Source organism: Oncorhynchus mykiss, chromosome 4, assembly GCF_057628025.1.
Source record: "Oncorhynchus mykiss isolate SJ-2025 chromosome 4, ASM5762802v1, whole genome shotgun sequence".
Classification (NCBI taxonomy): domain Eukaryota; kingdom Metazoa; phylum Chordata; class Actinopteri; order Salmoniformes; family Salmonidae; genus Oncorhynchus; species Oncorhynchus mykiss.
Window position 1 is genome coordinate 83,355,683 of NC_143025.1, and position 64,318 is coordinate 83,420,000.

Here is a 64,318-nt window from a genome sequence, read left to right on the forward strand (position 1 = left end):
ATTGTAACAGATCCAAGTTAGAAATAGCAAAAATGTGGATACACACCTCAACATATAATGTATGGGCCATTTTTATGGTCAGGAAAATGAGTACTGTATGAACATGGAGCACACAGAAGCTAAACAGAGGTCTGAGCTTATTTGAACAGTTTTGAAATGTGCTATTGTTTCAGTTATGTAATGGACTAACTTACAAGTCATGGCAGTACAGTGTTTGTCTTGTCAGAATGAATCCAGGTTTACTTAATGTTAGCAGACTTGCAGGGTTCCTGAGCATTAGTGAAAAATTATGCCGGTGTCTGTTTCTCATTATTCATGCCCAGTATTTCACTTTTCCGCTGTTAAAAGTAATAGGTATGACCAGAGAGAGCAGGAAACACTCCTTATGTGGGTTCCAGAGGCTGGTGGGAGGAGCTATAGGAGGACGGGCTCATTGTAATCGCCGGAATGTAATTAATGGAACGGTATCAAACACATCAAACATATGGAAACCACACGTTTGACTCTGATCCATTAACTCCATTCCAGTCATTACAATGAGCTCCTCTTCCTATAGCTCCTCCCACCAATCTCAACAGGTGAATTCTCATGTGTTGTCTCTTTTTTCTAAGGATGTTGCAGTTCAATGATTGTTCCAACGTGAAAAAATATTGAGAAAATACGTAGATAAAACATTTTCGTCCAGTTTCCCAATGTTCCTGAACACAACCGAGGGTCTCTTCCCCACTGAGGGCCCAGACTCAAAGCTGGACTGGACCGAGTTGGACCCCTATAACTGCACCAACTACACAGCAGCCTGGGACTGGCTTTCCTCCTACCAGCCGGTCTTCATGGTTCTGCTTAGCGTGGTGGGCGTAGTGGCCAACGGTCTGGTCCTCTGTGTCTTCTGTTTGCAGAGGAAGCCATGCACCGTGGCTGATGTATACCTGGGCAACTTGGCGGCTGCAGACCTGGTCATGGTGTCCTGTTTACCCTTCTGGGCTGCCACCATCGCTAACAACTACCACTGGGAGTTCGGTGAGCCCATATGCAAGCTGGTCAATGTGGCCATCTCCATGAACTATTACTGTAGTGTTTTCTTCCTGGTGCTGGTTAGCGTCGATCGCTACCTGGCTCTGGTCCGGCCCATGTTCCAAAGCCGACTGCGGAGGGCGTCCTGGGCCAAACGCATCTGCCTGGGGATATGGATCATGGGGTTCCTGCTGAGTCTGCCCATCCTGGTCTTCCGCAGGGTGAAATACGTGGCCAAGGCTGGGGTGATGGCCTGCGTCCTGGCCTACCCCCATCCGGACTGGGAGATCCAGCGCAACGTCACCAATAACGTGGTTGGGTTCCTACTTCCGGTGATAGTGGTGTCGTACTGCAGCCGCCACATCGTGACCAGTCTGAAACACGGTCAGATCAGAAAAACTCCCGGGGTGAGGTCAGAGAGGAAGGCCACACAACTGCTCCTGACTGTCCTCACGGTCTTCCTCATCTGCTGGACGCCCTACCAGGTAGTGCGCTTCCTGGACACGCTGGATTACTTCCAAGTCACGCCAGGATGCCTCTGGGGTCACATTCTGGACATTACCATACAGCTGTCCACCTACCTGGCGTACGCCCACAGCACCATCAACCCCTTCCTGTACGTCATTGTGGGGAGGCAATTCAGGAAGAGGGCAAAAGAAGTGTTCGGGACAATGTTAAAATGAAGGTTGTCAGATAAATATTTCCTGACGGTAAATTTCACCTCCAGTGGAAGACTGGCCACTCAAAGGATACAATGTACACAACTTGTGAAGCAAACTGTGACGTGACAAGAGTCTGTCTGGATATCCGTCTGTCCTCTGAAAGAACTGATCCAGACTGAAACATTTCATCTTCAGCTGGTTTTGCTTATGGTAAATATGTTCTGTCTTGAAACTGAATGGATCTCTGCCAGTTATTGCTGAGAAATCAAATGAGGTGAAAAAGTGACCAGGGATATACAGCTGACTCCTGTCTTCGTTTAACTTGTAATTACCGGCAGACATCTGTTCCCAATCATCAGGAGGTTTATTTCTGCAAATAGTCAGCTTGGCTGTCTACAATATTCCTTAGCTTTATCTAACTCCTGTTGTAATTAATTTGTTGATTTATGTAGAGTTATTGTGAATAGCTACAGACTCCATTCGGGTTCACGATCCTAAAGATTATTTATGTGGTAATGAAGGCGCTAAATAACGACAGTCTGGTGTAGAAGAATAATCTAAATGTGATCTAGGAAGTATTTCATTGTCATAGAGCCCCTTTTAACTTTTATAGAGCGTGCTATTATGTTAAATTATTATCTTAGAGAAGGACTATGAATGGGACATGCTGACTAATTGAAATGTAAAAGGTAATAGTGTCTTTTGTTAATTTTTCTTCTTGGACACTAAATTAAAAGAGGTTATGGTTTAAGCTTCCATATTTCTTAACAATTCTGCTGAAAATATGTATGTATTGCATAAAAATGACTTTTGTATGTATCAAAATTCTGTACACTATAATGTGTTGATATAAATTAAGCCATGGCGTGTTTGAGTAAAGAGAGCTCTTTTTCTCAGTCGTCTATGTGCACTGTTGACACAGACTAGTATTTAGTCCTTTGTCGTCCTGCAGACAGGCTTGCTACTGCATACCCTCGTTAGCTCCCAGATAGATGGAGAGCTTCTGCACCGGATTTGTCAGGCCCCTGTAAAATGGGCACACTGGCTCTGCCAATGGCCGACATTAAACATGGCCTTAAAGAAGTCTAACAGAAATTGGCACAGATTACCATGCATGTTTGGGCATGCATAACATTTTGAGGGATAACCAAGCCATTTAAACCACCTCTAATCAGGGCGGAACAATGTTGAACTCAAACAAATGTATTTACATTAAAGAAGCACAACACCCCATCGACATATAATGGCATCCACTGCTCTGGTGTTCATTGTATGAGAATGTACTGAGCTACTCAGATAACGAAACTTCCACAGTGTTCAATGTTACAATAATGGTGAGGAGGCGGATCTGTCCAGCAATATGCCTATGATTAGGTTCTTATGTTCTTCACATGCTAAACAGGAAGATACTATCCTCCTATGCTCCCTTGGGCCGACACACTGATTATTAACAGACTGTATTATAATGTACAAATAATGATGTTGGAAGAATCTGCCGTGATGCTGTCATTAGAGATGCAGGGCTGGAAATAATAATAACCACATTATTGGGGCTCGCTGTGCTTCACAGCTATGGGTTTATCAATTAGACTGATATGGATGGAACTCATGAATAAAATGAGCTCCCTCAGGGCATCTAGTATTGTATTGGGTTATAAACTGGGTTGTGTTCAGTAGTGTCAAGACCCGGTTACGAACCCGGGTCTCCGGTGTGAGAAACAGTCACTTAGCAAACTGAGCAACTAATAGTCGGCAGAACCCAGAAGATGAGGCAGACACAGCAGTACTTGCGACGGTGTTTTAATAAAGTAAAAAGGAAAGTACTTCAGGCAAAAATATAAATCCACAACGTCAAAAGTAATTCCAAGAGAACAAAGGTAAAAATCCAAGACAAAAAGGTAAATCCACAAGGTGGTAGGTACAGCAGAAAAAAAGCCTCAAAAGATAATCAATAAATGAATAAACAAGAACAAAAACAGAGTACCACAAGAGCGTCCAACTGGCGCAACAAATGTTCACAGCATCACTGGGGCTGGGTGCTAACATTCAAACACAGAGCAAAGAACTGAGGAAAACTAAGGGTTTAAATACAATCAAGGGAAATGAGGCACAGGTGCAAATAATAACTGGAAACAAGGGAAAACAAAAGGGTCAAAAAGCACAATGGGGGCATCTAGTGACCAAAACCGGAACAACCCTGGCCAAATCCTGACAAGTAGTTTCAAAAAAACTTGTTGAAGTAGAGCGAAACGGAGCGGTACTACCTGAAAGTGTCCAATAAGAATGCAGATATTTGTCAAGTGTTTCTACGGTATGCGCCATTAAGCATGACCTTGATGTCAACCCAGAGTACATATATCCTTAATTCCATTCCTTTACTTTAGATTTGTGTGTATTGTTTTGAAATTGTTAGATAATACTTGTTAGATATTACTGCACTGTTGGAGATAGAAACACAAGCATTTCGCTGCAACTGCGATAAGTTTGCTAAACACGTGTATGTGACCAATACAATTTGATTTGATGAGTGGAGATGGACTTGGATCTGACAGCAGTTCTGAAGGTCGCCACCAGAGATGAGTATGTTACCACAGACTGCACTAATAACTACATTGAAATGCATTCATGAAATGAACTAAATAAAATCTGTAAAAATATCAACTATGCTATAAAGGATCACATTCAGACTAAGCGTTTACATGTTAATTGCACAAAGGAAAATAAGGTGGTGTTCCTTATTGGAATTTTAAAGGTCAAAACACACATAGGGACTCACTACATACATTTACAAAATATGTCTGTTTATATAGCATATCAACTCATATCGCACATTTTCAGAACTACTTTCATAGCTTTTGCATGTATCAAAATGCTGTCCAATATACTGTGAGGATATAAATAAATCCATGCCGTGTTAGAATAAACAGAGCTATTTTTCTCAGTAGTCTATGTGTACTGTTGACACAGACTAGTATTTATTATGGCAGCTCCTAACGGTGATATATGGAGCACTTTGCTTGCACCAACAATGAGCTTGTTTCAGACCACACTGTGCTCGCAATATTTCTGGCTGCAGTATTCCCCTCTATGAACCCAACCAAAACATTGTCCTTATTTGATCAAATGCACACACAACTCAAAGTCATAACCACACATTAATCAGCCTAAATCCTCTCAAATGTTTCCCCTTCAAAGTGAATGTTATTCTAAAAATGAGAACTTGTATGAGCATAAACAGCAAACCTGTGGGACTCACTCTCTGATGCAATCCATGAAACATGCTCCGAATTCAATGAACCTTCAGAAACATCTCAGTGTCCTCTGAGTTGTCTGGAAGCTGTTTAAAGGATGTCACGGAGTAATTACCAGAAAGTTCTTTCTCCTTTATCGTTCTGCAGGCAGGTTTGCTACTGCATGCCCTCGTTGGCTCCCAGACAGATGGACAAGTTCTGCAAAGGGTCAGTCGGGCCCCTGTAAAATGGGCACTCTGGCCCTGCCAAAGGCAGCCATTAAACATGGCCTTCAAGAAGTCAAATAGAAATTGGCACAGATTACCATGCATGCTTGGGCCTACGTATAATATTGAGGGATAACCAAGCCATTGAAACCACTTCTAATTAGGGCGGAATACTGTTTATCTCAAACAAATGTATTTACATTAAAGAAGCACGACATCCCATAGACATGTATTGGAATCCACTGCTCTGGTGCTCATTGTATGAGAATGTACTGAGCTACTCAGATAAGCAAACTTCCACAGTTCTTAACATGCTGACCAGGAAGATACTATCCTCCTATGCTCCCTTGGGGCGACACACTGGCCATTAACATACTGTATTATAATGTACAAATAATGATGTTGGAAGAGTCTGCCATGATGCTGTCATTAGAGATGCAGGCCTGGAAATAATAATAACCACATTATTGGGGGGAAGCAGGGAAGCTGGTGAAACCCTATTGTATTTGCTGGTGTTCATTATTATTATACAGGAAAGTAAAATAACATTCAAATTATTGTGAGATGGTAAGCACTAGACCACCCCAACTTGGCATGATGGTAAAGGCCAATGGGCCAGACCCTCTCATGCGATACCATGCCAATTGGCTACATGGTGGAGCTATAACAAGTGACTGAAAATGCAAACTTTGAAAGTTCATGCCACTCATCCCTTTTGAGCACGAGTCCTGTTTTAGTATGTAGGTCCCTCTCCTCACAAGGACAACGTTTGCCTCAAGGACAAATTAAGTCCACTATGTTGCATTTTCCGCCATTTACAATTTTGTGAAAAACACTTAAAACGCTACTACTCTGGCAATGAATTACCGATATGCACAAAACTTGATATCTGGCATCTATGGACCAAGGTCTATCAACACACTGTTGTTCAGGCTAATATGTCAAACAACATGGCCGCTAGTCACCAATAAACATTAATATGGGCGTGATCTCACACAGAAATGCCTATACATCAGTCACAGATATTTGTATTGTAATAAAACTTAGTACACATGTTGCAAACAATGGCAATACTCAATATATGCAGGAACCTTCAAATCGACCACACGGTGGCACTATATCAGGCACATTTTTATATCTCTTGATCTGTGAAATTTGGGACCAATGTTCAAGGATTTAAGTCTAGTTCAACTCTAAAGTATGGTTAAGTTTGGCCACATTGTGGTGCTGTTGGACAGGAAAAAACATTAATGCGAGCTCAATGGCTCATGGTGGCCATATTGTTTCAGCTAGTCTATATACCAAAATGTGGTGCCAAGCCGGTCTAGCAGTTCAGGAGAAGACGACGAGCCGGTCTAGCGGTTCAGGAGAAGACAACGAGCCAGTCCAGCGGTTCAGGAGATGACGACGAGCCGGTCCAGCGGTTCAGGAGAAGACGACGAGCCGGTCTAGCGGTTCAGGAGAAGACAACGAGCCAGTCCAGTGGTTCAGGAGATGACGACGAGCCGGTCCAGCGGTTCAGGAGAAGACAACGAGCCAGTCCAGTGGTTCAGGAGAAGACGACGAGCCGGTCTAGCGGTTCAGGAGAAGACAACGAGCCAGTCCAGCGGTTCAGGAGATGACGACGAGCCGGTCCAGTGGTTCAGGAGAAGACGACGAGCCGGTCTAGCGGTTCAGGAGAAGACAACGAGCCAGTCCAGCGGTTCAGGAGAAGACGACGAGCCGGTCTAGCGGTTCAGGAGAAGACAACGAGCCGGTCCAGCGGTTCAGGAGAAGACAACGAGCCAGTCCAGCGGTTCAGGAGAAGACGACGAGCCGGTCTAGCGGTTCAGGAGAAGACGACGAGCCGGTCTAGCGGTTCAGGAGAAGACAACGAGCCAGTCCAGCGGTTCAGGAGAAGATGACGAGCCAGTCCAGTGGTTCAGGAGAAGATGACGAGCCGGTCTAGCGGTTCAGGAGAAGACGACGAGCCGGTCTAGCGGTTCAGGAGAAGACGACGAGCCGGTCCAGCGGTTCAGGAGAAGATGACGAGCCGATCCAGCGGTTCAGGAAAAGACGACGAGCCGGGTCAGCGGTTCAGGAGAAGATGATGAGCCAGTCCAGCGGTTCAGGAGAAGATGATGAGCCGGTCTAGCGGTTCAGGAGAAGACTACGAGCCAGTCCAGCGGTTCAGGAGAAGACGACGAGTTCAGGAGAAGACGACGAGCCGGGTCAGCGGTTCAGGAGAAGATGACGAGCCAGTCCAGCGGTTCAGGAGAAGATGACAAGCCGGTCTAGAGGTTCAGGAGAAGAATACGAGCCAGTCCAGCGGTTCAGGAGAAGACGACGAGTTCAGGAGAAGACGACGAGCCGGGTCAGCGGTTCAGGAGATGACGACGAGCCGGGCCAGCGGTTCAGGAGAAGAAGACGAGCCGGTCCAGCAGTTCAGGAGAAGACGACGAGCCGGTCCAGCGGTTCAGGAGAAGACCACATTTAAAGTAGTCAACATCATTGAAAATGGTCCAAAATACATCAAAGCATATTATATTGACTTTTATTATATTGATAACTTTTCAACTGTGTCCAAAAAAAATGAAATCGGACCATCTGCACCTGAAGCGGAACCTCTATCATTGTCCTGTCTTGCCACAGCACCGAGAACCGTGGCACTCTGAAGCATTTGATTGGTCTAGTTATGTAAGGGATCAAGGAGATTGGATACATGTTTTAAAGAAACACCCCTCAAGATTAGAGAGGAACTTAATGGCAAGAGAGAACGCTCTCTGTTGAGTTTAGAAAAACTTGAAAAAGAGCAGCACCGTAGCGTTGTTTTATGTACAATGTTGTCAACAAAATGACATTGCTGTCCCTATTGCAGAATGCAGCCTTTTGACAGCATGTACTATAGTTGATTTATTCTACACTTATGAGTCCCCTCGTTTGGTGATTTGTGTTTATGCTGTGACAATGACAAGGCAGCAAACAGACATAGAGTATGTTTTAGCAGGGAAGTTTGGTGACCTGACTTAATTTTGTCAAACAGATTGTGAACCCAAACGTGTAAGTTTGATTCTGGAGTGGGGACAATAAATAGAAACATAATTTTGTTATGGTGTAGGGGAAGATTTATGTCATCTTGTCTTCAGGAGATTGTATTACTTAGTTACTTTATTTAGTCTGATCAGTGGAACAGTTCTCATTCTTAACAATGGGCTAATATATAGGGTAATTACTGTGCTTGTCAGCAGGAACACTACTGTTATTCTCCACACTTATTTTAGCTTTAAAACTAAAATTCTGTATAGGGGTTGTGCCGGGTGGCAATGAAATTCACATAAAAAAATCTCAGTCCAAGCTTTGTTCAAAAGTTGGCAGCCCTGGTAATGTGTCCAATGTGTCCTGATGGTGGCACCATGGGCACACAGCTGAACCCCGGCTGAACCCCTGAACCCCGGCAACGCTGCTTGCAGCTTTAATTCAGACTGTTATGGATATAAGACATTACTAATATGAGCCACCTCAGGGTGTGTAGTGGGTTATAAACTGGGTTGTGTTCAGGTAAAAAGTGTGAATGAGGGTGAAATGAGGTGTTACTGCCTCAACTCTATGGTGTGCCCCACTGAGCATGACCCTGATGTGGAGATTGACTTTTTATTTTATTTTACCATTATTTTACCAGGTTAGTTTTATTGAGTTTAAAAAACTATTTTGCGAGAGTGACCTGGCCACAAAAACATAAAAACATAAAAACACAAAGCAGGACAGTTCAAAAACATCCATTGACACATTGAACAGGCACATTGGATGTGGGAGTAGTTCAGTAGGCAGCTGTTCAGAAGGCAGCCACCAGAGGTCCGTTGTTACCAGAGAGTGAATCTCATGAAAGAAGCAAAATAAAAATCGGTCAATAAAATAACAACCATGTAATAAAGTCTTGTATTCAGACTACTTACCATTTACACATTACTGAAATTGCACAGGAAGGAAGGAGGAAAACAAGGATATATTCCAAATTGGCATTTGAAAGGCCAATACACATAGGAACTGTTTAAATTCCAAATCATAACACGAAAAAATCATAACTAATGTAATTAATTTTCAAAACTGCTTTTCACTAAGGACAGCAAAATGGTATATATGTATTGGGGTCAATGGTTTGATCATGAACAGGTATTTAAATAACTTGAAATAGACTTCTACTTCTTCCTCTGTATTCGCTTGCATTCATAGCTCTGATGTCACATCAGGGCAGTCTGGCCAATCAGGCTTTGGCACATCTGGAGTTATATATACTGTTCTTCTCCATAGTAAACTTCTCCATTATTTAGATAGTATATGCTGCCCCCTAGTGCTTACAGAGTACCATAGCACAGGCTATAATGAAATAGATCTAGATACCACTCATAAATGTATTGATTTGTATTTATTAAACCCTTACTTTACCAGGTAAATTGAGTATACAAAACATTAGGAACTCTTTCCATGACAGACTGACCAGGTGAATCCAGGTGAAAGCTATGATCCCTTATTGATGTCACCTGTTAAATCCACTTCAATCAGTGTCGATGAAAGGGAGAAGACAGGTTAAAAAAAAAGTATTTTTAAGCTGAAAGGAGGAATGGGCAAGACAAAATATTTAAGTGCCTTTGAAATGGGTATAGAAGTAGGTGCCAGGCGCACTGGCTTGTGTGAAGACCTTTAACTCTGCTGGGTTTTTCATATTCAACCGTTTCCGATGTATAACAAGAATGGTCCACTACCTAAAGGACATCCAGCCAACTTGACACAACTGTGGGAAGCATTGGAGTCAATATGGGCCAGCATCCCTGTGGAACACGTTTGACACCTTGTAAAGTCCATGACCGGACAAATTGAAACTGTTCTGATGGCAAAAGGGGGTGCAACTCAATATTAGGAAAGTGTTCTTAATGTTTTGTACACTCAGTGTATGTGATAATTATGCATTTACATACTTACATATAGACTTTTCTTTTAGACATATACACATAATCTATGGTTGGACTCATAAGACACCATTCAAGTATTTCCAATGCAAATTCTGCATCTAGCACTCTTGAGCTTCAGTTGCACAGGATTTCAACAGGTTTGCTGAGGAGCTTGTGTCTATCTGACCACCACCATTCTGTGGAGGCAGTGAGCTGCTGGACACTGATATCGCCACAAAAACACTATGATTGGCAGACGACCAGGCTCCAGTTGCCTTGGTAACAATATGCAGATGTCTGGCACATCATCCAAACAGATTTTTTGAGCTGTGAAAGTTGTAGCAGCTTGTTGTCTCTGCCACCTTGGGTGTCCATCTTCCCTCAGTGTAGCGGAAGAGTAATATACAGTCTAATCCATTTCATATACCATCCCTCTCTTTTCAGATCTTTACTGGGCCTATGAAGTCATTTATAATCCAATGGTGGTTTTGTAATGTACAGGCAAGGTTCAGTTGCGCATGTCTTATTCTGTGGAATAGCTTTTGTGGTTACTTTGCTTTTTGATTATCATCCAAGGACAGGAGTCTGCTTAGTTAATGGCATCAAACACAAAGTAAATATATATACATATATACAGTGTCTGAAGACAAACACTGAGTCAGGCTATAAATCCACTCCTCTGCTCCAGTCCCCGTTGCTGTGAGCACCTGAGTTACTTCTCCTACATTATTACAGTATATAATCCCCAGAAAAGCCAAGTCTGAATGGGATGTTGTTATTAAGATGGACAGCCTGAGCTGTTTTTAGTCTGTTTTTGTCAACAACCAAGGGAGTGACTCATGATGTGTAAAACCTCCAGCCTAACCCCAGGGTAATACATCCAGCCTAACCCCAGGGTAATGCATCCAGCCTAACCCCAGGGTAATACATCCAGCCTAACCCCAGGGTAACACATCAGCCTAACCCCAGGGTAATATATCCAGCCTAACCCTAGGGTAATACATCCAGCCTAACCCCAAGGTAATACATCCAGCCTAACCCCAGGGTAATACATCCAGCCTAACCCCAGGTTAATACATCCAGCCTAACCCCAGGGTAATACATCCAGCCCAACCCCATGGTGATACAGCCAGTCTAACCCTAGAGAAATACATCCAGCCTAACCCCCGGGTAATACATCTAGCCTAACCCCAGGGTAATACATCCAGCCTAACCCCAGGGTAAAACATCCAGCCTAACCCCAGGGTAATACATCCAGACTAACCCCATGGTGATACAGCCAGTCTAACCCTAGAGAAATACATCCAGCCTAACCCCCGGGTAATACATCTAGCCTAACCCCAGGGTAATAGATCCAGCCCACCCCAGGGTAATACATCCAGCCTAACCCCAGGGTAATACATCCAGCCTAACCCCATGGTGATACAGCCAGTCTAACCCTAGAGAAATATATCCAGCCTAACCCCAGGGTAATACATCCCGCCTAACCCCAGGGTAATACCTCCAGCCTAACCCCAGGGTAATACATCTAGCCTAACCCCAGGCAAAGGAGCCTCAGTTGGGAGCAGACAGACTTAACAGAAGCCTGTGGATGGGCTTTCCCAGAAGGAATCTGGCCTGTGCTTTAAATAGCATTCATTCTCTCTCAGCGTTAAGTGAAGCCTGCTTGGAGTACCGAATAAGCAGGGTTTGCACTATTGGAACAATTCAATTGGGCTCCATTGTGCCAGGCGAGCTCAATCGAGCACAGATAAAGTAATTGAAAGAAAACTAATCCTATTTGGACCCAAGTCTGCCACACATAGTAACCCACACGAGGAGGAGGCTGTCACAAAGCCCACTGCAAACAAAACCTCCTAATCCTACTGTAATGAAAGACAAGAGCAATGGCTCAGGTAGACAATAACCAACCTAATGAAATAGACAGCCCAGCTTCCCAATCTACACCGGAATACAAGCGTAAAATGAATTAGGCATAACCCCAGCGATGTGATGCTTTGACCTGCTCAGTGCAGCCTGCTGCATATCTTAGCCAGATGGTTGCAGAGAACCTGCAGGAGCAAGAGAGGTATTCAGGAAATAGAAACCGCATATTCCTCCACTGGCAGCAATGAACAATATGTACATAGGCCTACAGAGTTTGACCAAATAATGTAACCAACCTAGCCTTGCTCATATTCATCAGTCATCTAGAACAGTATTTCCCACCTCCAGTCCTTAAGTACCCTTAACAGTACACATTGTTGTAGCCTGGGACTAACACCTGATTCAACTCATTGAGGGCTTGATTATTAGTTGAAAAGTTTAATCAAGTGTGTTTGTCAGTGGCTTCAATTCAAATGTGTACCTTTGGGGGTACTGGAGGACTGGAGTTGGGAAACACTGTTGTGGTACTGGGGGACTGGAGTTGGGAAACACTGATCTAGAGCAATGTTTCTGAATCCTGGTCCTTGGGCGCCAAAGGGGTGCACATTTGAGTTTTTGCCCTAGCACTACAAAGCTGATTAAAATGGTCACCAATAATTAAAAATCCCACACCCATTTGAGTTCCCAGGACCAGGGTTAGGAAACACAGATCTAGACTAATGCAACATAATGCTTCAAGGATTATTATTATCCCAACCTAATAGATCCAAGTGATTTGTCCTCCTCACTAATTAGATTCTCTATATCAAAGATCAAGCCCGGGCCATGCTGGGCAAGTTTCCAAAAAGCAAAGACCAGGGAGGTCTGATGTGGGAATATTCCGCTATAGACCTCCAATAAACATCATTTATATTGACATGGAGTCTTGTCTGTTCGGCTAAGATTATGAGCATATCTGGAGACTGTTCATTCAATACATAACGTTTGACTTGTTATTCCAGGTTTGTCACTACCCACTGGGCACAGACGTCAATTCAATTCGCAATAACAGGTTTGGGAACAGGGAGGGTAGTGAATGCACAAACAGGTTGGGGACCGGAAGGGTGACAGCACAAACAGGTCTGGGACCAGAGAAGTGAAAGCACAAACAGGTCTGGGACCAGAGAAGTGAAAGCACGAACAGGTCTGGGACCAGAGAAGTGAAAGCACAAACAGGCCTCGGACCAGAGAAGTGAAAGCACAAACAGGTCTAGGACCAGGGAAGTGAAAGCACAAACAGGTCTGGGACCAGAGAAGTGAAAGCACAAACAGGTCTGGGACCAGAGAAGTGAAAGCACAAACAGGTCTGGGACCAGAGAAGTGAAAGCACAAACAGGTCTGGGACCAGAGAAGTGAAAGCACAAACAGGTCTGGGACCGGGGGAGTGAAAGCACAAACAGGTCTGGGACCAGAGAAGTGAAAGCACAAACAGGTCTGGGACCGGGGGAGTGAAAGCACAAACAGGTCTGGGACCAGAGAAGTGAAAGCACAAACAGGTCTGGGACCAGAGAAGTGAAAGCACAAACAGGTCTGGGCCCGGGGGAGTGAAAGCACAAACAGGTCTGGGACCAGAGAAGTGAAAGCACAAACAGGTCTGGGACCAGAGAAGTGAAAGCACAAACAGGTCTGGGACCAGAGAAGTGAAAGCACAAACAGGTCTGGGACCAGAGAAGTGAAAGCACAAACAGGTCTGGGACCAGAGAAGTGAAAGCACAAACAGGTCTGGGCCCGGGGGAGTGAAAGCACAAACAGGTCTGGGACCAGAGAAGTGAAAGCACAAACAGGTCTGGGACCAGAGAAGTGAAAGCACAAACAGGTCTGGGACCAGAGAAGTGAAAGCACAAACAGGTCTGGGACCAGAGAAGTGAAAGCACAAACTGGTCTGGGACCAGAGAAGTGAAAGCAGAAACAGGTCTGGGACCAGAGAAGTGAAAGCACAAACAGGTCTGGGACCAGAGAAGTGAAAGCACAAACAGGTCTGGGACCAGAGAAGTGAAAGCACAAACAGGTCTGGGACCAGAGAAGTGAAAGCACAAACAGGTCTGGGACCAGAGAAGTGAAGCATACCCAAACACATTTCAGCCCCGTTTAGGGAAAAAAGCTAATCAGATGCTTGATTGAAGTGTGTATGTATTTAAGAATATTGAAATTAACCTGAATATGTTTGCATGTGGTTGCATGCCTCTATTGAATGTCTTGATTATTGATTAGATTTTTGATTAGATTAATGATTAGTCACCTGTTGAAGCATCCCAGAGGAAGGAATGCTGTTTTGGATCTGGGACCAGGCTAAGAGAATAATGCATCTTTTTTTTTTTTTCTTCCTCATTCATAAAATGGATTTAATTTAATGGTTATCATTTTCCACAGGAACTCTTGTGGTCACAGCCCAGCAGTAGCCACCAAGTGAGTTGGATGGATGGATGTTCCTATTCTCCATTGTATGTCCTTCTTTGTTCCGCTGTGGATCTCTCTCCATCTCTCCCTCCCTCACATTCTCTCCATCATTGTTCGTATGATGTTCTGTGGCCCCCTCCCTAAACGTCTCTCTCCCTCACTCTTTCATCCCGCTGACAGTGGCTTTTTGTCTTTGATATTTCTATCCCCCTAGAATGTATTTCCAAACCACTTTCTCTAGTTTTCTTCTGGCTAAACAGCTTCACAGAGGACAGCTCCCTTTGTTCAACTATAGATGAGGATGAGCCTCTTATAGTTTCTATCGATTTACTGTGCAAAGAGAAAGACCTCATCATCACCTCCAACTTACACTGACCTCCATATACTGACAGGTAGGAGAAGTGATATATATATATATTTGCCCACGGGGGGTACAGGGGCACGTGTCCCCTCAGACTTGTCCTGTTTAAAATATATATATTTTTAAGTGTTTCTCTGTAATACTACTAGCTACCTAGGAATTGTATGAAGTTGGTTTTAGCTTGCCCAGATTGGTTCCCAAACTCCCAACCTCATAACTAGCTACCAAGAAGCCATTTCAGGCTATCAATCAAGTTAGAGTAGCTAGCTTGTCTAACTGTCTTAGCTGGCATGTCTGCTGGCAAGGTTGGTAGACATTAAGCAATAACTAAATGTACTGAATAAGACTCACATTCCTTTCAATCTTTTACCCAGATTTTAGCAGAGATGCAAAGAAGCGTATTTAGTTTGCTTTAGGAGGATACAGACAGCTCAAGAGCTTAGATATGCAGAAAAATTTACATATACAGTGCTTTGCGAAAGTATTCGGCCCCCTTGAACTTTGCGACCTTTTGCCACATTTCAGGCTTCAAACATAAAGATATAAAACTGTATTTTTTTGTGAAGAATCAACAACAAGTGGGACACAATCATGAAGTGGAACGACATTTATTGGATATTTCAAACTTTTTTAACAAATCAAAAACTTAAAAATTGGGCGTGCAAAATTATTCAGCCCCTTTACTTTCAGTGCAGCAAACTCTCTCCAAAAGTTCAGTGAGGATCTCTGAATGATCCAATGTTGACCTAAATGACTAATGATGATAAATACAATCCACCTGTGTGTAATCAAGTCTTAGTATAAATGCACCTGCACTGTGATAGTCTCAGAGGTCCGTTAAAAGCGCAGAGAGCATCATGAAGAACAAGGAACACACCAGGCAGGTCCGAGATACTGTTGTGAAGAAGTTTAAAGCCGGATTTGGATACAAAAAGATTTCCCAAGCTTTAAACATCCCAAGGAGCACTGTGCAAGCGATAATATTGAAATGGAAGGAGTATCAGACCACTGCAAATCTACCAAGACCTGGCCGTCCCTCTAAACTTTCAGCTCATACAAGGAGAAGACTGATCAGAGATGCAGCCAAGAGGCCCATGGTCACTCTGGATGAACTGCAGAGATCTACAGCTGAGGTGGGAGACTCTGTCCATAGGACAACAATCAGTCGTATATTGCACAAATCTGGCCTTTATGGAAGAGTGGCAAGAAGAAAGACATTTCTTAAAGATATCCATAAAAAGTGACGTTTAAAGTTTGCCACAAGCCACCTGGAAGACACACCAAACATTTGGAAGAAGGTGCTCTGGTCAGATGAAACCAAAATGTAACTTTTTGGCAACGATGCAAAACGTTATGTTTGGCGTAAAAGCAACACAGCTCATCACCCTGAACACACCATCCCCACTGTCAAACATGGTGGTGGCAGCATCATGGTTTGGGCCTGCTTTTCTTCAGCAGGGACAGGGAAGATGGTTAAAATTGATGGGAAGATGGATGGAGCCAAATACAGGACCATTCTGGAAGAAAACCTGATGGAGTCTACAAAAGACCTGAGACTGGGACGGAGATTTGTCTTCCAACAAGACAATGATCCAAAACATAAAGCAACATCTACAATGGAATGGTTCAAAAATAAACATATCCAGGTGTTAGAATGGCCAAGTCAAAGTCCAGACCTGAATCCAATTGAGAATCTGTGGAAAGAACTGCTGTTCACAAATGCTCTCCATCCAACCTCACTGAGCTCGAGCTGTTTTGCACGGAGGAATGGGAAAAAATGTCAGTCTCTCGATGTGCAAAACTGATAGAGACATACCCCAAGCGACTTACAGCTGTAATCGCAGCAAAAGGTGGCGCTACAAAGTATTAACTTAAGGGGGCTGAATAATTTTGCACGCTCAATTTTTCAGTTTTTGATTTGTTAAAAAAGTTTGAAATATCCAATAAATGTCGTTCCACTTCATGATTGTGTCCCACTTGTTGTTGATTCTTCACAAAAAAATACAGTTTAATATCTTTATGTTTGAAGCCTGAAATGTGGCAAAAGGTCGCAAAGTTCAAGGGGGCCGAATACTTTCGCAAGGCACTGTATGTATATACAGTATATCACAAAAGTGAGTACACCCCTCACATTTTTGTAAATATTTGAGTATATCTTTTCATGTGACAACACTGAAGAAATGACACTTTGCTACAATGTAAAGTAGTGAGTGTACAGTTTGTATAACAGTGTACATTTGCTGTCCCCTCAAAATAACTCAACACACAGCCATTAATGTCTAAACTGCTGGCAACAACAGTGAGTACACCCCTAAGTGAAAATGTCCAAATTGGGCCTAAAGTGTCAATATTTTGTGTGGCCACCATCATTTTCCAGCACTGCCTTAACCCTCTTGGGCATGGAGCTCACCAGAGCTTCACAGATTGCCACTGGAGTCCTCTTCCACTCCTCCATGACGACATCACGGAGCTGGTGGATGTTAGAGACCTTGCACTCCTCCACCTTCCGTTTGAGGATGCCCCACAGATGCTCAATAGGGTTTAGGTCTGGAGACATGCTTGGCCAGTCCATCACCTTTCCCCTCAGCTTCTTTATCAAGGCAGTGGTTGTCTTGGAGGTGTGTTTGGGGTCGTTATCATGTTGGAATACTGCCCTGCAGCCCAGTCTCCGAATGGAGGGGATCATGCTCTGCTTCAGTATGTCACAGTACATGTTGGCATTTATGGTTCCCTCAATGAACTGTAGCTCCCCAGTGCCGGCAGCACTCATGTAGCCCCAGACCATGACACTCCCACCACCATGCTTGACTGTAGGCAAGACACACTTGTCTTTGTACTCCTCACCTGGTTGCCGCCACACACACTTGACACCATCTTAACCAAATAAGATTATCTTGGTCTCATCAGACCACAGGACATGGTTCCAGTAATCCATGTCCTTAGTCTGCTTGTCTTCAGCAAACTGTTTGCGGGCTTTCTAGTGCATCATCTTTAGAAGAGGCTTCCTTCAGGGACGACAGCCATGCAGACCAATTTGATGCAGTGTACGGCGTATGGTCTGAGCACTGACAGGCTGACCCCCCACCCCTTAAACCTCTGCAGCAATGCTGGCAGCACTCATACGTCTATTTCCCAAAGACAACCTCTGGATATGATGCTGAGCACGTGCACTCACCCTTTAACCTTCAGAGAGAGTTTTCGGGGATTATCACCACGGCTGTGTACAAGCCGACACTAAAAATACTCTCAAAGATCTTCATTGGAGACTGAACAAACTGGAGACTGCTTACGCAGAGGCTGTATTAATTGTTGCTTAAACAAAAGTAAATTGAGAACTGTGCTCCTGAATTACTATCAAATAAATGTACTGTCCAACTCTCGTAGATTCTATGCTGGACCACTGCTACAAGCCTTTTTGACACGGGTATAAGGCCACCTCTTTCTTTTCTGACTGTGACTCAATTTTGCTCCTCCCCGCCTACAAACAAAGACTCAAAGAGGGAAGTTTCAATGGACAGGTCTGTACAACGCTGGTCTGACCAATCAGAATCCTTGCTCCAAGGATTGTTTTGATCGTGTAGATTGGAATATGTTCCGGGTCACTCTGGGGATAACATCAATGAATACGCTGACTCAGTAACCGGATTCATCCAAAAATGCATAGATGATGTGATACCGATTGTGTCTTTCAAAACTTATCCGAATCAAAAACTGTGGATTGATGGCAGCCTTGTCGGGAAACTGAAGGAGAGATTTGTATGGTTAAACAGTACAAATACGACCTATGCAGATTGATCAATATGGCGAGACACACGTATAGAGACAAAATGGAGGTACAATTCAGGGGGACGGATACGAGGCGTACTGTCATGCCGTGGACCCCAACACCGCCTTACCGGACGAGCTAAACAGCTTTTTCTCGCGCTTCGAGCAAAACGACTCTGAGCAGCCGAGGAGAGCCCCTGAGGACAATGAGGGTTATGTGCTTACAGTCTCCATGGAGGACGTTTGGAGGTCATTCAAATTTTAACCCTCGCAAGGCTGCCTGGCCAGACGGCATCCCTAGCCGCGCCGTCAGAGCATGTGCAAACCAGTCAGTTTTTTAGTTTTCTGACATTTTCAATCTCTCTCTAGCTCAGGCTGTCATCCCTTCAAGATGTCCACTATCATCCCCATAGCCAAGAAAAAGAAAGCAACTGAACTGAATGACCACTCAATTCCATCATAATGAAGTGCTTTGGGAGGCTAGTCAAAGACCACATCACCTCCTCCTTCCCCGACACAGTCAACCCTCTCTAATTCGCCTACCGCCCAACAGATCCACGGACGACGCAATCACCATTTCATGGCGCACTGCCCTCACCCACCTGGACAAGAGGAATGCATATGTAAGGATGCTGTTCATCGACTACAGCTCTGCCTTCAATACTATAGTGCCCTCTAAGCTCACCAAAAAGTTCACGGCACTAGGACTGAACTCCTCCCTATGCAACTGGGTCCTGGACTTCCTGACGGGCCACCCCCAGGTGGTGAAGGTACCGTAGACAACATTACCTCCTCCACACTAATCCTCAACATGGGGGTCCCACAAGGGTGCATACTCAGTCCCCTCCTGTACTCTCTGTATACCCACAACTGCGTGGCCTCACACAGTTCTAAGTTCGCTGATGACACGACAGTTGTGGGCCTGATTACCAACAACGACGAGATGGCCTACAGGGCGGAGATCATGACTCTGACATCATGGTGCCAGGTAAATAACCTCTCTCTCAACTTCAGAAAAACAAAGGAGCTGATTGTGGACCTCAGGAGGAATCAGGCTGGGCACACCCCCATCCTCATCAACTGGGCCTCAGTGGAAATGGTCAAAAACGTCAGGTTCCTCGGTGTACACATCTCAGAGAAGCTGAAATAATCAAATCACATGGACACCGTGGTGAAGGAAGAAATTTGGCCCGTCCCAGAGGGCCCTCACAGTGTTCTACAGGAGCACCATCGAGAGCGTACTATCAGACTGCATCACAGCCTAGTACAGCAACTCCACTGCCGCTGACTGCAAGGCGCTACAGAGTGTGGTACACTCAGCCGAACCCACCATTAGGTGCACGTTGGCTGCCCTCCAGGACACCTACAACACCAGGTGTCGCAGGAAGGCCAAGAAGAACATCAGGGACCTCAGCCACAAAATATTTTATCCCCTCTCAACGGACAATTACCCTGCCCACACCCCAGTGGACATTGATATATATAATTTGAAAACATCTACAGTATACATTGTTATTATTACTAGATTTGTATTTATTTGTTATTGTTTCATTCACACCTGCACTGTTAGAGCTCAGAGATGAAGAATTTCACTGTACATTGCAACTACATGTCACTGTACCCTGCAACTACATTTCACTGTACCCTGCAACTACATGTCACTGTACCCTGCAACTACATTTCACTGTACCCTGCAACTACATGTCACTGTACCCTGCAACTACATGTCACTGTACTCTGCAACTACATGTCACTGTACCCTGCAACTACATGACACTGTACCCTCCAACTACATGTCACTGTACCCTGCAACTACATTTCACTGTACCCTGCAACTACATGTCACTGTACCCTGCAACTACATGTCACTGTACTCTGCAACTACATGTCACTGTACCCTGCAACTACATGTCACTGTACCCTCCAACTACATGTCACTGTACCCTGCAACTACATTTCACTGTACCCTGCAACTACATGTCACTGTACCCTGCAACTACATGTCACTGTACTCTGCAACTACATGTCACTGTACTCTGCAACTACATGTCACTGTACCCTGCAACTACATGACACTGTACCCTCCAACTACATGTCACTGTACCCTGCAACTACATGTCACTGTACCCTGCAACTACATGTCACTGTACCCTGCAACTACATGTCACTGTACCCTGCAACTACATGTCACTGTACCCTGCAACTACATGTTACTGTACTCTGCAACTACATGTCACTGTACTCTGCAACTACATGTCACTGTACCCTGCAACTACATTTCACTGTACCCAGCAACTACATGTCACTGTACCCTGCAACTACATTTCACTGTACCCTGCAACTACATGTCACTGTACTCTGCAACTACATGTCACTGTACCCTGCAACTACATGACACTGTACCCTCCAACTACATGTCACTGTACCCTGCAACTACATGTCACTGTACCCTGCAACTACATGTCACTGTACCCTGTGCATGTGACAAAATACATTTAAAAAATCTAAGAAAAAGTGACATTTGACTAATTGAATATCTGAATTCCCACCAAAATCCATGAATTCCATTCATTGTTTGTCTGTGCCAGTAAAATGTTTTATGTGCTATAATTCAGTCAATATCTGATGGATTATAATAATTCTAAGAGTATCTTCATCCATTGTCCCGCTGTTGAATTTATTAGAACTGTATTTAAAATATTTTTAACAATTTCGATGACCGTTGCTAGGAAGTTGCAACTATCACTCTTTTTAACTATGTCCTTAAACATCTTGAGGGAAGACCCATGCCAGACTACTATTTGTTGACTTCTCTTCAGCTTTTAATTATATACAATCACGTCTCAGCAGAAAGGCTTTTGTCCAATTTTGATCTAACAAAATCAGCTGGTTGATTGACTTTGAACCAATAGAACTTTAAGGCTGAGAGTCAATGGTTCCCTATCCAGCTCACTATTCTCCTCAACTGGTTCACCACAAGGGTGCGTCCTTTCCCCACTGCTGTTTGTACCGCAGAGTAATCACAACAAGACATATCATGAAGTTTGCAGACAACTCGGTTATCGTGAGTTTTTTACAGGATGAGGAGGCGAGCCATGACCCAGTGGAGGGGGAGTTTTTTACAGGATGAGGAGGCGAGCCATGACCCAGTGGTGGATGAGTTTTTTACAGGATGAGGAGGCGAGCCATGACCTAGTGGAGGAGGAGTTTTTTACAGGATGAGGAGGCGAGCCATGACCCAGTGGTGGAGTAGTTTTTTACAGGATGAGGAGGCGAGCCATGACCCAGTGGTGGAGGAGTTTTTTACAGGATGAGGAGGCGAGCCATGACCCAGCGGTGGAGGAGTTTTTTACAGGATGAGGAGGCGAGCCATGACCCAGTGGTGGAGGAGATTTTTACAGGATGAGGAGGCGAGCCATGACCCAGTGGTGGAGGAGCTTTTTACAGGATGAGGAGTCGAGCCATGACCCAGTGGTGGAGGAGGTTTTTACAGGATGAGGAGGCGAGCCATGACCCAGTGGTGGAGGAGTTTTTTACAGGATGAGGAGGCGAGCCATGACCCAGTGGTGGAGGAGTTTTTTACAGGATAAGGAGGCGAGCCATGACCCAGTGGTGGATGAGTTTTTTGGATGGCTTGACCTTTACAACTTAGATCTTAATGTCAAGAAAACCAAGGATATGGCTATTGACTGCCACAGATACATACTGTGATAGATGGTGAGCCAGTGGAGACTGTTGATCGATTCAAATATGTTGGCACTTTCCTTGACAGAGTTTTGAGGCCAATGTGGATGCTATCTGTGCAAAGTGAAATCAGTGCTTCTTCCTGATAGAAGATCCTTCCTGGTAGATAAGACGCTGATGACAATATTTTACAGGTCGTTAATTTAATCCATTTTAACATTTTATATGATCTGCTGTTTTGGTCGTCTCAATGTAAAGAGTAAGAGCAGGCTGGGTAACATTGCAAAACTAGGTAGCAGGAAGGAACACAACTAGCCTTTCTCACCTGTGTCAGACACTAGTCACACTGTGCAGGAAGGCACAATCCATTCCGAGGGACTCTCAGCATCCCTTGAATGATTCATTTATGTTGCTTCCCTCAGAGTGCAGATACAGGCTCCCCACGTTTAAAAACAATAGGCTTAAACTATCGTTCTGCTATCATCTTCCTCAATGACCTGTAGTAGTACTGCTAGTTGTGTACATATTGCTGTATGCCTTGTTTTGATATGTGTTCAATGTGTTTTTACTATGTGCTGCAAAATGAATTGCCCCCCGTGGATAATAAAGAATACTCTACTTAAGGCTGAGGACATCTCCATGTGCTACACATGGATGCATTAGGGATTGCGTTTAGCATCAGTATCTGCATCTGTATGTCTGCGTCTGTACACTCTAATCAAAGTTATTGTAATTTATTTTATAAAGAACAGCAATAAGTGTTCTGAATAATCTGATATAGGGGTTGCTGTATGGTGGTATGATAAACATGGAACATTTATCTGTCATTACAGAAGTATTGATCCTCTATAGGAGTGAAGAAGGGAGGAGCCATGCAAAGAAGGGGGAGACCCAGAAGAAGGGGGGAGGCCCAGAAGAAGGGGGGAGACCCAGAAGAAGGGGGGAGACCCAGAAGAAGGGGGGAGGCCCAGAAGAAGGGGGGAGACCCAGAAGAAGGGGGGAGACCCAGAAGAAGGGGGGAGGCCCAGAAGAAGGGGGGAGACCCAGAAGAAGGGGGGAGGCCCAGAAGAAGGGGGGAGGCCCAGAAGAAGGGGGGAGACCCAGAAGAAGGGGGGAGACCCAGAAGAAGGGGGGAGGCCCAGAAGAAGGGGGGAGGCCCAGAAGAAGGGGGGAGACCCAGAAGAAGGGGGAGACCCAGAAGAAGGGGGGAGACCCAGAAGAAGGGGGGAGACCCAGAAGAAGGGGAAGACCCAGAAGAAGGGGAAGCGACCCTTTTTTCTTAACCTATTATTTTCCTCCTCTTGTTATGTCTGTTGCAGCAGGCTACCCAGCTTTGTTCCTCACTGTGGCTGCAGGCAAGACAATGACAGGCATGTAATGAAACAGGGTAATATTTGTACAGCTATATGGTTTATATTTCATGTCAGAGATTGCCTTGGATCTGTAACCTTTAAATTGACCTATGCAGAAATCGCTGCACCATTTCCTGGTTGCTAAAACTCAAATAGTTTGTCTAATTTCAGTGTATGTGACAAAATAGTTGTGAAGAAGGGGGGTGCGACCCTGCCATGGTGGAGAGGCCTGGCTAGACACTTTACAGGAAAAGAAAACATCTTGTCCTCTGAGACAGAGGTGTGGCAAGGTAAGAGTCAGCCTCAGTACAGATATTATACTTAATGCACTGTATTGATTTTCTCATGTGGTGCATTCATCTAACATGTTAACTATTGAAAATCCCTGTAAAAAAATAACTGTGGTGTAGAAAGTGTTTGCGTGGGCGAATGGTGAGTTTGTCGGCTTATCATGGAAAGGCAGAAACTCACTCAGCCCAATTGGCTGAGATTTACACGGATAACGGTTTCCATGGCAACCACACACCTTGCCGCATCACACATTGTGTGATTTCTTTGGCGCACCTTGTCAAGGACTCTAAATCCTGTACATGTGTGTCTTTATGTGAGCGAGGTGTGTGAGGTGTGTGAGGTGTGTGAGGTGTGTGTGTGTCCCTGTTAGAGGGTGGCGTTGTAGAATAGAACACAGAGTGCTGAGATAAAGCACAGATCAAGCTCAGGGCCAAATCAGCCAAGTCAATGTGACTCTCGAGTCTCTGATCCTTGTACATTCTTTCCAGTTCTGTCCCTCACAGGACCACTCCTTTTTTCTGCTGCAGTGCTAACATAACACTGTCAGAGTTGGCTACACTCGTAAGTCGTGACTGGCGAAAAGCAATTATGATTCTATGGCCGTTCCCCTACTGACAGATATCCTGGGAGTTGATAGAAGGAAATCACCTCAGTCCAAGCTGCTAAACATCAGGATTCATTCATCACTTTGATACATCGCTGAAGGAGGAGGCCTGAGGTGACCATATGGCACTGAGGCATAACAGCTGGTCTTCAGTCTACATGACTGGTACTGGCTGGCACTGGCTGAGTGACTGAGGGTTGAGGATGTGAAGGGTGAGGGAGCAGAAGTCAGAATGGACAGTGTTTCACTTCAAAGTTTGTTAGGGTTAGGGTTTAGGGAAAATTGAAATTTGAATGGAATTTGAGGTCCCAACAAGGATAGTAAAACATATGCTGTTTGTGTGTGTGTGTGTGTGTGTGTGTGTGTGTGTGTGTGTGTGTGTGTTCACTGTTCAGTGATATTCCCTCTGTCCTCATAGCCACACTGCCAAGGCAATACCTCTGTGTGGAACTCCGGTGAACACCCAGGAAGTCGCTGACCTGTGGGACATTAATATTAGTCACAGATAGACTGACAGTGTGGCCAGTGAGCCTGTGGAATGATAGTTTTAGGTAGCAGGAGCGGTAAAGTTCACCAACACTTTCAATGATCCTAAATATTATATCTGATGTGCTTGCATGTAGAGATTTGTGTTTAGTTGGCTGTGGATATAGTTGGTGGTTTATTCAACAACACATCTCCCGGGTGGGTTAGAACTGAATTGGTGCTGTGACCTATAACCTGAACCCAGCTATGTTCCTCACTGTGGCTGCAGACTTGGCAATGACAGACACGCAAAGAAGTGAGGTAATATTTGTACAGCCATGTGATTTATATTCCATGTCGGAGATTGACTAGGATCTATGACCTTTAAAATTGCACTATGCAGAAATATATATTGTTTCAGCTGTCTGAAGCTGGAGTACAAAACTGAAAGTAAAGACGCAAAAACAAAAACGTATGAATGGGAAGCATAGAAATAGTGCACATAGAACAGACCTACAGCGTCTTAGACTTGCTTTCAAGTAGAATGATAGATCTATAACCCATATTTCTATGTGAATTTAATATAATAGAATATCTGATTGGTTTGATGGTTTGATGTTTAACAGCTCAAGCGTTAAAACGAGTGGATAAAATATCACACCTGCTTTTATTGTTTCTTTCCATTACATGATTATAACCTATCCAGGTTTACATCAGAATACACAGGAGCAATCACTGTTAATTGAATGTCTCACCCAAGTCCCCTGCTATAATCTGTAAGCCTATTTCTAGCAACCTCACAGGAAGAAAGCTCAATAGATGTGATGTTCTTGAATCAGTGGTGTTGTTACCACTGCTCTGTAGTTGTTGATGAGGATAGACATAATGTAGGAGGATGTGTGTCTATAAGAACTGCCAGTGTGCGATCTGTCTGAAATGGGTACTAAAACTCCCATCACATCTTGGAAATATGCTAATTTCAACCTTATGCCCCAAAGGCCTGTTAATTTCAACCTTATGCCCCGAAGACCTGCTGAGATAGTTACAGCCCTTTATTGTAATTCAAATTCATGATATATACCTATTGATTTTTGAAGAATATCACTTATAAATGCCTCATATTTTGCTCAGTCAAGCTGTATGAGTTGATTTACCTGACCATTATCAGGCAAGACAATAACCCATCTCCATCTACAGTGCAGTTCGTTCAAACTCAGGCAACAATGGAGGTCATTAATGTCAATAACACTGACAGGTTCCGGCTTCTTTGAGCTTTTCATGGTTCAATAACGCACATAGCTGCCAACACTGGCTCTAGATCTCGGTTTGTTATGGAGGTGTCCCTGTATACCAGCCTGATAGATAGAGACAGCCACGCAGCACAATCTTGCACTACATTGGCACCCATCCTCTTCAATTAACCTGCAATTGATCTGCATGCACTCTGTAGTTTCCATGTTCCATTCGAAATAAAACACCAAAGCTCCTGCTTCAATCTGCTATCTTTCTCCACAGCTTCGCAACAACTTTCATGCGAGACCAAGAGTACACTCGTTGTAGTTGCTACATAATTTAGCTTTCCTCTGCTGTTGTCTGATGTTTAACTCTTTGCTAGTGCTGTTATTACCCTCAAATTCACTATTCTACAAAGACTGTACATCCTCTAAGATGAACAGCAACACCTAACTGGGATGGGAGCTATTGATCAGTATAAAAGAGGGTTTTATATCAAAATGATCTATACATGGTTTCATTGCAGGAAACAGCCCTGAAGATTAAACAGGGGGTGTTATGAGGGGCGGGCACAGATGGCCTCAAGAGGGGATTGTTTGTTTGTGTTCCAACAAGGTCATTGCCAATGAGAGTGAAAGCGATACACGGCTGGATACTTCCTTTTTCCAGCTCGATGAAAACCTCTGATAAGGTAGACTGAGAAATAGTGATGTTGACAACACAATAACTCTACGCTAGAAGGAAAAAACAAGCAACTCCCAATAGCACTTCATTCAGTGATATTTATTTCCAAAAGGCACTCACTACATGTAATGTAATGGTGGCACAAGTAATACTGTTAACAACGTCCAAATAGTGAGCAGGTGTAGCCCATGCTAGATCAACATGGGCAGTTAAAAATGCTATGCTAACCGTCCTCTTCTGAAGCAAGTGGTGGTATACAATCACTTCCATATAGCATTAATATTTTTGCAAAATAGCATGCTGTTGTGTTCCATGTATTTTTTAATACGCATTTCTTTGTAGCGTTATAGCATTGAGAGTCCTTTGCTGCATTCACACCATGCTAATTCTGCACCCATATCAATGCAAACACAAGGAATTAAAATTGAGGTGTGTATATGCGTGTGTGAAGTGTGCACGTGCGCGCGGGTGAGAAATTGAGCGAGATATACATAGAGGTAATGTTATTTAACCCATGCATCTTAAAGGGTTTGTAATTAGATTATTATAATACTATTAGTAAACCACAATTGAAATGCAAAGTTGATTCGTGCATGTTTTCAGTGTCATTATCCCTCATCTGTCAGAACACAATGTTCTTTATAGAACACATCAATGTAACATGGTACACTGTGTATAACAAAAATGTCATCTCAGTAACACACTGTATTCAAGCAAATCCTTGGATTTTTTTAATCATACATGTTACCGCCAAAGAACCTCTGTGTCCCAAATTCTCAAATTTGACAGTATCCCGTCTGTGCAATTAGGGGCATTTTCTCCTTCCTTGCATTGTGGCTAATCTTCCGCTCCATTGTCATAAACTGTCATCTTCTGAAAGCCATTCTAAGTGCAGCCAAAGCTCCTCTTTTACAAAGTGTGAATGCAGCATCCTTTAGTCACATTTCAACGACAACATTAGGACCACAAGCCCTGAGATTCAAGTTGTAAAGAAAGTTCATGAAGTTGGTAGCGTAGTCATACACTTAGACATTAAACAGCTTAGCTCATGTAACATGCACACACAATGTGGCTGTGTTTATTCCTTTTTTTTAAATCCCTTTTTCATAGAGTTTATGTATTGTGATGGAATGAGACCAAATCTGACTTACTCTCCAGTCTTTCACAATGTTTGTTCTTCTCTCAGCAGCTCAGTTCTTTGGTCCTAAAATGACCTCAGATAGTGGACTTTGATAGTCCTAAATACTATGTGCATATAGGTCACAGACTCGCCAAAGAGACATCATAGCAGTCTGCTACTGCATTTTATTTACTTTATCATTGACTCTTCTGATTAGCAGCCATCTTCTCTTCCCTCGAAATAAACATGACCATCATTTTGGTTGTTCTGTACCACAAGAACCCCAAATCTCAATATTTTACCAGGTGATTGTAGAAACTGATGATGCCCATGTCTTAACTTCAGGTTATTACGGCACAGTGAATATTGAATAACATTACATAGCACACAGGGACAACTGTTCCCCCAATATCAAGCACACAGAGGAGTGAGAGAGATGTAAGGCACATACGGTAGTGATGTTTAAAACTTAATATTCTCAGGAGAAACAGCCAACAGTCTTAAGGATCCATCTGGATATGCAGCTCCTTTTCTTCAAGTTGAAATGTCTCCTCCTCCTCAGTTTCTTTATCTTTGGTCTGTAGTGGTATGAATGGTACTGTAAAACCGTTCTGGGGCTTGCACACTTCCACGAACAGCGGCAGATCGGACAGGCTGGTGTTGAACTCTTTGTCTAATCCCTCATCTTCCTCCTCTTCCTCCTTACTCTCCCCTATCTCCATGGGCGGAGTACTATAGGGCCTGCATCGTAGTTCATCTGGGATGTTTTTCTTCAGCTCGCGGTTCTTGCTCCTCTTGGCCAGCTTGGTGACAGAGCCCAAGCGATTAAAGATGTTGTCCTCCGAGGCGGCCACATTGTCAGACCGGTGTGGATCACACTCGGCCCCTCTCAGACGCAGGTTGTTGATCTTGGTATCAATGCTCTCCTGGGACGAGGTCTTGTAGGGGTTGGTGTCCAGGCTGTTGAAGACGGCACGGCGTTCTGGGGAGAGCATGTCCATGGAGACGGCCCGCTGGTCCAGGCCCAGCTGACGGCGCTCCATGCTACGGATGGTGGCGGCCCGCTGGAGCTTGTCGCTGACCTCTACGCTCAGGCGGCGCCGCGTCTCCCGGAACTCGGCGCGCACGTTGGCCTTCCACTCAGCCGCGTGGGCCTTGATCTCACCGACCTTGTGCATGTCAAGATAAAACCAAGGTCATTTCACAGCATGAAATACTATAACGCATGACAATCAAAATTAACCCACTATTACCTTTAAAGGAATAGTTTACAGAATTGGTGAAAGTAACTACCCACTGGGCACATACGTTAGTTCAAAGTCTTGTTGTCAACCAACGTGAAATCCACAAAACATTTCACATCGTCATTGAATTTAGGTTAAAAGTTGGGTGAAATTGTTTTAATACATAAGCCCATGTAGTATTCAACTACAACATTTCAGTTCTATACCATAGTAGTATAATATTACCTCCTCTTTTGTCTTCTTGGACAGAACCCTCAGCCAGTCACCGATCATACTCAGCACAGCAGCGAAATAAGCCAAACCCACCAGGATCCAGAACCACACCAGTGGTCTATACCAATTACGATACTCCACCCTCCGGTCCCCTCCTATAGGATGTAAACAAACAATGAAACGGTCAGCATGATGAGAGACCTGGGTCATGTTCAGGAGTGCTAACCATATCAAAATATTTTTTAACTGAAACCAAAAATGTGTGTTTCTTATTGGATATGCAGTCCCTCCCTGTTTCAGTTCATTTTCTTCCGTTTGGTGCCTAATGAAAACAACCCTGATAGTCAGATTATTTTAGAACATATTTATTTTATTATTTATTTTTTACCCCTTTTTCATGGTATCCAGTTGGTAGTTAGTCAAAAATCCAGAGAACAGAAACGACCAAATTTTCTGAAGATAAGCGTTTGTGTCAAAGAGCGATTGGAAAATAAATGATAAGTACGGTGCGGCAGTAGCTCTGTCAGAGAGATCGAGCTATGACAGCCTGGTAATGGACATCAATTTCACTAAGGCAATAGACAATTGCTTTTCACATTATGAACCCTCTCCACGTTCACTAAGATCCCTCTCCATGAATGATAAATATATAGCCACAGTAGAAATGGCACAGCAGGAAGAAATGACAGACACCTCCTCCAACCATAATATAATTTATTAAAGCTAAATGAATGGGTACAAACGGTTGTTAGAATGATAAATGTGGTAATCTATTCAAAAAAGGCACGAGCACATCTGATCTGATCTTTTTCACAAGTGCATGGTAATAGTTGAATAAGATGAGAAAAGAGAAGAAACCCGCACACTGCTTGATAGCATCACTGCTCTTTATTAAGCTTTACGTATCGACCACAAGGCCTTCGTCAGAGCTTTACGTATCGACCACAAGGCCTTCGTCAGAGCTTTACGTATCGACCTCAAGGCCTTCGTCAGAGCTTTACGTATCGACCTCAAGGCCTTCCTCAGAGCATTACGTATCGACCTCAAGGCCTTCGTCAGAGCTTTACGTATCGACCACAAGACCTTCGTCAGAGCTTTACGTATCGACCACAAGGCCTTCGTCAGAGCTTTACGTATCGACCACAAGGCCTTCGTCAGAGCTTTACGTATCGACCTCAAGGCCTTCGTCAGAGCTTTACGTATCGACCACAAGGCCTTCGTCAGAGCTTTACGTATCGACCACAAGGCCTTCGTCAGAGCTTTACGTATCGACCACAAGGCCTTCGTCAGAGCTTTACGTATCGACCACAAGGCCTTCGTCAGAGCTTTACGTATCGACCTCAAGGCCTTCGTCAGAGCTTTACGTATCGACGACAAGGCCTTCGTCAGAGCTTTACGTATCGACCACAAGGCCTTCGTCAGAGCTTTACGTATCGACCACAAGGCCTTCGTCAGAGCTTTACGTATCGACCACAAGGCCTTCGTCAGAGCTTTACGTATCGACCTCAAGGCCTTCGTCAGAGCTTTACGTATCGACCACAAGGCCTTCGTCAGAGCTTTACGTATCGACCACAAGGCCTTCGTCAGAGCTTTACGTATCGACCACAAGGCCTTCGTCAGAGCTTTACGTATCGACCACAAGGCCTTCGTCAGAGCTTTACGTATCGACCACAAGGCCTTCGTCAGAGCTTTACGTATCGACCACAAGGCCTTCGTCAGAGCTTTACGTATCGACCACAAGGCCTTCGTCAGAGCTTTACGTATCGACCTCAAGGCCTTCGTCAGAGCTTTACGTATCGACCACAAGGCCTTCGTCAGAGCTTTACGTATCGACCACAAGGCCTTCGTCAGAGCTTTACGTATCGACCACAAGGCCTTCGTCAGAGCTTTACGTATCGACCTCAAGGCCTTCGTCAGAGCTTTACGTATCGACCACAAGGCCTTCGTCAGAGCTTTACGTATCGACCACAAGGCCTTCGTCAGAGCTTTACGTATCGACCACAAGGCCTTCGTCAGAGCTTTACGTATCGACCACAAGGCCTTCGTCAGAGCTTTACGTATCGACCACAAGGCCTTCGTCAGAGCTTTACGTATCGACCACAAGGCCTTCGTCAGAGCTTTACGTATCGACCACAAGACCTTCGTCAGAGCTTTACGTATCGACAACAAGGCCTTCGTCAGAGCTTTACGTATCGACCACAAGGCCTTCGTCAGAGCTTTACGTATCGACCACAAGGCCTTCGTCAGAGCTTTACGTATCGACCTCAAGGCCTTCGTCAGAGCTTTACGTATCGACCACAAGGCCTTCGTCAGAGCTTTACGTATCGACCACAAGACCTTCGTCAGAGCTTTACGTATCGACCACAAGGCCTTCGTCAGAGCTTTACGTATCGACCACAAGGCCTTCGTCAGAGCTTTATGTATCGACCACAAGGCCTTCGTCAGAGCTTTACGTATCGACCACAAGGCCTTCGTCAGAGCTTTACGTATCGACCACAAGGCCTTCGTCAGAGCTTTACGTAGCGACCACAAGGCCTTTGTCAGAGCAAGAGCAGTGTGTGGGTAACACTTTAATTGAAATGCTTTATTAGTTGTTTTAAGCATGTACTCTATGAGCCTTTATGATGTCTTAGTATAAAGCTTATACCGTGATGTCTGACTCAAAATGGCAGCAATTTAGAGATCATTATCAGATAAACATCTGTTTATGGCACTTTCACTGCCTAAACCTTACAGTAGAGAAATATGCTAGCTCTCACCTGCCACATAGTCTCCTATTCCAATAGTTGTCAGAGTGATGACAACAAAGTAAATGGCCTCCAGTCCTGTCCAGCCTTCTATGTGTTTGAAGATGACTGCAGGGATGGTGACGAAGAGGATGCAGCCCGCCAGGATGAAGAGTAACGTGGAGGCCACTCGGATCTTTGTCTGGCTGATTTGGTTCTGTTTGCGCTGGGGGAGGAGAAGAGGACACACACACACAAACAGGCGCACACACACACACACACATACACACAGTGGAGGCGATGGAGGTCATTTTAACAGAAGGCACACAGTGTGTTGTCGTTCTGTGGTGGCATCCCTACTGAGTTCTAGTGATGACATTTGTGACTCTGACAAGGTGGCATCTATTTATCCACTCTGACACCGCCTAGTGATGAGCTAAAGATGCATGAGATGCCGGATTAGATCAAATGAGACGTAACGGTGGTTGTGGCTATGGGCTGTCACAGAGGCATAGCTCACTCAGTACAGCTTTCACCCCAGGGATATATTCATTATGCAGATTGTTGCAAAACGTTTAGTCTATTCAAAATGTTTTGCAATGAATACGAGTTTCTATTGCACAAATTCAGGTAGGTCCCTACCCATTTCTTTCCGTTTGGTTCTTAAACAGTGAAGGGTTTCAGTTGCGAGGCATAATGAATAGCCCCCAGGTATTCCTGTTTGACTGCAATACTATAAAACCCCACAGGACAGATTGGAGCTGTTGGGCCAATCAGAGTAAAGCATGACAGCCATCGCCCCCTGCTCATTAACAAGCAATAATGTAGACCTCATACATAATTAACAGAGGATAATACCTCACTCAGTATGTGCAAACTTTCACTTTCAATTTGGAAAATCCCCAGATCTCTATAATCTCTAGTCCAGGGGTATTCAACCTTTACCCTACGTGGTCCGGAGCCTGCTGGTTCTGTTCTACCTGATAATGAATTGCACCCACCTGGTGTCCCAGCGGAGCAATTAGACAATGCAGTGGAACTGGCTTGGAGGTCCAGAGTTGAGTTTGAGGTCTCTAGCCTATCACCATCTCACATTTAAAAGTTATTTTGATAATCAATAATTATTCTTATAGTACATCAAAATAGCATCATCATTATTCATATTGTTCATGCTGTGGATTACTGTATGCTGTGAACTTACTCTGAACATTTTCTCCACCTTCGCAATGCTTTTCACAAAAATGGTCCCTAGCTGGTCCCCCACACCGGCTAGCAGAAACCCAAACAGAGGGATGCCGAATATTGCATACAGGATACAGAAAATCTTCCCGCCCTCCGTGCTTGGGGCAATGTTACCGTACCCTGTGGAAGGAACAGAGAAGGAGAAGAGGATGTTTTTCAGATGTGAAAAGCCCTAAACCTCTAGATCTTATCAACGGCAGACAACCAAAGTGGGTTTGTGCAATACCAAATCCATCTCCTCTTCCCCATAGACTTATACACACACTGCTATCTACAAAAGGCCAACATGGGCTGTCTGCTAGCTAAGCTTCTGTCCCTTTGTCCACCGCTTGCAGAGTGTCAGTTTTCACTTGGAATCACAGAAGGGGGTATAGGCTAGACCAACTCTTCTGATTTAATTAGAGACATGCCACTGAAATGAAAGTAAAAGGCCTCCTTCCGCCCCTCCATCAAACTAAAGGCCTCCTTCCGCCCCTCCATCAAACTAAAGGCCTCCTTCCGCCCCTCCATCAAACTAAAGGCCTCCTTCCGCCCCTCCATCAAACTAAAGGCCTCCTTCCGCCCCGCCATCAAACTAAAGGCCTCCTTCCGCCCCTCCATCAAACTAAAGGCCTCCTTCCGCCCCTCCATCAAACTAAAGGCCTCCTTCCGCCCCTCCATCAAACTAAAGGCCTCCTTCCGCCCCTCCATCAAACTAAAGGCCTCCTTCCGCCCCTCCATCAAACTAAAGGCCTCCTTCCGCCCCTCCATCAAACTAAAGGCCTCCTTCCGCCCCTCCATCAAACTAAAGGCCTCCTTCCGGCCCTCCATCAAACTAAAGGCCTTCAATGGTTTGGAAGGTTCTGTTGAAGACAATGCTATGATTCCAAATCAAATCAAATCAAATGTATTTATATAGCCCTTCGTACATCAGCTGATATCTCAAAGTGCTGTACAGAAACCCAGCCTAAAACCCCAAACAGCAAGCAATGCAGGTGTAGAAGTACGGTGGCTAGGAAAAACTCCCTAGAAAGGCCAAAACCTAGGAAGAAACCTAGAGAGGAACCAGGCTATGTGGGGTGGCCAGTCCTCTTCTGGCTGTGCCAGTTGGAGATTATAACAGAACATGGCCAAGATGTTCAAATGTTCATAAATGACCAGCATGGTCCAATAATAATAAGGCAGAACAGTTGAAAGTGGAGCAGCAGCACGGCCAGGTGGACTGGGGACAGCAAGGAGTCATCATGTCAGGTAGTCCTGAGGCATGGTCCTAGGGCTTTCCGTTCCACACCTAAAACACAGCGGCAGAGCAACACAGAGACAATTTCCTGGACCCTGATTACTTTCAATGCATATTCTCCTTTGAGTGTAATTTTTTATTCCGGGAAGTAGACAATCTGGTTCTGGGAAACTGGCCCATACGGTCCAATGTAAATGGCACTACCTCAGGTAAAATGTTTCATCAACCAATGCACTTGACTTGAATTACACCAACACTGCCTGATAACTACTCCAAACATCCTCATAAATCATTCCTAATCCTATTGAAAATGAATAACAAACCAATAAAACAGGAGTGAACCACGAAGGTGAAACATCTGGTTTAGCTACATCAGCTTTCCACCATCGTCAAGGAGATAATGGAGACCATTCCTCACTCTGACAGTAGCATGACTTCCAGGAGCAGAGCAGCTCACTTTATTTCATCTGACAGGAGCCTCATACTCACACACCAATCCCACATTGATCTCATATCAAAACCCCTGAGAGGCAGTTTGCTGGTATGGACCTTATTCACAGCTGAACGTTCTACCAGCTACGGGGGTAGCTAATAAACTATCCTGTCTTTTCAAATCAGTGACGTTGACAATACCATTCTTGTGAGTATCCCAAATGTAATACTATTGTTTTGCAGTGGGATATATGCTGCACCGGCAAGATACAACAGCACACTCCGGTAAGACGACGGGGTTCTGTGCATATTTGTAAACAACAGCTGGTGCACGAAATCTGAGGAAGTCTCTTGATTTTGCTCACCTGAAGTAGAGTATATTGTGATAAATTGCAGACCAAACTACTTGCCTAGAGGGTTTTCAGCTATACTTTTCGTGGCTGTTTATTTACCACAACAGACAGATGCTGGCACTAAGACCGCACGCAGTCAGCTATAAGGAAATAAGCAAACAGGGAACCACTCACCCAGAGGTGGAGCTCCTAGTGGCCAGAGACTATAATGCAGGGAAACAAATCAGTTCTACCAAATTTCTATCAACATGTTAAATGTGCAACCAGAGGGGAAAAAAATCTAGATCACCTGTACTCCACATACAGAGACGCGTACAAAGCTCTCCCTCGCCCTCCATTTTGTAAATCCGACCACAACTCTATCCTCCTGATTCCTGCTTACAAGCAATAATTAAAGCAGGAAGCATCAGTGACTCGGTCTATAAAAAAGTGGTCAGATGTAGCAGATGCTAAACTACAGGACTGTTTGGCTATCACAGACTGGAACATGTTCCGGGATTCTTCCGATGGCATTGAGTACACTACATCAGTCACTGGCTTTATCAATAAGCGCATCAAGGACGTCGTCCCCACAGTGACTGTACATACATACTAGAGGTCGACTGATTAATCGGAATGGCCGATTAATTAGGGACGATTTTAAGTTTTCATAACAATCGGTAATCAGTCATGCTACTGTCAGAGTCCGGAGCCTCTACACCTGTTGTATTCGGCGCACGTGACAAATAAACTTTGATTTAATATGAACTATCCAAATAAAGTGTTACCAAGGCTTTAATCTACAGATAACACTTTAGGAAGTTTTCTGCATTGTTTTCAACAGAGCACTTCACTTCCTGCCCCACAAGAAAATTTGAACTTAAAAAAAAAGGAACATTGGTCAATGAACAACAGCCTCAGTGTAAATAAGGGGATCCAGAACAATCTATTGCCTTTATTAAACAGGTTGAATGGTCAAGAATAACAGGTAATGTAACTACAGATGTGATTGATCACATAGGCCTCAGGTACGTGTCCAACAAGATGAGCATTTCGCTAAATATGTGTATGCGACCAATAACATTTGATTTGATGCTATTACCTATGGTTGTGATGACTGTTCCGGCGAAGAAGAAGGCACTGCCCAGGTCCCAGTGACTGGAGTTATAGGATGTGTCTCCTATCGGGCTGACCCCAGCATTCACAGCATCTACAGAGTGCTGGACACACAAACGCAAAAGGAAAGGAATTAGACAACTTCATGTGGATAAAGATAATGGTATTATGTTCAAAATGGCAGCATTGTTTTGTGGTACAGAGTCTCTTGAGAGTTTCTCTTTCAGTTATCCTACAGCTGTAAAAGCATGTGTTGATTGCTAAACCATAACATAATTTGCATGTTGAATAGCTGAATTCTCAGGGGGGCTTTCGCATAAGGATCTGTCAAACCTTCCCATGTGATTTACTAAAGGAGACAGTTGCGTAACATATGACTGCTGTGTAGCTTAGCGCTGACGACGCCTCTGCACGGTGAATCATCAGGACAGTGCCACACAGAGAGAGAGAGGGCACGTGGGGCGGGCGGGGCACATGATGCCCACGATGTCCTGAGCAACCCTCACACTCTGTGCCAGTCTTCCAGTCTACACGTCAGGAAGCCGGCATGCCAGATGGAACATTGGCGTGTCGCGCAACAGGAAGTAGCTCAGGGTGTGAGGGACGGTGGGATAGGTGGAAATGGTTGAAGGCCAAGTAAACAAGAACAGAGCATGAGACACCATGACAGTCCAGAGGTAGGGGACAGAGGGAGAGGACAGAGGGACCTGATTGTATCTGATCATCACTGACCATGCTGATAGTGGCTTGTGTAATGGAGGTGGATTTTCAAACCTTGCCTGAGACCTGAAGAATTTTGTTACCGTAGCTACAGCGGGCTAACACAGTATTGTGATGCGCAGGAGACCTGGTTTTGAACTCTGGTTGGTTACACATGCAATCAGCTCGTCTTTCCAAACTGACAGTCTAATCATAGCTTATGTTTGATGAGCAGTTACTGTACTGTAGTTATCTGCCCCAGGCGTTGTTTGGATCATCACTATATAATGAAACAAATCTGACTAAGATCTTTGGACACGCTAAACTTTGAAGCACAAAATACCTTTTATTTACTGTGGCAAGACTCTACTATTCATTCAATGCCTCTCCTCTCCCATGTAACAGGTTGTTGCTTTGCATGAGAATGGTTTCTCAATTCACTTATCTAGTAAAATAATGAATACAAAAAAGCCCCATCCTATTTGAAGTGAAGAGGAAATTCAGCAAGTCTTGGAGGATAAAAATGATTATTTATTGTTAAAGCATTTCGGGTTGCTTTTAACAATACATAAGCAATTTTTTTAATCAACTTCCACTGTCCTCCAAGAGTTGCTGAATTTCCTGTTCACTTCAGTTTGCTCCTCAATTCATGCACCTTGGTTGGAAAGCAAGGATAGCAGCTGTGATCCTTTCCCTGAGCCCCATCCTTTCCACAGATTATTAATGCCATCTAAATGAAACCCCTGCCTGTATCAGAGGACTGGTGAAGACCTGGCACTGGGCAGAGCAGCAGCATGCCTGGATAATGAAAGGTGACTCAGCGTTTCTATCAGAATGGGTTTTGCTTCAGGACACCTTGAATGAGTTCCAAAGAGATCAATGTCATCTCCATTAGAAGCAGCCATCGCCATCAGGGATCTGCACTCTGAAATACAGATACAGGATCTTAATCCTGCACACCAGGAAAGGAAAACTTAGTGTATTCAAGGTTTGAAAAGGTTTCTAAAGTTTGTAATTTCCACTTTAAAAAAAATGTCAGACTTGATTTGCCCTAACTAAAAATGTATCATCCTCTACAAAAAAACTCCATTAATTATAACCCACACAATAATTCACATTTCCTGTTGCTGCAGGCTTATTTTCCTGCAGTGAGAAACTGGTCGATTTAAGATCCTATATCTGTATGCATTTAAAACATAACGTATGTAGGATCTGATAGGAGTAAAACATACCTGAAAGATCTGTGTTAAGGCAGAGTGGGTTGTGAGGTCCTTCTTTAGCCTCTGTTCAACCACATGGTCTGCATTGCTTCTGTAACTTCCTATTCATACAGATGTAGGATCTTAATTGAGCCAGTTTGCTATAGCAGCAATATAATCATGCAGCAACAGGAAATGTGAATTACTATGTGGATTATAATTAATTAACATTTTTGGTAGGGGTTTAAATATTTTTAATTAGGGCAAATAACACTCATTCTCTCCTAATGTGCTTGCGTAGACATTCTTCTGCTGAACCTTGTATGTTTGTTGAGCTGCCTTCTCAGTTAACCAATGCACAGACACCACATGCAGTAATGTGTGAAACTTGCCAAGATAACTTGGTTATATTGTAACATTTTGTTATTGCCACTTGTGCATTGCAGCAAGAGACTAGTACTAGTCATGAGTTGATATAGGGGGACTAGATTCTGTAGTGGATGTAAGCTCAAAGTCACTCCCTACCCACATAAACAGTGAGAGAAAAAGTGCTGTAGAGATTCCACAGGAGAAGGTTGTCACTGTGTTCGCCATAGAACTGACACAGAGTACAGAGGAGATATATCTCTCCCCCCAGTAGTCTGGCCCCAAACCCTGCTCTTCCTGGCCCTGCCATGCGCTGCCTGTCCTGTAGGCTCTACCTCTGGGCTAAGAAACTAGAGAAGCAGCCTGGCACACGTCCCAACACTGCTTATCATCTGCCAGAGAAATCACCTTTCACGTTGGATTGGAGGAGGATGTTTACGATGCTGTGTGCATAGATGAAGAGCGGTGGGGTGATACCCAACACTATGGCTGTGATTGTAATTAATAAAAGGCACCAGGGTAGGACCTCCGTGGGATGGAGCGACACGCCAGGGTAGGACCTCCGTGGGATGGAGCGACACGCCAGGGTAGGCCCTCCGAGGGATGGAGCGGCACGCCAGGGTAGGACCTCCGTGGGATGGAGCGGCACGCCAGGGTAGGACCTCCGTGGGATGGAGCGGCACGCCAGGGTAGGACCTCCGTGGGATGGAGTGGCACGCCAGGGTAGGACCTCCGTGGGATGGAGTGACACGCCAGGGTAGGACCTCCGTGGGATGGAGCGACACGCCAGGGTAGGACCTCCGTGGGATGGAAGGGATCGAATGACACGCCATACACACCAGCCTGCACCCTGCCTCATGTTTGACGATGCTGGCTTAGTTGTTGACAACAATATGATCTGGCAATATACAGTACCCAAACAATGAGTCAGAATAAAAGGCAACGTAACCCAATGGCTTCAGAAAATATGAAGGTCTAATGATCCTCTAGATTCAGTGTGATGGAAAGACCTAGTCACCAGAGTATTGTGGGTACTGTAGTAAATCAAGCTACACTTATAACATGATGTGGCACATTACTGGACTTTGAGGGATAAGATACTGTAATGAGTAATCTCTTCAATCCCAAGCAGCAGTAAACTCCCCAGAGCAGAGACCCGGAGAAACAGTTGACATTCTCCCAGCCCACTTCCATACATCCTGGGTCCTCCAGAACAATAGCCCCTAATGAATAATTCATTCCACAGCAGATGCTTTTAAGACTTGGGGCATAATTTAACCTCCCTGGGCTGAAAAGTTAGGCAATTATCTATGCATATATTAGAGGGGACACTGTTGCTTTTACCAACGAAGAACATGCCTGAAGACACTTTTTAAACGTTAAGCACTCCAAAGATGATGGTTCAATTAGAAATCCCATTTTAGCTTTTAGATGACAAAATACCTTGCATGCTGCCGCATACGAGTCACAAAAATCCACTCAGGAAACAAAGTACATCTATGCCTAACACTCCTATGTCAGCTAATGTCAGTGTAGAAATTTAAAAATATACACTACTGGTCAAAAGTTTTAGAACACCTTCTCATTCAAGGGTTTTTCAGATTTTTTTAAAACTATTTTCTACATTGTAGAATAATAGTGAAGACATCAACACTATGAACTAACATAGTAAAAACAACAAATCTAAATATATTTTATATTTGAGATTCTTCAAATAGCTATCCCTTTGCACACTTGACATTCTCTCAACCAGCTTCACATGAAATGTTTTCCAACAGTCTTGTTGGCTGCTTTTCCTTCTCTGTGTGGTCCGACTCAACCCAAACCATCTCAATTGGAGACCAGGTCATCTGATGCAGCACTGCATCATTCTCATTCTTGGTCAAATAGCCCTAACAAAGTTTGGAGGTGTGTTGGGTCATTGTCCTGTGGACAATGTGGAAAAACAAATGATAGTCCCACTAAGCCAAAACAAGATGGGATGGCGTATCGCTGCAGAATGCTATGGTAGCCATGCTGGATAAGTGTGCCTTGAATTCAAAATAAATCACAGACAGTGTCACCAGTAAAGCACCCCACCCCATCTCCTCCATGCTTTACAGTGGGAAATGCACATGTGGAGATCATCTGTTAACCCACACTGCGTCTCACAAAGACATGGCGGTTGGAACCAAAAAATCTCCAATTCGGACTCCAGACCAAAAGGAAAGATTTCCACAGGTCTAATGTCCATTGCTCGTGTTCCTTGGTCCAAGCAAGTCTCATCTTCTTATTGGTGTCCTTTAGTAGTGGTTTCTTTGCAGTAATCAAATCATGAAGGCCTGATTCACACAGTCTCCTCTGAACAGTTGATGTTGAGATGTGTCTGTTACTTAAACTCCGTGAAACATTTATTTGGGCTGCAATTTCTGAGGCTGGTAACTCTAATGAACTTATCCTCTGCAGCAGAGGTAAATCTGGATCTTCCATTCCTGTGGCAGTCCTCATGAGAGCCAGTTTCATCATAGCACTTGATGGTTTTTGAGACTGTACTTGAAGAATCTTTTAAAGTTCTTGAAATGTTCCGTATTGACTGACCTTCATGTCTTAAAGTAATGATGGACTGTCGTTTCTCTTTGATTATTTGAGCTGTTCTAGCCATAATATGGACTATTTTACCAAATAGGGCTATCTTCTGTATAACACCCATACCTTGACACAACACAACTGATTGGCTCAAACGCATTAAGGGGGAAAGACATTCCACAAATTAACTTAAGGCGGCACACCTGTTAATTGAAATGCATTCATGAAGCTGGTTGAGAGAATGCCAAGAGTGTGCAAAGCTGTCATCAAGGCAAAGGGTGGCTATTTGAAGAATCTAAAAACTATATATTTTTTTTGATTTAACACTTTGGTTACTACATGATACCATGTGTTATGTCATAGTTTTGATGTCTTCACTATTATTCTACAATGTAGGAAATAGTCAAAATAAAGGAACTATTTTGACCGGTAGTGTATATTTTTAAGGGACAACGTATTTTGGGTTGCAGATGCTCTATATACACTGAAACATGTCAATTAGTGCTGAGTTGCCTGTTTAAACTCTGCAGTAAAATATCCATTCTGCTTTCTAAGCAATACAGGGCCAGAGCATGCAGTGAGGCATGGCAACTGCGTTGGCATCCCTCCATCCCCTAGCACCATTTTCCAGAGAGGAATTCATCCGAAATGTGACAGCCTTCTGCTTTAGCTCGTTTCCCTACTGCGTCTGAGTTCTACTGTAACTAAGATAAACATCCACCTCATTTCACAGTTAAACAGTTCAAACAAAAACAATTACAAACGCTCTCACTTCCATTCATTGCACAAACCCCAGATCCTTGAGTAATAGCGAGCGAAGAGTATCCAAGTCATTAATGATTACAGTTCACACTGGCATCTTTGTGTTTCACCGTGTATCAGTGAACCGGCCAGGATAAACTCCTCTTGGACTCCCTACCTGGCAATTTGTTTCCCTACACCAGTGGGACTATGGCCTGCATTGTCCTGCATTATCCTGTCCTGTATTATCCAGTGTTTCACAGCTGAGGGGTCAATATCTGGCTGATTCAAACACTGTTTTACGAGGAGCTGGAAGCGTTCAGCCCTGAAAACCCTGCTGGCGCTTGCAGAAGTGAGAGCGCTGCAGTATAAGTCAAATAAAGCTCTGTTTATTAGGCTTCTCCACACCAGATTCACTTTTTCACGGTTTTCATTTTCCAGGAGGTGAAACATTGGATTGAAGAAGCTGTTGTTTTCTGGAAGTTGTCGTGAGCTGGGTCCGAGAGGTTTGTCTCAATGTCCTGTGGACCTTTGCAGCTCAGTTAGTAGGGCATGGTGCTTGTAATGCCAGAATAGCGGGTTTGATTCCCGGGACCACCCATACGTATGCACGTGTGATAGTAAGTGTTTGCTAAATGGCTTATATTATTATATGATTATATCAACTAAAAGGGAGTAGGGCTCTAAGAACAGGCAGGCATACCCTTTCAAGTCAAATGGATCAAGATGAATCTAAAAGAGGAAATCTATAGAATGACTTAATGTAAATAGCATACAATTGCATGATAGGGGTATCTGCCAACTTTCTTATTAGCTGTAGATAGACCTGATGAAAGAAAGGGAAGTCAGTATTGCTAATGAGTTACATAATGAATTCCTGGTTGTATGGACATCTATCATAGCTGTATCCTATGATACAGATTAAATAATGCCACACATCTGTGACGGACCGAGATTCGAACCTGAGTCTACAGTGCGCCACAAGACTGTGTTAGCCTGCTAAACTAAAGCTTAGGCATTCGCTTGGGGAACTAACACAGATCTTTAGGATTCAGACTTACAATTCTTATCAATCATGTATGATTCAGTGAACCACCGCCATTACACATCCACCTAGATGTAGGAATTGTCAGATTGTCATTCTGATCACTATTCTACCACTTCTCCTCAGTCGTGTCTCTATTGCAGTTATTATGCCAACCACGTTCCCCGTGAGGCACTAGCAATAACGAGTGTCATTAGGCATCACAGTGAGAAGAGTTTGGTGGTGGCAGCCAAGGTCTGAATTACTCCACATGCTGGCACGCAGGCTTCTGGGCATATTGGCCAAAATAGCACACATACGGCATTTATCAATCATAATGCAGAGTCACGCCCACAGTATGGTGGTCAGTGGTCGCTTTGAATTCAGTGTGACACAGCTAGACTCTATAGTTATGTTATTACACTAGCCTGTTTAGTGTGGTTCCCATCTTATTCCAGGATGGCTGGCGGTGTTTAGTGTATAGTGTTTGTGTGGGGCTTGGCTAGCATTGGATCAATACAGAGTTCAGGTTTCAGGAGACCTGAGTCCCCACTAGGGACCCCAGACAACTGGAGACAGGAGAGCTCCAGTATCGACTGCAGACTGGCCTAGTGGCTGCTGTGGTCTTTCCTCACCTTGATGAGTGCCTCCAGCTCTGTCGGTGAGACACAGGGGTGTTTCTGCAGGAACGCTGCCTTCTCCGCAGTGATGGTCACCTTCTGGTTGCTCTCGAAGGGCTGCTCCAGGGCCCGGAACACCAGACCTCCCCCGACCAGATAGGCCACCACAACCACGAACACCGCCACCACCGTCTTCCACTTCATGACAGTAAACAGGGGCGAGCCGTCCTCACCCACCGCCTCCATGCTGGCCACCATGCTGGCGGGCCTTGACGGAGAGAGTCGGGGAACAGTGCAGCCCATGGGGTTCTGCATGGTGGCCACACTGGCCTGCACCAGGCTGGAACTCATCATGCCTGGCTGGACCTTCTTTTGGGGGAACAGATTGGTCTGGGCTGCCACTGCAGAGAATAAAATGATGAAACACTATTGTTAGGAGCTGCACTATGGGTAAAGTTAAATTTGTAATCACACACTGGACAATCCAAAAATCTATGAAAGGAAGGGGTGGAATACACTACCGTATGCATGTCAGGAATAGGTGAATAACCTTGTAAGAATACCATATGGAACTGGGCTTGATATCCTGGGCAGTTTGGGCTTCAGTCTATCAGTCCCAGGAGTATGACAATGAAACAGTAGTGGAGTGTGTCTTGATGCTTGAGGTTTTGAGATGGTAGAGAGAGCGAGAGAGAGAGAGACAGAGAGCGAATCTCAAAGTGTTCTGTGGGCTTTCAGAAAACCCATTACGGTTAAAAGCAGGCATCTCAGAGCACTATTTCAGCCAGTGGATTCACAGGATCTGGACTGGCATGGCTCGTAGCCTCAAGCAGGCTGAGAATGCTATGTTATTATGGATTAAAAAGTGAGCCTTCTATATGAAAAAAGTATGGGTTGGTAGATCATGTCCTAATGCTGTACTGTCTGAATAATATTTGAAAAGAAAACCGGGGGTTAATTTTCTGTTTGTCCCCTTGTGATATGGATTTGTAGTTATAAACTTACACAATTCATAGCCAAAGCATTGAAATGTTTTTTTCCAGCTGCATTGCTTCATTTTCATGAGCCTCATCGTCATATCTTCAAGATGCTCGTTTTCATCATCACATTACGTAAGATTATGGTTGAAAGTCGTCACAGTTCTGGCACATCTCATGGGTACACACTATACAAAGAAGCCTTGATTTTGGTGATGAAAACCAATGGAATTAGTGCTGGTGATTTATGTAACCATTTAATAATGTCACTGTAAGGAAAAACATTCACTACAGTGGTCTTGCAGGTTCAATAAATTTTGATGAGCAACGCTAAACTCTGCCTGCCACAAAAAGGAGAATAATTGTATGTGCAACACTTGGCTGCATGTAGCCCATAAATCACGGCTGACATTTCTCCCAGAAGGTCATACTGATGATAACAGCTAGACAGGTAAATCACTTGCTACACTGGTGGTTGTAGAGGCGGCTGGGTAAACATGTGACCGTGCACGAGAAAAGGGCAGCCGCATGGACGTGCCATACATGCAAGATTGGCGGGAACTATCCATGCAGAGCTCGAGCTCCGATGAGGTCATGTGTTATTATCCCATCTTTCAATGGAGCCCTATACTGCAGCAACTGTAACACACCAAGGTGTCTTTAATGGCATTATATTAGCCATTTAGCCTTCACCTCAACTGACTGGAGTGTGGCCATTGTCAATTCCCCTCAAATAGAACATAAACAAGGGCATAGACCTTGGTGAGTGACTAAATTATGTTCACATATATTTATACATAAAAGGCCAATAGGAAACATGGTTCGCTCTTCCGACTGGGCACAAACTGGTTGAATCAACATTGTTTGAATGTAATTTGTCAACATATTGTGACGTGGAATCTACATGGAAAATACATTGGATTTGTAAAAGGTCATCAACGTAAACTGTTTTTTAAGGGTGAAATTCCAACATAGAATTATGTCATCATGGTAACCAATGTTCAACATATTTTACACAAGGTTTGGCTAAGTTGAATTTTTACCTTTGAAACAATGTCAGATCTGCAATAATATATCCACCATCAGAAAAAAAGAGAACTGGACAGCACCTCCTACTGGAGAGTTGATTTACCTACAACTGTCCATTTGGTCTCCCATCCAGGATTTTAACCAAGCCCAGCCATCCTTAGCTTTGATATTTTTCATTGACAATTACCAATGTGCAAGCGTGAGAATGATGATTGAGAGGTCTCCTAATTAGGGTTGGGATCATTCTGAGGAAAAGTTCACATGGTATGTTTAAAAGCAATAATTGATTATATTTCTCTGTCCGCTTTTGTATATAATCTAGATCATGCATTCTATTGTACTAGGAAGTGATTCATCGATTTTCTGATGTGTTTTCTTGCTTGATCATGTGACATGTGAAATGATCCTTGAAATAGAAGCCAGGTGTGTGTGCCGACCACAGAAGGTTGGTGGCACCTTAATTGGGGAGGACGGGTTCGTGGTAATGGCTGGAGCGGAAATAAGTGGAATGGTATCAAATACATCAAACAGATGGTTTCCATGTGTTTGATGCCATTCCATTCGCCTTCATTACGGCCATTATTATGAGCCATCTTCCCCTCAGTAGCCTCCTGTGGTGCCAAGATTTACACTGAGGCAGAAATGTTGGTGCATAAGTTGAAAACAAAACACAATGATTTTTTGGGGCACCCTGATGTTTCAGTAAAGATATTTATTTTGCACTCAAGACTCAGTTTTGGATTTATATTTTTTTTGACAGTGTGCAGGTCTCCATCTCTTCCACTATTCTTATTTTGACTCCTACACACCTGGAACAGACACTATTCAGTAGTAAGGTCCTTAAAAAAAAAAAAAAATTAAAAAGAACAGACGACCTCAGTCATTTTGGGGTTGGGATCAGAGCCATAGCCAACATGTGGCTCCGGGTGGGATGAAACCAGGGCCTACTCTATGGGGTGGAGGGGCCAGGCATATAATTAGAAAAGAACTGAGGACCATCATGTCGAGACCAATGCCGAGCTCACTGAGTAACCTGCTAGCAGAGGTGGAGGAACCTAGAACATTTTCAATGTGTGTTGCTCCCTGTACACTTTCTTCAGGAAACCCACAGTGGCTGCACAGTACACTGGGGAAAAACTGAAAATAATTATTGATCAGAGATGGACTGGCCATCTTTCCACGGTGTCAGTCATTCTGATATTAAGTGAACATCACAGAGATGCTCAGTGAAATCAAATCTACTCGTGCATCTGGCACAGATGTAAGCCAAGCTTTAAGTTTATTGCTCCTCGACCCTTCTAACAAGTTACTGCAGTCAGAAGCTATGGATCTGCAATGTGGTGCTGGATTCGAAAAGCTCAGCGAGGCATGCCAGTAAGGCACGAGCACACCAGATCCAAGGAAACGACGGAGACCCATGAGTAAAACTCTGTAGGAATATGGAGTTGAAAGCAAAGTGGGTAAGCATGATGATGGAAGCGAGAGGAAGTGTAAATGTGCTGTGCTGGGGGATATGTCATTACGATTTAGCGAAGGAAATAGTCAATATCGACTGTGCTGTTGGCACTGAAATATGGATTAACATTTGGGGCATCTACAGTAATGTGTGAAAATTCCAATTCCACTAGGGCTGGGAGGTATCCCGGTATTGATGCATGGACTGGTTTGGTTTTTTTACTTTACCTTCTATAACGGTATTTGAAAGTTTGGTTTGTTAAATGTGATACGCAGTGTGTAAGGTCCACTTTTATAGTTTATCTCTCTCTCCATGCCACTTTCCACACAGAACTAGCCCCAGCTCCTGTAAGTCAAGGAGCCCTTTTGTTTTTCCTAAACCACAACACTTGTGTCCAATCTGCATGGTCAACGCAGCATATGCTACAATGTTGATGACAACAATACAGTTGACACTTTGCTTCTTAATATAAATCTACTAGCATTCTATAATTACACTATTAGCTTGTGTTTCTTACATCTGCAAACCGCTGGTGTCTGTTCTTAGCAAGACGTTCCTAAATCTTGTTAGCCGCTTTCGCTAATCGCTAGCTAGCTAATAAATGTACTGAGTAAGAGCAAGCGTAATTAGCTATACAGCCTGATAATACCTGTGATGGTGTAGACCTAAATCAGCATGTTTGTGCAACAGTATCTTCTAAATTAGAGGTAAATGCAAAGCAAGAATATGTTAGCTACATGAAGTAACTAAGAGAAAACATTCAATGTAGCCAAAGATTATAGGGTCCCGTAGGAAACACCTATCAACACTTTAGTTCCTACCCTGTCACAATAACTCCTCCCTGGCATCTTCATTCGTTGTCATGTCAAACACTGTATTAAAAGTGCCCACTATTATACACTGCTCAAAAAAATAAAGGGAACACTAAAATAACACATCCTAGATCTGAATGAATGAAATATTCTTAATACATACTTTTTTCTTTACATAGTTGAATGTGCTGACAACACAATCACACAATTATCAATGGAAATCAAATGTGTCAACCCATGGAGGTCTGGATTTGGAATCACACTCAAAATTAAAGTGGAAAACCACACTACAGGCTGATCCAACTTTGATGTAATGTCCTTAAAACAAGTCAAAATTAGGCTCAATAGTGTGTGTGGCCTCCACGTGCCTGTATGACCTCCCTACAACGCCTGGGCATGCTCCTGATGAGGTGGCGGATGGTCTCCTGAGGGATCTCCTCCCAGACCTGGACTAAAGCATCCGCCAACTCCTGGACAGTCTGTGGTGCAACGTGGTGTTGGTGGATGGAGCGAGACATGATTTCCCAGATGTGCTCAATTGGATTCAGGTCTGGGGGACGGGCGGGCCAGTCAATAGCATCAATGCCTTCCTCTTGCAGGAACTGCTGACACACACTCCAGCCACATGAGGTCTAGCATTGTCTTGTATTAGGAGGAACCCAGGGCCAACCACACCAGCATATGGTCTCACAAGGGGTCTGGGGATCTCATCTCGGTACCTAATGGAAGTCAGGCTACCTCTGGTGAGCACATGGAGGACTGTGTGGCCCCCCCAAAGAAATGCCACCCCACACCATGACTGACCCACCGCCAAACCGGTCATGCTGGAGGATGTTGCAGGCAGCAGAACGTTCTCCACGGCGTCTCCAGACTGTCACGTCTGTCACATGTGCTCAGTGTGAACCTGCTTTCATCTGTGAAGAGCACAGGGCGCCAGTGGCGAATTTGCCAATCTTGGTGTTCTCTGGCAAATGCCAAACGTCCTGCACGGTGTTGGGCTGTAAGCACAACCCCCACCTGTGGACGTTGGGCCCTCATACCACCCTCATGGAGTTTGTTTCTGACCGTTTGAGCAGACACGTGCACATTTGTGGCCTGCTGGAGGTCATTTTGCAGGGCTCTGTCAGTGCTCCTCTTTGCACAAAGGCGGAGGTAGCGGTCCTGCTGCTGGGTTGTTGCCCTCCTACGGCCTCCTCCACGTCTCCTCATGTACTGGCCTGTCTCCTGGTAGAACCTCCATCAGGAGACAGACACTACGCTGACAGACACAATAAACCTTCTTGCCACAGCTCGCATTGATGTGCCATCCTGGATGAGCTGCACTACCTGAGCCACTTGTGTGGGTTGTAAACTCCTTTTCATGCCACCACTAGAGTGAAAGCACCGCCAGCATTCAAAAGTGACCAAAACATCAGCCAGTAAGCATCGGAACTGAGAAGTGGTCTGTGGTCCCCACCTGCAGAACCACTCCTTTATTGGGAGTGTCTTGCTAAATGCCTATAATTTCCACCTGTTGTCTATTCCATTTGCACAACAGCATGCGAAATGTATTGTCAATCAGTGTTGCATTCCTAAGTGGACAGTTTGACTTCACAGAAGTATGATTGACTTGGAGTTACATTGTGTTGTTTAAGTGTTCCCTTTATTTTTCTGAGCAGTGTATAATTAGAATAGACATTCTATTTCCATGATTCCAACAGTTAACCCAAGTGTTTTGCTCTAAATCGCAAGTCAAATTGCAACATTTGTTTAAACATTTGGGGTTGAAGTACAATTGAACAGTATAAAACAATCAGAATGGAGAAAGACCCATTGAAATCACTTAGAATGTACGTGTTGCCACCCTAGGGTAAGGCACTACTCAAAGAACTGAAATTATTAAAAAACATAAAATACCGTCAAATCTGCCATTTTTTTTTTTTTTAAATATCATGATATTATATTTGGGCCATATCGCCCAGCCCTATTCTCCACTATGAAGAATGTATTCCGTGAACACAGACACAGCATGTTACATCAATGAAAAGCTCAGCTTGTCCAGCTAGCATTTGAGAGTAATCTGACAAGTACATTTCACCAGGAAGGAGAATAGAATCAGAAACTTCAAAACATTATCGAGTAGGCTGCAACTCTTCTAAATGGTAAGTGACAACATTTATGGCCCTGGCCGCCATGCCAGAATTATTCATTCAAAATTTATGTAATGTTTAGTTACGTTAGTCCTATGCTTTTTACTTCAATGCACACTAGATTTATCCGTGATTCTTCATGTCCAATTGATGGTGCTGTTATAATGAGCACATCTTGGGCTACCAGTCTTCATGGGGCTTCTCTTCAAAATGGCATGCATTCTTATGTACAAAATTACAGTTGTGTATGTGGCAGCATTTCAGATAGGCCTACATTTTTATGTCACAGTACTATAGGACCAATACAATGTGTAGCCTACTAAAATAAGTTGTGAAAATGTTCAATCGGTTATCATTCATTTGCATTACACAGTCGTTGTGTGATAGGCTACTGTAAAACTGATGTCAATACCATGAAAACAACACACAGACAATTGTTTTGCCCCCCTCCCTGCTCTCTTGCTATAGCGTGTGTGCGGTTTGGCTTTACTATCCTTGTGGGTACCAGAAGTCAGAAAAGGACGATTTGGACAAGCGGGGACATTTTGACGGTCCCCACTTGGAAAAGGGCCATTTTAGGCTTAGGGGTTAGGTTTAGAGGGTTCGGGTTACAATTAGGGGTTAGGGTTAGGTTGAGGGTCAGAATTTAAGGGGGAGGATTTTGAATGGTAATACATTTCGTGGTCACCACAAGGATAGTAAAACAAACGTGTGTGTTGCTCTCTGAATTGGAATTTACTTTAATTTGTAGCAGATTCAAAGTGGCTACTGTCATGTTGGGCATTTAACATCAGATATGGATATAGAATAATGAGTAGGTTTGAATTGGTTAGTTTATCTGAAACTCTCCCACAGAAAATAATGCGCACCTGGAGAAGTGCAGCGTGGCTTACTTTAGGTTACGTTCATTGCGTAGTGAAACAAATTCGACAGAAATTAAGCTATGAAGCCTGTAAGAATCTTTCAGAAGTTAGTGGTGCTCAGCCTGTCGAGCTGTTCTGTGCTTGCTGGTAGGCGCAAATTGTGTGTTAGCCTATGGCAGCTAAGACTGCATTTCGGATAAACGTGTGTCTTAATGGGGCGCATATATTTCGTGCGTTATTATATAAAAACAACGGTTGTTGATGTGTATGGCTACATTTCAAATACATTTTTGTACATTCGAACAGCAGTAGGAACACTACCTTGTTTTATTAGGACTAAAGCAATACTTGCTGATTTAAAATGCCCCCTCAGGCATGTCATCCTGGTGCCAGGCCTAGATGAAATGTAATCATAATAAGTAACAATTGTGGTAGGCTATGCGCCATTCCTCGTTAAAAAGTGGTCATGCAACACATGCTCCTCCTGTACACATTCCCTGCTGTCATAAATTGAAGTATGTCAATAACAGCAGTTTTATGGTTATCAATACAGTTAAAGTTTCAGCTATAGTCCAATTATATAAAGGTTAGGCTATTTCAAGTATGTTTAATTAAACAAATAGCCTATAGTAGACTATATAGTAATCTTGGATGCTTTAAACTCAATCGTAATCAATTTATTGATTACCAACAAACGTTCCAATACAAACCTGGCGAAGGGTTGGAGTGCCCGGGTTTTCTTGGGTTCTCTGTGGGAAATTTCATCTTGATTTTCGGTTTGCCACAATGGACCGAACCCTTGGCGGAAACAACTGACTGGAAACAACAACAGAAAAACCTTTATGTGAAATCTTTCAACGCCTTTTCTATTGAATCCTTTGTTTTTAACCGAGAGAGAATGGAGAACGGTAGAGAGTAAAAACACATAATCCGTGTATTATTTTGCTCGTCAGTGGGAACGAGGTGTACACCCGGGTAAAAAGCTCATTACAAGCTCCACTCTCCCCGCAGCAGCCTCTACTCTAGGTACACCAGCGCGACGCTCACTCGATATTGCTCGTTGCACCACATTCCACGCCAGTCCTTTTGTATTGTAAACAACTACAACACGTAGGAAGAGACCGGGCTCCTACAGCGTTGACGAACTTCACGATTACATGTTCAAGAATTGCTATCTCTGCCGCTGTATCAAATGTAGACTGTTCAGCAAAGGACTAGGCTAATTGGGTGATGGCGCGTGCGTCTCTCTCCCGCTCTTTTTAATGCTAGTGCGCCAAGAGGTGTTCTTACGGCAGCACTCCAACCCGGGGAGGCATATGCCATCCAAGTTCAACATGGATAAGTCAGGTTTGCTAGCATTTTAGAATGGCAAGGCATTGATTATTAAAACAGCTTGTCTTGTTCGCCAACCTTTCCAAAAAAACCCGACGCTTGTATAGGCTGTGTAGAGCACGGAGCTCACAGACAAAAACTCCCCTTATGAATGAGGTTGAATGCGGCAGCCCCCAGGTATTGAATATACCAGGTGGTGGTAGCAGATAGTGGATACAGTGGTCCCTGCGGCAAGCTTTATCATAACACCCTGTGTTTCTGTACACATCATTACAGTATCCAAACATGCAGAAGAAATCAATCACCAATGGGTATCTCTGCCCACTTCTTCCACTTCTCATTTTGAGTTGTTACATAAATATTTTTGGCATACAACTTACAGTATTTTTGGGTCAGACAAAGCATTGGCATGAGTCATATTTCCATGGTGCAAAGATTAGGAAGTCAATTGGAGATATATTTTTATCAAAAAATAGGCTACTATTTTGTTTTTCAATGTGCCTAAAAGGACGATTTGTATAGTGGATGTGTAGTGGAGGCAGCACAAGGATGACCAAAGTTACATATTGTTGGATTATTGGCCTAATAGCGTAGGCTATTTGCCATCGTTCATAGCCTACTCACAATGTCATCATAATAATGGTGATGATGATGATGATGATGTTAATGAGGATGATGATAATGGTGATGATCATGATGACGATGGTGATGATGATGGTGTTGGTGATGATGATAGTGGTGATGATGGTGATGATGATGGTCATGATGATGATGGTGATGAGGATGGTGATGATGAAGATGATGGTGTTGGTGATGATAGTTATGATGATGGTGATGATGAAGATGATGGTGTTGGTGATGATGATGGTGATGATGATGAGAAGAAAATAGATTCCTTGTGGTCAATGTGCAAAGTTCTGCCCAGCAGGTGCATCTATCAATGTATGATTTATTCAACTCAGCTCAATAATGTTTGAATGAATCTGTGGTGATCAAAAATAACCTCTGAATTTCAGGTAAAGCTATACCGTTATGATAAATAATTCCAAGAGGTGTACACTTACCTGAGATTAATGTGTCATGATTCATGGATTACATTCTCATGAAGTCCAGTTCTGATTTACCTCCATGACTGTACTGATCATACACCTGCAGTAAGGAGCTTTTGTTTTGTCCTGTAGAGTTGTAGTCATGTTCATTGGCTGACATTGAGAGGTGGTGTTGATTGATGACAAACTTTGGGAATGCTCTCAGAAAGAGAGTGCAGGAACCATCTCCAAGTCCATGCCATGACAATGTCTTCCAGTGGGAGAGGAGAGCAGGGGAGCATGCCATCTTCTGGCCATCCTGAGAGATACACAATAGAATGGTCTGAATGTGAATGATGGTCTCCCTCCAAGAGTTATGCCTACGAGAACTGACCGAGATAAAGTAGGAAACCAATATGGACAATGAATTTATGACTTAAAAACGTACTGTAATATTGTAATTGTAACTACATGGATGTATACTGGCGTGAGCGTAGCAGAACAGCGAATATGAGAACCCTTTGGACTGGATATGCGTCAAGTTATTTCAGCACCATGGACAGCTCCTCCTATGTTGGGAGAATGGTGCACTGGGGTGGATCCATCTTTTACACCTCTGTCTCGTATTCTACATGAACACACACACACTACACAGAACAATGGACTTTCATTAAAAAGCTTATCAGACTTCAGAATACCTCAAATCCAAATGTCCAGTGAGTCAACTAAGCTTGCATAATGCTAATCACAGTGGGGAAAGTACACATGATGATGGTCATGACGATGGTGATGATGATGATGGTGGTCATGTCGATGATGATGGTGATGATGATGAGGATGGTGATGATGAAGATGACTGTGTTGATGGTGTTGATGATGATGGTGATGATGACGATGATGATGGTGATGATGGTGATGATGATGATGGTGGTCATGTCGATGGTGATGGTGATGAGGATAGTGATGATGGTGATGATGATGATGGTGATGATGGTGATGATGATGATGATGGTCATGACGATGCTGATGATGATGATGGTGATGATGATGATGGTGGTCATGTCGATGGTGATGGTGATGATGATGAGGATGGTGATGATGAAGATGATTGTGTTGATGGTGTTGATGATGATGGTGATGATGACGATGATGATGATGGTGATGATGATGAGAAGAAAATAGATTCCTTGTGGTCAAAGTGCAAAGTTCTGCCCAGCAGGTGCATCTATCAATGTATGATTTATTCAACTCAGCTCAATAATGTTTGAATGAATCTGTGGTGATCAAAAATAACCTCTGAATTTCAGGTAAAGCTATACCGTTATGATAAATAATTCCAAGAGGTGTACACTTACCTGAGATTAATGTGCAGTGTTGGAAAGTACTTATGTAAAAATACTTTAAAGTACTACTTAAGTAGGTTTTGGGGGTATCTGTACTTTACTTTAATATTTATATTTTTGCCAACTTTTACTTTTACTTCGCTACATTCCTAAAGAAAATAATGTGCTGTTTACTCCATACATTTTCCTTGACACCCAAAAGTACTCATCAACATTTATCAAGAGAACATCCCTGGTCATCCCTATTGCCTCTGATCTGGTGGACTCACTAAACACAAATGCTGTCACGCCCTGGTCTTAGTATTTTGTGTTTTCTTTATTATTTTGGTCAGGCCAGGGTGTGACATGGGTTTATTATGTGGTGTGTTTTGTCTTGGTTTTTTTTGTAGGTATTGGGATTGTGATATAGTAGGGTTATCTAGAATAGTCTATGGCTGTCTGGAGTGGTTCTCAATCAGAGGCAGGTGTTTATCATTGTCTCTGATTGGGAACCATATTTAGGCAGCCATATTCTTTGAGTGTTTCGTGGGTGATTGTTCCTGTCTTTGTGTTTGTTTGCACCAGTTAGGCTGTTTAGGTTTTCACGTTACGGTTATTTGTTTTGTATTGTTCATGTTTATATTTTATTAAACATGTATCGAAATAACCACGCTGCATTTTGGTCCTCCTCTCCTTCACTGCAAGAAAACCGTAACAGAATCACCCACCACAAAAGGACCAAGCGGTGTGGTGACAGACAGTGGCAGCAGGAGCAACAAAGTCTGGATTATACGACTTGGGAGGAAATAGACAGGTGAGCGGTTGACCCAGGGAGAGTGCCGGAGCCCGCCTGGGATTCGCTGGAGCAGTGCGAAGAGGGTTATAGAGAATGGAGTTGGAGAGACTAACACGGCGGCGTGGAAGGAAATCCGAGAGTCAGCCCCAAAAATGTATTGGGAGGGGGCACAGGGAGAGTGTGGCAGAGTCAGGAGTCAGACCTGAGCCAACTCCCCCTGTTTATCATAAGGAGGAAACCAGAACCAGAGCCGGTGTTGGAGGTGAGCGAAGCAGAGACTGTGAAGGAGTTAATGGGGAAATTGGAGGAGAGAGTTATGAGGGAGTTGCTGTGTTGGTGCATTAGGCACAGAATTCGCCCGACGGAGCGTGTCGGGGATTTGATGGCTCCTGGGTCAGCGCTCCATACTCGTCCTGAGGTGTGTGTTAGTCGGCTGGTGAAGATTGTGCCAGCCTCACGCACCAGGCCTCCTGTGCACCTCCCTAGCCTTGCACGTCCTGTGCCAGCCCTGCTCTCAAGATCTCCAGTACGCCTTCACGGTCCGGTCCATCCTGTGCCACCTCCACACACCAGCCCTCCGGTGGCAGCTCCCCGCACCAGGCTTCCTGTGCGTGTTCTCGGCCTAGTACCACCAGTGCCAGCACCACGCACCAGGCCTTCAGTGCGCTTCGCCTGTTCAGCGCTGCCAGAGCCTTCCTCCTCTCCAGCGCTGCCGGAGTTTCCCGCCTGTCCAGCGCTGTCAGAGCCTTCCTCTACAGCGCTGCCGGAGTCTCCCTGCCTCTCTAGCGCTGTCAGAGCCTTCCTCCTCTACAGCGCTGCCGGAGCCTTCCTCCTCTACAGCGCTGCCGGAGCCTTCCTCCTCTACAGCGCTGCCAGAGCCTTCCTCCTCTACTGCGCTGCCGGAGTCTACCGCCTGTTCAGCGCTGCCAGAGCCGCCAGTCTGCATGGAGCAGCCAGAGCCGCCAGTCTGCATGGAGCAGCCAGAGCCGCCAGTCTGCATGGAGCAGCCAGAGCCGCCAGTCTGCATGGAGCAGCCAGAGCCGCCAGTCTGCATGGAGCAGCCAGAGCCGCCAGTCTGCATGGAGCAGCCAGAGCCGCCAGGATCTTCCAGATCCGCCAGTCAGCCAGGACCCGCCAGTCATCCAGGATCTTCCAGATCCGCCAGTCAGCCAGGATCCACCAGTCAGCCAGGATCTGCCAGAACCACCATCCAGCCAGGATCTGCCAGAGCCAACTACCTGCCCGAGCTTCCTCTCAGTCCCAAGCTACCCCTCAGTCCCGAGCTACCTCAGTCCTGAGCTGCCCCTCAGTCCAGTGGGGCCCTTGGTGAGGGTTACTAGGCCAAGGTCGGCGGCGAGGGTCGCCAATCAAAGGACGCGATGCAAGTGGACTAAGACTTTGTTGGAGTGGGGTCCACGTCCTGCGCCGGAGCCGCCACCGTGGACAGACGCCCACCCGGACCCTTCCCTATGGGTTTAGGTGTGCGGCCGAGAGTCCGCACCTTGGGGGGGTTCTGTCACGCCCTGGTCTTAGTATTTTGTGTTTTCTTTATTATTTTGGTCAGGCCAGGGTGTGACATGGGTTTATTATGTGGTGTGTTTTGTCTTGTTTTTTTTTTGTAGGTATTGGGATTGTGATATAGTAGGGTTATCTAGAATAGTCTATGGCTGTCTGGAGTGGTTCTCAATCAGAGGCAGGTGTTTATCGTTGTCTCTGATTGGGAACCATATTTAGGCAGCCATATTCTTTGAGTGTTTCGTGGGTGATTGTTCCTGTCTTTGTGTTTGTTTGCACCAGATAGGCTGTTTAGGTTTTGTATTGTTCGTGTTTATTCGTTTATCAAAATATATCAAAATTACCACGCTGCATTTTGGTCCGCCTCTCCTTCGACGGAAGAAAACCGTAACAAATGCTTCATTTGTAAATTATGTTTGAGTGTGCCCCCGGCTATCCGTAAATAAATACATAAAAATTAAATTGTGCCGTCTGGTTTGCTTAATATAATGAATTTTAAATGATTTATACTTTAACTTTTGATACTCAAGTATATTTAAAACCAAATTGTTTTTTACTTTTACTCCAGTATTTTACTGGGTGATTTTCACTTTTACTTGAGTCATTTTCCATTAAGGTATCTTTACTTTTACTCAAGTATGATAATTGAGTACTTTTTCCACCACTGTTAATGTGTCATGATTCATGGATTACATTCTCATGAAGTCCAGTTCTGATTTACCTCCATGACTGTACTGATCATACACCTGCAGTAAGGAGCTTTTGTTTTGTCCTGTAGAGTTGTAGTCATGTTCATTGGCTGACATTGAGAGGTGGTGTTGTTGATTGATGACAAACTTTGGGAATGCTCTCAGAAAGAGAGTGCAGGAACCAAGTCCATGCCATGACAATGTCTTCCAGTGGGAGAGCAGAGCAGTGGAGATTGCCATCTTCTGGCCATCCTGAGAGATACACAATAGAATGGTCTGAATGTGAATGATGGTCTCCCTCCAAGAGTTATGCCTATGAGAACTGACCGAGATAAAGTAGGAAACCAATATGGACACATGTCGTAGTATATATTGATGTATAATCAGCGTAAGGTGTGGGAAGGTAGAGTTAGGTAAGGTATAGTTTTTGAGAATAGGAAAAAGTTGAGCTCACACACACCACTATTAAGATTGTTATATATATCAGTTGGGGTCTCTATAAGCTTCAATATGAGGCCCTGAAACTAGCATGAAGTATAGTCAAACTTTTTTGCTTTGGGGTAAGTTAAGCAAATGGTTGAGCCAATGGCAAGTTGAGCAAGTTTTTTCTTCCCAGGGTAATGTAAGTCATTATCGATGGGATATAAGATAACAGGGTCAGGCCTATATTAAAAATACAAAGTGTTTGTTAGGTGTTAAGCCTGTGTTAAAATATGTTTAATATCATTAAAAGACTGTTTGGGAAATAAAGATAAACATGGTTTTGAAAAGGTAGTGGCAATATTTCATTAAGGTTGGTCAATTTACCCCATACTCAGGGGAAGTTGTGCCAAGAGACCACTATTTTGGGGCAAGCTATGTTTTCCAAAACTGTTATGTTTACATGAATTCTGATTATTTCAAGGGATACACAACATCCTGAAACAAACTCAGCAAAAAAAGAAACGTCCTCTCACTGTCAACTGCATTTATTTTCAGCAAACTTAACATGTGTAAATATTTGTATGAACATAACAAAATTCAACAACTGAGACAAACTGAACAAGTTCCACAGACATGTGACTAACAGAAATGGAATAATGTGTCCCTGAACAAAATCAAAAGTTACATTCAGTATCTGGTGTGGCCACCAGCTGCATTAAGTACTGCAGTGCATCTCCTCCTCATGGACTGCACCAGATTTGCCAGTTCTTGCTGTGAGATGTTACCCCACTCTTCCACCAAGGCACCTGCCAGGTCCTGGACATTTCTGCGGGGAATGGCCCTAGCCCTCACCCTCCGATCCAACAGGTCCCAGACGTGTCAATGGGATTGAGATCCAGGTTCTTCGCTGGCCATGGCAGAACACTGACATTCCTGTCTTGCAGGAAATCACGCACAGAACAAGCAGTATAGCTGGTGGCATTGTCATGCTGGAGGGTCATGTCAGGAAGGGTACCACATGAGGGAGGAGGATGTCTTCCCTGTAACGCACAGCGTTGATATAGTGTTGCCGGTGATGTCTGGTGAGGACCTGCCTTACAACAGGCCTACAAGCCCGACTGACACAAAACGACAATCCTCACATCCTCACAACCCTATGTTATTAACTTACACTCACTCAAACAGACCCAACATGGCAGGACAGTGACACTATGCTCCCCATTTACCTAATTAGGGCATGTGCCACTGACATGGCCAGTGAACCAAGCAGCATCTTTGCCCTCTTGCCCTGAAGAGAGACTGGCACTGGGGTTTAAGCATTTGATTGGCTCTCACTGGTGTCAGCAGGGCAACATATTCAGAGTGCCACTTCATTCTGAAGCCTGAATAAAGGCAGCAAGCACTGTGAAATTTGCACAAATATGGGTCTGGAGTCGCTAGACTGTAAGAAAATAGGCAGCATGTAGGCAGTGTGATTGAGATACCTTCCTAAGAGTAGCATTACAAACATAGGCACAGACCTACATACGATAACATGTACAGTGCCTTGCGAAAGTATTCGGCCCCCTTGAACTTTGCGACCTTTTGCCACATTTCAGGCTTCAAACATAAAGACATGAAACTGTATTTTTTTGTGAAGAATCAACAACAAGTGGGACACAATCATGAAGTGAAACGACATTTATTGGATATTTCAAACTTTTTTAACAAATCAAAAACTGAAAAATTGGGCGTGCAAAATTATTCAGCCCCTTTAAGTTAATACTTTGTAGCGCCACCTTTTGCTGTGATTACAGCTGTAAGTCGCTTGGGGTATGTCTCTATCAGTTTTGCACATCGAGAGACTGAAATTTTTTCCCATTCCTCCTTGCAAAACAGCTCGAGCTCAGTGAGGTTGGATGGAGAGCATTTGTGAACAGCAGTTTTCAGTTCTTTCCACAGATTCTCGATTGGATTCAGGTCTGGACTTTGACTTGGCCATTCTAACACCTGGATATGTTTATTTTTGAACCATTCCATTGTAGATTTTGCTTTATGTTTTGGATCATTGTCTTGTTGGAAGACAAATCTCCGTCCCAGTCTCAGGTCATTTGCAGACTCCATCAGGTTTTCTTCCAGAATGGTCCTGTATTTGGCTCCATCCATCTTCCCATCAATTTTAACCATCTTCCCTGTCCCTGCTGAAGAAAAGCAGGCCCAAACCATGATGCTGCCACCACCATGTTTGACAGTGGGGATGGTGTGTTCAGCTGTGTTGCTTTTACGCCAAACATAACGTTTTGCATTGTTGCCAAAAAGTTCAATTTTGGTTTCATCTGACCAGAGCACCTTCTTCCACATGTTTGGTGTGTCTCCCAGGTGGCTTGTGGCAAACTTTAAACGACACTTTTTATGGATATCTTTAAGAAATGGCTTTCTTGCCACTCTTCCATAAAGGCCAGATTTGTGCAATATACAACTGATTGTTGTCCTATGGACAGAGTCTCCCACCTCAGCTGTAGATCTCTGCAGTTCATCCAGAGTGATCATGGGCCTCTTGGCTGCATCTCTGATCAGTCTTCTCCTTGTATGAGCTGAAAGTTTAGAGGGACGGCCAGGTCTTGGTAGATTTGCAGTGGTCTGATACTCCTTCCATTTCAATATTATCGCTTGCACAGTGCTCCTTGGGATGTTTAAAGCTTGGGAAATCTTTTTGTATCCAAATCAGTCTTTAAACTTCTTCACAACAGTATCTCGGACCTGCCTGGTGTGTTCCTTGTTCTTCATGATGCTCTCTGCGCTTTTAACGGACCTCTGAGACTATCACAGTGCAGGTGCATTTATACGGAGACTTGATTACACACAGGTGGATTGTATTTATCATCATTAGTCATTTAGGTCAACATTGGATCATTCAGAGATCCTCACTGAACTTCTGGAGAGAGTTTGCTGCACTGAAAGTAAAGGGGCTGAATAATTTTGCACGCCCAATTTTTAAGTTTTTCATTTGTTAAAAAAGTTTGAAATATCCAATAAATGTCGTTCCACTTCATGATTGTGTCCCACTTGTTGTTGATTCTTCACAAACAAATACAGTTTTATATCTTTATGTTTGAAGCCTGAAATGTGGCAAAAGGTCGCAAAGTTCAAGGGGGCCGAATACTTTCGCAAGGCACTGTACGTACTATACACACATGTACACATGTATTTTGAATTGTAGATATGTGGTATTGGATTAGAGGCCTGAAGGCACACAGTGTGTTGTGAAATCTGTTGTGAATGTATTGTAATATTTAAAAAATGGTATAACTGTTAATTTTGCTGGACCCCAAGAAGAGTAGCTGCTGCCTTGGCAGGAACTAATAGGGATCCATAATAAATACAAATACAAACCTTGGTGCTTTTAATTAGTTTTTTTTCCGCTTTAGTTATTAAAAAGTTCTCTGTGTTTTTAGCAGATTGTTTATGTTGTGCTCTAGGCTGATGTATATAACAACACCATTAGATGTCATTGTGAAGTAATACTGTCATATGGCCAATAGGTGGTGTTGTCTAGCTGCTGGACAGTAGATCGTGCTACCTCAACATAGCCAGCAGGAGGCTCTCCAATAACATTCAGGCTACTGAGGTGACAAACACTAGCGTAGTTTTCATGTACCAGAATTTATGCCAATGATGAACATGCCAGAGGTAGAAAACCATTATGACCTATTAAGTATATCTCTTAAATACACCTTGTTAATAGCTCCCAACTACAAAATTACTATGAAACATCCTCAAGTCAAATATTTTGCCAAGTCTTTTAACACGCAGTGCTAAACATGATTGATTGTGTGAAAGGTGAACTGTTGAGATTAAGACAGTTTTATAACACAGTTTTATAACGATCGTCACGTGGTTTAACAATCTATTTAAAGTTGTGAATGTCTGCTATGTTGTGAAATGAAATGAATAAGGATTTTAATAGGCCTATGAGCTCTTCCCTAAAGCTATGCCTAGTTAGGTAGGTGGACACTGCAAACCCTACTTCTGCTATTATAAAAGCCTTAAAATATACAGATCCACACAGCAATTAATGAGAGTACTTCTAGCTACATTGTTTTGCACAGTTCTTTAACAGTAGGTATATATAAGCAATAAGGCCCGAGGAGGTGTGGTATATGGCCAATATACCACGGCTAAGGGCTGTTCTTATGCACAACACTACGCGTACCACAAACCCCCGAGGTGCCTTATTGCTATTATAAACTGGTTACCAACGTAATTAGAGCAGTAAAAATAAATGTTTTATCGTACCTGTTGTATGCGGTCTTATATACCACAGCTTTCAACCAATCAGCATTCAGGGCTCGAACCACCCAGTTTATAATACTCTATACACCACACAGACTTCCTCTAAATGAGTGGACTTTGGATAATGCTATCAGTCCCTCCACTTCCACTTCAGATATTTATTGAAGAGGGGTGAGGTGGTGCAGAGCAACACACACACACGCACATGCACACGCACATGCAAAGTTGAGACGTGGCCCACAACAAAAGTGGCCACAGAGACCAACCGTCTTTGTTTAGGATGAACAATTAAAATGCTCCAAAGGACCCTTAATGAGCTGGCTGGCTTCTAGCCCAAAATTCCCCAAGGGAGGAATAAACACATCCCAGCACATTGAATGGTTAATGACCAACCAGATCCTTACTGACAGTAGAAAGCGTAGGCATACACGCAATCCTAAATATGGACTTACGGCACTAATGTTTTGTAGCATTTGGGATAAACATTGTTGGCAAATATTTAGCAATTCATTAAAAGGTGTAAGGAAAAACTAGAAATTGCTATTTGGAGGAAAGATTTGTTATTGGGACAATATGGGAATATCTGGTGCTCCTGTTTTGGTGTTTAAAGTGTACATTCATAACTCATACTGTACATAACACATACTGTACATAACACATACTGTACATAATACATACTGTACATAACACATACTGTACATAATACATACTGTACATAACACATACTGTACATAATACATACTGTACATAACACATACTGTACATAACACATACTGTACATAACACATACTTTATATAATTCACACTGCACATAACACATACTGTACATAACACATACTGTACATAACACATACTGCACATACTATACATAACACATACTGTATATAACTCATACTGTACATAATACATACTGTATATAACACATACTGTATATAACTCATACTGTACATAACACATACTGTACATAACACATACTTTATATAATTCACACTGCACATAACACATACTGTACATAACACATACTGTACATAACACATACTGCACATACTGTACATAACACATACTGTATATAACTCCTACTGTACATAATACATACTGTATATAACACATACTGTATATAACTCATACTGTACATAATACATACTGTACATAACACATACTGTACATCACTCATACTGTACATAACACATACTGTACATAACTCATACTGCACTTAACACATACTGTACATAACTCATACTGTACATAACACATACTGTACATAACACATACTGTACATAACACATACTGTACATAACACATACTGTACATAACTCATACTGTACATAACACATACTGTACATAACACATACTGTACATAACACATACTGTACATAACTCATACTGTACATAACACAATGTGGAGCAATGCATAATAATGTCAAACTCCCTGTAATACTTTTTGGATTTTAGTTGGATTTTCATGAAATATGAAATACTTTTATAAGTAGTATTGTAATGTGGTGAGGTAAGTAGTATTGTAATGTGGTGAGGTAAGTAGTATTGTAATGTGGTGAGGTAAGTAGTATTGTAATGTGGTGAGGTAAGTAGTATTGTAATTTGTATCATTCAGTGAACCTTTCAGAAGTGATTTGGCTTTAGCTTTAATTCTAACGCTGTTTGCTCCTAGCAAGAGACTTACCTCACCTCTGAAAATCTACTGATTGAGGTTTCCTTGCTACACCTAGCCGTTTAGGTGCACACCTCACCCGTGCTCACTTAATGTAATCTCACACTGATTGAACTCACCATTATCCCACCAATATTCAGCTGATAATGTATTCTTTCTTCTTGCTCCAGATAGGTGTCTTATGGATTGCCAGCACTAAAAGGAAACACCTGCATTTGAAAGTTCTCCTTTCCTGTGTACTTACTGCGTTCTTTGGATAAAGGCAGTGGCTGGGAAGTCTGACTTCATGCCTCTCGCCCTCTGCAGGGCGTGGTCTACAGATAGTTGGCAGTGTGACTCATGTATTTGAATG

At 43.7% G+C, this 64,318-nt stretch overlaps 1 protein-coding gene and 1 pseudogene across 2 annotated transcripts; one reads left to right on the plus strand and one right to left on the minus strand.

The window, feature by feature from the left end:
* The first annotated feature begins 613 nt into the window (after nt 1-613).
* LOC110520988 (B2 bradykinin receptor pseudogene) lies at nt 614-4,355 on the plus strand (annotated as a pseudogene). The gene has a single exon (XR_016495553.1). The product of XR_016495553.1 is annotated as a B2 bradykinin receptor pseudogene (transcript).
* Nucleotides 4,356-26,874: 22,519 nt separating this feature from the next.
* Nucleotides 26,875-52,528, minus strand: kcnk10a (potassium channel, subfamily K, member 10a). Its single transcript, XM_021600980.3, has 7 exons — nt 51,631-52,528; nt 43,670-44,055; nt 36,427-36,544; nt 33,301-33,461; nt 32,133-32,325; nt 29,386-29,528; nt 26,875-29,085 (listed from the first exon to the last, which is right to left on the minus strand). The coding sequence occupies exons 1-7, from the start codon at nt 51,683-51,685 to the stop codon at nt 28,417-28,419; spliced, it is 1,725 nt and encodes a 574-aa protein (XP_021456655.2). The 5' UTR covers nt 51,686-52,528; the 3' UTR covers nt 26,875-28,416.
* Nucleotides 52,529-64,318: the final 11,790 nt, after the last annotated feature.

Bases quoted from the DNA above. Each gene is read 5' to 3' on its own strand.
- kcnk10a (XM_021600980.3), bottom strand. From the start codon at position 51,685: ATGAAATTTCCCACAGAGAACCCAAGAAAACCCGGGCACTCCAACCCT. The intron at 44,056-51,630 runs GTTTGTATTGGA...TATTCTCTGCAG, and splicing joins GCACTCCAACCCTTCGCCAG to TGGCAGCCCAGACCAATCTG. The intron at 32,326-33,300 runs GTAAGTTCACAG...CTCCTCCCCCAG, and splicing joins AGGTGGAGAAAATGTTCAGA to CGCAAACAGAACCAAATCAG.